The sequence below is a fragment of the Camelina sativa genome, chromosome 17 (assembly GCF_030686135.1).
Source record: "Camelina sativa cultivar CO46 ecotype springtype chromosome 17, ASM3068613v1".
NCBI classification, from domain to species: Eukaryota; Viridiplantae; Streptophyta; class Magnoliopsida; order Brassicales; family Brassicaceae; genus Camelina; species Camelina sativa.
Genome location: NC_141896.1, coordinates 37,110,481 through 37,182,569, shown reverse-complemented (window position 1 = coordinate 37,182,569; position 72,089 = coordinate 37,110,481). Strand labels below are relative to the sequence as shown.

Sequence of the window (72,089 nt, the reverse complement as noted above, 5' to 3'; positions counted from 1 at the left end):
ATTTATTGCGTGGTTTCTTTTCAAATGTTACAGGTCATTTTGTCGATTCATGACGTTTCTTGGAACATTAGGATCGTTGATCTTTAACCTTTTATTTGTATGTGTACTCAGGATATATTCAAACAGGGAATCATGAAGGCGTTTAGGAGAACGAAGCAAGAGTACTTGGTATATCTTGAACCTCAACTAAGGTTAACACAATTAGTTGGTTTGATGATTTGATTCGTATTTTTTTGTTATGATGACCTTGTGTTTTCTACAAGGTTGATTCTTTGAAAGGGGAGCTCATTATAGACCCAACACAACAGTTTTGTAGTGAGCTGGAACAAATAACAGAGATCTCAAATCAAGGTATCATCGATCACATGCTCTCTCAATTTGTGAAAGTCAGAACTGGAATGTGCTAGGTTAATTAACTTACAGGTGAAAGTGCAAAGCTGCAAGAGATTGAGGTTGTGTATGTGTGTGATCTAAGTTGCATGTTTGGTTTGTCTGAACTATAGATTGCAGGTTTTTGTGTATTAATTTACAGAATTTGGTTGTCTAAGTTACAGGTTTTTGTTTCTAAGTTGAACGTTTGGTTTTTTTGGGTTTCTACTTTCCAAGTTATATAAACTGTAGGTTTTGGTTAAACAATTTGCAGACTTTTGTAAACAAAATCTACATCTTTGATTTTCTAAGTTATAAATTGCAGTTTTTGGCTTCAAGTCAGCTCTTTTCATATTCTTAACTTTGCAAAGCTTGGTACCTTTGCACAATCACGACCTGGGGAGACCATAAAGAAAAAAACTTTTGTATAACTCTTTCATAATAAAGCATCCAACGTTTTAACTCTGAACCAAGTTTGGTAATTGTTGCAGATGAACTCGATAAATGCAGCCATAGACAGACGAATCTCAGATAGTTGGCGTTTTAGGTTTCAGCACCAAAACCAAACCCGTGGCGAAGTTAAAGGCGGTAAGGAAGGGGCTTTGTTACTACAACTCTTCACTCACTTTTGTTCAGATTTTCAGAAGCTGAATTTATGATCTGACTTAAAGCTATCACTTTCTGTTGTATTCTTTAGCTAAACGTGAGTTAGTTTACCATTGCATTGTTTTAGGAGATCGCAGAGATGTTTCTTTCAAAAGTTTGAGTCTTTCTTTCTTTTTATGTCCTTGGGAGACTTCAAGAACCTTGGTCTCTTTTTGTTCTGAAATCTGAATTGATCAAGTATTATATATTATAGATTCATCAAAAGTGTTTGCATCATATTTTAGTATCTAAAGTAAAATTCATTCCACTAACGGTATATGCAAGCAGCAAGCCTCTGTAACACACGATTAAAATGGAAGTCTGTATTAAAAGTGGGAATATCTCAAAATTTGTCGAATATAAACGTTAGGGATTAAAAGTGGGATTTGTCAAAAATGAAGGGGTCTATCTGTAATATTGAGTTACTTTCTCTCACCAAATTTTCATTTTCCCCAAAACATCAAAAATCTCTAAAACGCTCGAAGCCTCTCTCTTTAATCATAAGATTATATATAATTTTTTTAAATATACTCTTAACATCATTGGAAATATATTAATGTTTATATATTTAACTTCATATATGAACATGCAAATTAAATTGTGATTAAAAATTCAATCCAGTTTATTTATGGTATTACGATGAGAAATATCAAGGAAGTGAGACATAAGTGGATAATTCTTACAACATAAAACATTGTATTTAAACGATTAAAAAAAAAAGGTTGACTATGTGACATTTAATACATTTATTTCGTCTAAATTTCTTAGCCAAAATTTATTAATAACATTATTATATAGGTAATTATTTAAAAGATAATGATTATATGACATAAAATTTCTAACAGGATGATCGAGAGGAAACGAGATGGGATAGGACTGGACTGGACGAGATTTAACACCCATAACAAAATTATTTTAACATTTTCAACAAAATGTTTATATTACCGTGTCGATGAAGATGATAATCATGTTTATTTTCGGTACGGGTTGCAGTTTTCTACATATACACCAAAATATTGACAAAATACGGTAAAATAGTGGCCAACTAATTTTTATGGAAAATTCTAATATTACACAATTAAAAATTTACGACCTAAAAGAGTTTATTATTTGACTGAATATATGTTTTACCTGTGTTTTTTGAAGTAATTTAATTTACTAATTAAGTACATATAGTTAGAAACAATAATTAGATTTTGAGAAAAAGTCCAGTCTATTTAATATTTTAAGGTATTAAGAAGAGAAATAGTATGTAAACTGAAACGGGTAATTTGAATAATGAGAACCAATATATTGGAAGATTTTTTTTTATAAAAAGGGACATAAATTTTAGAGAAAGGTAAGAAATTAAAAAATATAAGTAGATAAATTCAAGTGTCAAGTTTTCACTAATTTGTATACGGATTGACTATGCGACATGTAATTAATTACTTTGGACACAAACACTTTTAAAAATTTGATAACAATTATATAGTTTCTGATAATTATAATTTTTTGAATAATTTGAACTAACTATATAAATAGATAAAAATATTTAACAAAGAACCTTGGTATCCCATCTAAAATTTTTACCCAATCTTTATTAATAAACATTGTGTAACAAATAATTATTAAAAGAGTAAGAACATAAGACGAAATATTATGATGGATACGGGACAAGACGGGATGAGAGGAGACGAGAGAGAATGAGTTGGGATGTGAAGGGATAGGACGGGACGTGTTTTGCGTATTAAAGTAAATATGTCATGATTTATTTAAAAAAAAAATACATGAAAATATGCACCTATGCTACATTAATATAATTCTCAGTCAAACCTACAAATTTGAAATTTACATGAAAATATTTTATCCCGTGCTGTAGCACGGGTTACTACCTAGATGAAACAGATGAGATAGAACGAGAACATTAGACAAAAAATTATGATGGATACGGGACGAGACGAAAATGGATGAGACGAGATGAAACAGATGAGATAGAACAAGAGGAGATGGGTTGAGACGTGAGGGGACAGGACAGAATATGACGTATTTTCCGTTCCAAAGTAAACACAGCTAGGTTATTTTTTTTATTACATGAAAATAATGTTTATAAAAATATTTTGTCCCGTGCTACAGCATGGGTTACTACCTAGTGTATAATAAAAAAATAAATGCATGAGAATAATTATGAACAAAATAAAAGTTTTATATGTAGTTACATTATGTATTAAGTATTTTTAATTTTTATATATATACTATATATTTGTAGTTTTCTTAAGTTCATATATTTGTTGCTTTAATTATGTATTATTATTAGTATATATATTTGTAGTTTTTTACTTATATTTGTTCAAACAGTAAAATGTTGGTATTCAGAAAATGGTTTTACAAAAAACAAAAAAAAGTTATGTTTTATTTAATTATCGTATTAATAAAACTTGCTTGCAAACCGATGGGTTTAACAAAAAGAAATTGCACGAACAAGAAGAAATTGACTAATTAGCATTTTATATTCCATTAAAGAACATCACACTAAAAGAGAATAAAAAAGCTTGATGAAACGTGTTTTCTCCACTGTACATAATATATGAGAACCCACATATTCTTCTTTCTTGAATATGCTTGAAATCATAGCTCTTGCAATCAGGTTTTTCAATCCAATACAACGATATAAGCATATTGATTAAAAAAAAATCCAATAAACTAAACAGGATCAATAACCACACCATATAATTCATTAATCAATGGTTTGAGGGCAGCCATTGAAAGAAAGAAGAGAAAAAAAAACATATCAATTCAATTTCAAACTTCTTTTCATCTTATGGTGGCTTGCGGTTTTTGCTGTTCTTGGACAACATTCTCTTCTTGATACATCAACTTTCTCCTAGTGAGACCATACCCATTGTACTGGTATATTATGCTAAACAGGCATTGCCTTAATCAGAGCACATCTTGCTTAAAGCTGCTTTTGTTTATATCTGAGATTGAAAGATTCAAAAACCGAAATCTGATTAGATTAGCCTTTCTTTCAGAGATTGAGACCAAAACACATCAACACCAATAAAGCTATGTGAAATAGAATGATTATAAGAACGAAAGAAGTTCCATAAATTCAGAGGAGAGTTTGTACCTGTATGAGATACCTCAAACTCCATAAGTCCAACAACGTCTTCTCAACTAAGGACGAAATTAAAAATACACGATAAAAATTTCCATCACAATATAGCAGATATATCAACTAGATAGCAGGTTTTTCTGTAGAATTATTGAAGTCCATAGATTCATTTTGGGTAGAGAAGTTGGAGAAGATAGAAATATGACCATATGTTTTGGTTTAGCTTTCTAAAGGCATGTATGTACTCTGTCATGATCAATGAAAAAACAAGGTTCTTGTTCTGTCAAAAAGAGCATAATCGAATGAAGCATTGACAGAGAAAAATTACGGAGCAGCATTTACTAAACATAATTACTGGAAGCTCAATAAGTTCTCATTGTTTCAGAATGTCAAATTGAAACCATGACAAGAAACAAAGCTGTGTGATATTATGCTTCAACCAGTTCAGTTTTGTAGTGAAAAGCTATTTCTAGAGAACCGAAGTGAGCTTACCTTAGCTTATAGAAATCAGGAGCCCTCGGCAACACAACACGATTATCAACACAACACCCAACACAACATATTATCAGCTACACGAATACACAATAGCATCAGAAAATATCAATTCAACTCACAAAAACATTAATCAAAAAACCAATTTGAAAGTAATACACTGCCAATTTCAATTACCTTCTACTGAAACTTAACTTAAATTTTCCTGCAAAAGAGCAAAACAACATAAACGGATCAAACCCACCATGAAATAAAAACTAAATCAATAGAAATAACAAACACCCAAACATATAGTTACCTTTATAAGTAAGTTTTGACTTCACCAATTTCATTTGGATCGATCCATGTGACAATTAAGAGGGCTTTGTAGATCGAAAATGAAACTGAAGATTGGGACTGAGTGGGATTGAGACATAGAGGAATTGAGGCTAAGACGGATTGAGATGGAACGATACTGAAAGAAGAGACAAACAAATTGGGATCGAGTGTAAGGGTTTCCAATCAAGTTTCAGAGAGAAAGAAGAGAGAAGAGATGGCCAAAGCACCAGTAAATTAATGTAACCTAATCGATATATTCCTCTTGTAATTTTTTTTTTTTTTTTGTAGTAACTTATAAAATTTTTGGAGGCAACGAAAATTTCACTTTTCCCGGTCACCCCTACGATAACGTTTTCATTATTACTATGTTCGGACCCACACATACGTACGGGATTAATTTCAAAACTAAGTTTTTAATAAGGTTTGCAATATATTAGATATATACGGATTATCTTTGTAAACCAATTTTTAGGAATGTTATTAAAATTCATAATCGAACCTCATACCAATTTAGTATTCGATTTGATTTTAATCGGTTTAGACACAAAATGATCGGATTTGTTTTGTTATGAGCAAAGACAAATAAATCTAAAAAAATAGTAAGAGAAAGTAGTATATCTATTTCGGGACATAAATCCATCTCATCACATATATATCAATGTTTTCCATCTCATAACCGTGATTTTAATAATAGTTTTGTTTGAGATTGTAAATTTTAATTTGGGAATATCTAACCGTGATTTTTGTTCGCTTTCGGAATTTAAATCAACTTTCTTGTTTAGATATTCTTTAAAATCTCTAAAATTTGATAATATATTAATTTTGAAATTAAAAAAACTATTGATATACGGTAGTCCTATGTATTAGGAAATGATATATGAAATACTGAAAATTAGGATTTTTAAATATATAGATATTATATTATTAAAAATAGATTCGGACTGCACACATACGTGCAAATAATGTTTGTTAAATATTTATTTAGTATAACATACATAATTTCAATGATATTTGGTTTACTTTCAATTCAGAATAGACACAAATGAATGATATTTTTTATTATTATTATTATCAGTAAAAAGATAACTACGTAAAAAGACAATGAGGAAAAGTAATCTTGTCCTACGCATGATCAAAACTAAACTGTAACCGTATTCAAATCATAACCGGACTGTTAAGCGTAAATATATAGTTATAATTATATTAACTATAACCGTTAATTAACCGCTATCAAAATTGTTGGTTAACCACATAGTTAAACCATAATTTATATTACAATGAATAATTTTAAGATATAATAAAATATACAAATAATTATTTATTTAATATGAATAATATGATATATAGAAATATGATCTTACAGTACACAGGCGGTATATTTTTTAAAAATTTATAAGATGTTATATTTGTCAATGTTATGTATTTTGTGTTTTATTGTATAAAACAAAATATAGTTAAATTTGTCATTTGGTTTTGATGCACCGTACATTTAAGGGCAAACACTCACATTTTCTCAAGCTTATATATTGTTATGTTTGTTTTTTTTTTTTTCAATTTTTTGTGTAGACTACATATGTCAAACAGATCAGCTGGTTCACCCCACATCCATCTGAACTTGTCTGCAAGATCCACAACCTGCATTAGTTTGCCCACTAAAACCCATAATAAGCATGTGATTCATTGCTTGGATAAGGAAATTAGTTTAAATATTGCTTCAAAAACTGCACTATTTTTTTTTTAGAAAAAGGAATATTTTATTTAATATTTAAATTCTGTAATTATATTTATACCAAAATATACTTTTTTTTTGTTAAGATTCACAACCATAAGATACCAATTGAGTACTATTTGTTAAGATGTCCTTGTGTTTCTATTGACCGTGAAGAAAATTGTACTTGAACATTTAGGCCTGCAACAATCAAAACATACTGAATAATCAACTAAAATTATTAAACCGGAGACAATCATACTAACAATAGCAAAATAAAGCCAAGTAATTAATGCATCAAAACAGCATTAAAAAAAAAAAAAAGATCGGAACAGCTAAAACAGCAAGCAATTAAAAAAGCCTTATTGGATGAAACTCAAAGAAGCCTTATTGGCAGTCAAATAAGAAAACTCATCACCGTAAGAATTCAACGTCTAGCGTAAGAATGAAAAATAAACACACAAAAATGAATTTATAGAAAAGTAAAGTGTCTTCTTCCACAATCTTTAGAATTTTCCAAATATATCGAATACTATAAATTAAATATTATAGTTAGCATATTATTGTTTGAATATTCTAGTTCATTTATCTTTGGGAAGATTTAAAAGTTTGAATATTTTTTGAAGATATCTATTTTGAGTTTAGGAAACTAACAAATCCGAAATTCATGGTTGTTATATTAAGAATATTTTAACGAATGTGATAAATAAATATAATTTATGGAAAATGATAGTTTCTTTCGGGAAATCAAAGTAATTAAGTTTTTATTGTCATTTGTGTTAAAAAAATATTAAGTTTTTATTTTGATTTTTTTTGTAAGTGATTAGCATCAAGTTAACAGGATTCTAACTACAAAAGACATATTAGATATTTGGGGAAAATTTTGATTAAATATGATTAGCTACGAAGGCATATTACAAAAAATAAATATTATAATAAAGGCATAATGAAAAGAATATGTTTTTACAATAAGAGTTAATCGTGTAGTTTAGAAATATTGATAGTAATTATAGTTTATTTAGGATCTTATGAAAAGGGAAACAAATTAATAATGCGAATCAATTTATGACCATATAATAAGGAAACCAATTAATATTGCTAATCAAATTAGTAGGAGACGTTTTCTACAAATTGATTTGTAACAATTAGAAGGAAATTAAATATTATTTAAATATAATATCTAAATAAAAGGAAACAAATGAGTTAATTATAGGAAGAAAAAACTTAATATTTGCAAAAATATAAAATCGAATTATTTCTCCTATTAATCTTAAACTGAATTGATTATCCATAATCAGAATAACATTAGATATTAATTTTAGTGTTTGGCTCTAAATGTATGTTTGGATACACCCTTTATAATAGGGGCATTGTATGGAATTTATATTTTATTTATTTATTTTTATCCCTAAGTGTACTCCCCATTTAATAGTATAGATTTATGCTATCATAGAACCAAAAACTAGGCGCCACTACAAAATGTTTTCGCGGTAATCCTATTATAGCGTTTATCTTTTTAGAAACGCTATGCAAATTTTCTCAAAACTCAACTATAGCAAAACTATTAAAATCGCTATATTCTAATGCTATTAATACCCTTATTTCCTGTAGTGGATGTGAGATTCTTTTTCGAGTAGTATCGAGCCTAGAGAGGCGGATAGGTGGACATATGCAGTTGGAGCAGATAATTCTATGTTTGGTGGTTAATCCAGTTGGATATTAGAAGTTTAGTGGACATGTGTAACATTGCAAAATTATACTCGGACCACAGGAAGTACTGTTGGTTGGGAGATGTTTATAGTCGTTAAGGATTGTTGCTACTGCGGGGATGGTGATTCCCTTGAATACCGATAGCTCGAGGGGCTGTGGGCTCCAAGAGTGGTAGAGGAGAAGAGGTTCCCTGAGGGGATGGGTAGTTCCCCTGATACCAAGATCTCGAGGATTGTGGTCCAAGAGTGATATGATATAACTCAAAGACGGTGGTCTAAGAGTGAGATCGGTATGGCTCGAAGGTTGCGACCTAAGGGTGGAAGAGTTTGGAGCAAGCAATGCCTAGGACGGGAGTATAAACATAATCACGGGATGTAGACCTCGAGAATTGATGGTGGTTTAATCTTGGATTTTAGTTGTGTTGGCCGGTGGGCCAGGATTTTATTACCGGTGCTGATGTGAGCACAGGACCAGATACGTAGCCAGGAATGCTCGTACCGGACGAAGATACTCAGGACGCGACCGAGACACTTGCACCACTCACGGGGCAACACCTGGCCAACGCACCAGGGATCACTCCGGGAGCTACGACGCGATCTAAGAGTTCGTCCAAGGCCGCAAAACAGAAGATCAACCGGTTTGAGCAAGCATTCGTTCAAGGAGACGATCCGGCCAAAGCAGTTCAAGTGGAGACCGTTCGCACGGCCTTCATCCTTACCCAAGGATGAAGGCGACCAAGTCGTTAGGATCATGACCCGTACTCTTTTTCCTTACTCCGGGTTTCTCCCACGAGGTTTACCGGATAAGTTTTTAATGAGGCGACAAGTCCTAACGCAAACCTCCGCGTTTTGAAGCCAATGACGTGGTTCCCGCGTCTAAGCCTAGGACTTTCTTTTGTAACGTTAGTATAGTGTGACGTGTGTGGTTCTGTTTAAACCACTTTAGAGGGCGACATGTTCTCTATCAAAGGAAATACGTCAAGGGCAAACGTGTGCGGACCATAGCGAGTCTGCGTGTCCTAGGTTCCCTCTAAACCCTCACACTATTTAAACCCTACTCTCTTTTGTAAAACGCAGACTTGAATGAAATATAAAGTTTTTCAAAGAGCGAATCTTTGTTTCTTGTCTCACTTCTCTCTTTAGTCAAATTCCGGGACTCGCTATCGAGAAACCCTAGTCGATTCACGAACCGGGTTCGTAATCTTCTAGCCTGACCGTATCACGAGTAGAGCCATCACTTGCTTGTCGTCTTTCAATCCACCCTCGCTTCCATTCCTTCTAGTAGAACAATCACTTGGTTCGCTAGCCCCGTCCCAACCTCGACGACTGTTCCGTATCGCTACCGCATCAGACCGTCCGTACGATCAAAGTCGTGACCCTCGTCCCATCTCGCGTCACACTCGTTTGTTTTCCACCAAAACTCGTTTCCACCGTTTGTTTATCCTCTACAACCATTCTCCAACTTTTGGCCCGAGGAAAGTTCTCTCCACCCTAAGCGACCCGAAGACGAGACTTCCTGTCCGTACCGTGGGACGACCAGTGCTCGCATCAATTTAAAACCTTTGACGCAAACACAAGTCCGTGTAATGCAATCTAAACTGTCTAAGGATTCAGACCCTAAAATGAACTTTCTAATTCAGTCTAGTGATGTTAGAAAGTCCCTTAAGGACTCCAACCAAGTCTTATTGATGGTTTTTAGAGATTTGTTGGTTGAAGGGCTCAAAGGTTCGATGGACGCACTACCAGACGTTACCGTGACGTTCTTCGACGTTTCGAGGACGTGTTCCTGGACGAGCTGCCCGAAGGACTACCACCAATCCAAGGAATCGGACATCAGATCGATCTAGTGCCTGGAGCTCAATTACCGAACCGTCCTGCGTATCGAGTAAACCCGGAGGAAGCCAAGGAGTTAGAGCGACAAGTGGCCAAACTCATGTCACAAGGCTATGTCCGAGAGAGCCTTAGTCCATGTGTAGTTCCTGTCCTACCCGTACCAAAGAAAGATAGAACCAGGCGTATGTGCGTCGATTGTCGGGCCGTGAACAACATCACGATCAAATATCGGCACCCGATACCGAGACTAGACGACATGCTAGACGAATTGAGTGGTTCAAGCATTTTCTCCAAGATTGACCTCAAGAGCGGGTACCACCAAGTGATAATGAAGGAAGGGGACTAATGGAAAACCGCATTCAAAACAAGGCAAGGTTTGTACGAATGGTTGGTAATGCCATTCAGTTTATCTAATGCACCTTCTACCTTCATGCGATTGATGAACCATGTTTTGAGAGCTTATATCAACAAGTTTGTTGTCGTTTATTTTGATGATATTCTTGTTTACAGTTCTTGCCTATCTGATCGTGTTGTGCACCTAGAAAATGTTTTAAACACTCTCCGCGAAGAGCAATTGTACGCTAACTTGAAAAAGTGCGTTTTTGCTGCTAATGAACTAGTCTTCCTAGGTTTTGTTGTTAGTGAACAGGGAGTCAAGCTGGACTGCAAGAAGATTCGAGCCAACGAGGAGTGTCCCACGCCTACCAGTGTTTCACACGTCCGATCTTTTCACGGCCTCGCTAGTTTCTACCGCCGGTTTGTGAAAGACTTTAGTACGATCGCGGCTCCTCTTACCGCGGTGATCAAGAAGAACCAGGAGTTCAAATGGGAGGAGGATCAAGTTCGAACCTTCAAGGAGCTTAAAAGGCGCCTCACTCAAGCCCCCTACTCGTCCTACCCGACTTCAACAAAACTTTTGAAGTGGAGTGTGACGCATCTGGCATAGGCATTCGAGCGGTTCTCACACAAGGCAGCAAACCGGTGGCTTATTTCAGCGAGAAACTAAGCGGCGCCACTCTCAACTACCCTATGTACGATAAGGAGCTATATGCATTGGTCCGTGCCATTGAGACCTAGCAGCACTATCTTTTGGCCTGAGAGTTTGTGATTCACACGTATCACGAGACCTTAAAGCATTTGCGCGGTCAGACCAATCTCAAGAAGAGGCATGCTAAATGGCTGGAATTCAATGAGTCTTTTTCCTACGTGATCAAATATAAGAAGGGCAAAGAAAATATCCTCGCCGACGCTTTGTCACGAAAACACACCCTGATCACCACCATGTTCGAGAGCATCAAAGAAGCGTACACCAACGACGCCGAGTTCAGAGATTTTTTCAAGAACCACGGCAAGGGCATATTCACCAAATTCTATGTTTACAACGGCTATCTTTTCCGAGGCCGGTGTCTTTGCATCCCAACCGGCTCTATTCGAGAGTTGTTGATCTGAGAAGCGCATAGTGGAGGCTTGTCCGGACACTTTGGTATAACAAAAACTTTGGCCGTGCTCCAATAACACTTCTATTGGCCAAAGATGTGAAGCATGGTCGAGAAACATTGTGGGCAATGCATAGTGTGTCGTGCGTCCAAGTCAACTACCCATCCTCACGGCCTGTACACGCCACTGTCGGTTTTGATGTGACATTGGATCGACCTATCGATCGATTTTGTCCTCGGCTTACCACTCTTACACAGGAAGGACAGCTTGATGGTCTTTGTTGATCGGTTCTCCAAGATGGCGCATTTTATTCCTTGCAACAAGAGCCACGACGCGGTGCAATTGGCCGATCTATTCTTTAGCCAAGTGATCCGACTCCATGGTTTACCACGAACCATTATTTCTGATCGAGATCCGAAGTTCCTTGGCCATTTCTGGCGGACCTTATGGAAGAAGCTTGGCACCAAGTTGCTGTACTCCACTGCCGCACATCTGCAAACTAACTGCCAACCCGAAGTCGTGAACCGATCCATTGGAACCTTACTTCGGACAGCGATCGCAAGCAATAAAGGATCATGGTTAGAATGCGTCCCACTCATTGAGTTCGCATACAATCAAGCCGTTCACTCGGCCACCAAGAAGTTGCCATTCGAGGTCGCCTATGGATTTAAACCTCTTACGCTGATGGATCTATTACCATTACCACCGGATGAGGTCGAGAGTCAAGACGGAGCCGCACGAGCCTAGTTGGTCAAGCAGGTTCATGAGGAGGTTCGAGCAAACATCGAGAGGAGGAACAAACAATATGCACGTTTCTTGAACCGCGGACGCAAACCTATGCTTTTCAAGCCGAGAGATTGGGTTTGGCTGCACCTAAGGCTGGAGCGGTTCTCACAAAAAAGGAAGGACAAGCTTAGCCCATGTGGCGACGGACCTTTTTGAGTCATCGAGAAGATCAACCAGGTGAGTACAATACTTCGACTTCATTCAACGTTACTCTTGTTCTGTTTGACGCAGGTGACGACGAAGAAGTTTTGGGGACAAAACCTTCTCAAGGGGGAGGAAATGATGTGAGCACAGGACCAGACACGCAGCTAGGAATGCTCATACTGGACCAAGACGCCCAGAACGCGACTGAGACACTTGCACCACTCGCGGGGAACAGCCGGCCAACGCACCAGGGATCACTCCGGGAGCTACGACGTGATCTAAGAGTTTGTCCAAAGCCGCAAAACAGAAGATCAACCGGTTCGTGCAAGCATTCGTTCAAGGAGACGACCCGGCCAAAGCAGTTCAAGTGGAGACCGTTTGCACGGCCTTCATCCTTACCCAAGGATGAAGGAGACCAAGTCGTTAGGATCATGACCCATACTCTTTTTCCATACTCCGGGTTTGTCCCACGAGGTTTACCGGAGAAGGTTTTAATGAGGCGATGAGTCCTAACGCAACCTCCGCGTTTTGATGCCAATGATGTGGTTCTCGCGTCTAAGCCTAAGGGCATGTTATCTTTTACTTAAGCTTTTCATTTTGAACATTGTCTAGAACTTTCTTTTGTAACATTAGAATAGTGTGACGTGTGTGGTTCTGTTTAAACCACTTTAGAGGGCGACGTGTTTTCCATCAAAGGAAACACGTCAAGGGCAAACGTGTGCGGACCATAGCGAGTCTGCGTGTCCTAGGTTCCCTCTAAACCCTCGCACTATTTAAACCCTACTCTCTTTTGTAAAACACAGACTTGAATGAAATCTAAACTTTTCCGAAGAGCGAATCTTTGTTTCTTGTCTCACTTCTCTCTTTAGTCAAAGTGCGGGACTCGCTATCGAGAAACCCTAGTCGATTCATGAACCAGGTTCGTAATCTTCTAGCCTGACTGTATCACGATTAGAGCCATCACTCGCGTGTCATCGTTCAATCCACCCTCGCTTCCATCCCTTCTAGTAGAACCATCACTTGGTTTGCTAGCCGCGTCCCAACCTCGACGGCCGTTCCGTATCGCTACCGCATCGGACCGTCCGTACGATCGAATTCGTGACCCTCGTCCCATCTCGCGTCCCACTCATTTGTTTTCCACCAAAACTCATTTCCACCGTTTGTTTATCCTCTACAACCATTCTCCAACGTTTGGCCTGAGGAAAGTCGTCTCCATCCTAAGCGATCTGAAGACGAGAATTCATGTCCATACCATGGGACGACCGGTGCTCACATCAGATGCGGTCATGAATGTGTGGCTGATGCGCCAGGATCGTGTGGCCGGTGGTGCTGGATTTCTAGGAAGGGGAGCTGCTTTAGGTATGAGCCGGCAAGGGCATTGTTGCCAGGTACATAAGATTCACAAGAAGCCTTCATGGCAGGATAAACTAATTGGTGCGACGATGATGGATGGAGTTCATTGGAGATGGACAGGGATAGCGAGGTTCAAGGTTTTGGTAAGCTTGCTAGGGGAAAACAAGTCAAGTGGGCTGAGTTGGCGGCTTGCAAAGCATCTGACGCGGAGAATCAGAATATGCGAACGTATGGTACTTGTTTATTTTATTACGCTCTTATTGATGATTCTCTGTGGAGGATTGCCAAGTGGAAAAGCCATTTCTGAAATAAGCTATCTTGTGGAAGTTTCCCTAAGAGACAAGTTACAAGAGATTCTTGGACGAACAAGAAGGTTGATTTTTTCAGGTGGCGGAGAGTTGTTGTCGGCATACTTGATTATTTGTTTAGTAGAGCTGAAGACGCAGTTAGAGGATTTGTTGAGCAGGAGACTCTTTTGTCTTATCACATCATTGTGGGGAGCGTTGGTGTTTGTCAAGAAGAAGGACGAGGTATGTATTTATGAGTTTGTGGCGATGTCGTTCGGGTTGACTAACGCGCCAGCAGCATTTATGAGGTTGATGAACAGCGTGTTTCAGGAGTTTCTGGACGTGTCTGTCATCATTTTCATTGACGATATCCTGGTATTTTCTAAGAGTCCTGAAGAGCATGCAGTGCATTTGAGGGCAGTTCTGGATAAGCTGCGGGAGCAGAAGTTGTTTGCTAAGGTGTTGACTGGTTCTTCCGCTATCTCTCGCAAACGCTGTGTTTGCGGGTGGTAGCGGTTGCTAGCGATTGGAACCAATCATACAAACCGCTCTCAATCGCTCCAAATCGCTCTCAATCTCTCCAAACCACTGAATTTCAAAAGCTGTTTCCCGCAAGCGTTTGCGGCTGCGGGCGATTGCGGTTGGAATTTTTTTTTTTGTTTTTTTGTAAAAAAACTTAAAAGAAATCAATGATAATGAATTTTTTTTGTTGTATCTTCTATCTAACCATTTTACTCATTAAGGATTGAAAAAAATGAAATATGGATACAATTGCAGAGATTATAAAATAAAAAAATTATAAGAAAATAATATTCCAATTAACAATAATCCGGAAAACTTAATGTAAATTTAATGGCACGTCGCACATAAGTTCAAAAAAAATCTAAATAAATATAATATTTCATCAAAAATTTAAGAAAATAAGATTATTTGTGAAAATATTAAAACAAATCACTAGTGACTCTTCTCAACTCTCACTTGACCATTCCTACCGATGCAACTACTGACCCATAATCTAAGAGAAAAAAGAAAATATCTACGATCTAAAGCATATGTTTTGTCATTTATCAAATTACTTGATTAAATTTTTGGTGAAAAACCAAATGCATACAGGAATACGTATTTCAATATGTAATTTTTTTTTTTGAATAATTATTTTAGTATTTTCTTTATAAATTTTAGTTATAAATCAAGTTTAATAAAAATTTTGGTGTTGTTAAACATTTATATGTTATATATCACATTTATTATGTTCCAACCGCTATTGCACCCGCTGATTAACCAGTCGTAAACCTCCCGCAAACGTACCAATTTTAAACCGCTAAACCAGTCGTTCAAAACGCTTCATAACGCTTGAAACCGCAATCGTCCGCTTCCGCAATCTCCCGCAACCGCAACCACAACCGCAGCGTTTAAACCAGTCAGGCCCTAAGGTGTTGATTGGTTCTCCCGCAAACGCTGCGTTTGCGGGTGGAACCGGTTGCTAGCGATTGGTACCAATCACACAAATCGCTCCCAATCGCTCTAAATCGCTCCTAACCGCTTCAAACCACTGAATTCTAAAAGCTGCTTCCCGCAAGCATTTGCGGTTGCAGGCGTTTGCGTTTGAAATTTTTTATTTTTTTTTTTTTTGAAAAAACTTGAAACATATCAATGATAATGAAATATTTTTTATATATATCTTTTACCTAACTATTTTATTCATTAAGGATGGGAGAAAATGAAATACGGATACGATTGATAATATTAAAAATTAAACAATTGGAAGAAAATAAGATTTCAATTAACAATAACCCGGAAAACTTGATGTAAATTTAATGGCACATCGCACATAAGTTCAAAAAATCTAAATAAATATAACATTTCATCAGAAATATAAGAAAATAAGATTATTTGTGAAAAATATATAAACAAATCATGAGTGACTCTTCTCAACTCTGGGTTGATCATTACTACGGATGCAAATACTGCCCCACAGAACTTATTGAGTGTGTGAGATTTAAGAAAGAAGATCTACGATCTAAAACATATGTTTAGTCATTTATTAAATTACTTGATTAAAATTTTGGTAAAAAGTCAAATGCATAAAGTAATAAGTATTTGAAATTTATTTGTTTTTTAAATAATTATTTTAGTATTTTTAATGAATTTTAATTATAAATCAAGTTTAATAAAATTTTTGATATTTTAAAACATTTATATTATTATATATCACATTTAGTATGTTCCAACCGCTATTGCATCCGCTGGTCAGCCAGTCGTAAACCTCCAGCAAATGCACCAATTTTAAACCGCTAAACCAATCGTTCAAAACGCTTGAAACCGCAATCACCCGCTTCCGCAATCTCCCGCAACCGCAACCGCAGCCGCAGCGTTTGAACCAGTCAGACCCTAAGTTGAGCAAGTGCAGTTTTTGGCAGCGTGAGATGGGTTTCTGGGTCACATTGTTTCTGCAGAGAGAATTTCTGTAGATCCGGATAAGGTTCAGGCTACCAGGGAATGGCCTAGACCGCAGAATGCCACAGAGATCAGGAGTTTCCTTGGTTTGGCAGGTTACTACAGGAGGTTTGTACAGGGTTTTGCAAGTAGGGCATGCCCTATGACTAAGTTGACGGGGAAGGATGTTCCTTTTGTTTGGTCAAAGGAGTGTGAGGAGGGCTTTGAAAGCCTTAAGGAGATGTTGACTACTATGCCAGTGTTGGTTTTGCCTGAGCAGGGAGAACCCTATGTGGTTTATACTGATGCATCTAGAGTTGGTTTGGGGTGTGTGCTGATGCAGCATGGGAAGGTGATTGCCTATGCTTCGCGGCAGTTGCGGAAGAATGAGGGCAACTATCCTACTCATGATTTGGAGATGGATGTTGTAGTTTTTTTCCTGAAGATTTGGAGATCATATCTTTATGATGCAAAGGTACAGGTGGTTATAGATCATAAGAGCCTAAAGTATATATTTACTCAGTCTGAGCTGAACTTGAGGCAGAGGCGGTGGATGGAGCTGGTGGTAGATTATGATTTGGAGATAGTCTATCACCCTGGTAAGGCTAACACGGCTGCAGATGCTCTGAGTTGGAAGAGGGTAGCTTCGGCTCAGGAGCAGGAGATGGAGTCTCTGGTAGGAGAGATCAGTGCTTTGAGGTTGTGTGCTGTTTCACAGGAACCGTTGGGTTTGGAAGCAGTTGATAGAGCAGATCTTTTGAGTAGAGTGCGGTTGGCTCAGGAGAAGGATTTGGGGCTGGTAAACGCCTCAAAGGATGTTGATTCAGAGTATCAGGTCTCAAATAATGGAACTATCTTGGTGCACGATCGGGTTTGTGTGCCCAAGGATGAGGAGTTGAGGCAGGAGATCCCGAGAGAGGCTCATGCGAGCAAGTTTTCTATTCATCCAGGAGCGACTAAGATGTACCGTGATCTCAAGAGGTACTATCACTGGGTTGGGATGAAGAAGGATGTAGCTAGTTGGGTTGCGAGGTGCGATGTGTGTCAGCTAGTGGAAGTAGGATATGATCACGTTAGATTTTTGTGGTAGGATTGCTAGTGTCTCGGACTTTTGATGTTATTTGGGTCATTTTGGACCGTTTGACTAAGTCAGCACATTTTCTAGCCATTAAGAAGACTGATGGAGCAGCAGACTTGGCTAAGAAGTATGTGAGAGAGATAGTCAGATTGCATGCGGTGCCAACTGTAAGAATTAATAGGATCGATTTGTGTTTGGTGAAAAGAAGTGATGAACAAAGTGAATAATAGTTGTTTGGAGAATAGAGAGAGTATACGAGAGAGTATTGTTGAGAAGGAGATATTATCTCTTCTTACTAGAATTAGAACATAGTTACAACCTAATTATAGCCATATACAAAGAATATTCTCCTAAGATACTATACACAATTACAAATGTAGATAGTGACACCTCCTTAAGTGAACATGTGACTCTTCCTTAGTTTTCCCACTTGCATACTCTTGTCAACGGTTAGGAGAAGATAATTCTGTAAGCTTAGTGACCGTTGGAGGCTGGACTTCATGGGTTGGACTCGATAAGCCTCCTAATGGTACGGACGGCCCAATGTGTTGGTGGTTGTACGGACGTACGGTTGTACTGACGTACGGACGTGGTGGTGTGATTTCATACTCCCCCTCAAGCTTGATCATGAGCATTGATCAAGCATGAACTCATGTACACCCACCTCATTAAAAACCTTAGTATAGAAAACAACTTGGGAAAAACTATACTTAAGAGAAAAAGAGTGTAGGTGTCATGTGAAGACAATCATGGCCGAGTAAGGTCTTTGAGGCCAAGTTTAGAATGAATGTACTCACACACTTGTGGACTGGCTGCCTTGGTAAAAACATCGGCCAACTGCTCGGAGCTTTCGGTGTGACATGGTAAGACAACTCCAAGTTTGATTTGTTCTCGAACCTTGTAGCAAACGACTTCGATGTGCTTGGTCCTCTCGTGGAACACGGAGTTTGTTGCAATGTGAATTGCGGCTTTATTATCGCAATGCATGGTAATGGGTTTAGGTGACTCGATTCCAAGATCCTTAATGAGTGCCTTGAGCCACATTAACTCGGTTGTGAGCTTCCTCATGGCTCTATATTCTGATTCTGCACTTGATAGTGATACCACCTTTTGTTTCTTGCTCTTCCATGTGATCAGGTTGCCTCCTAGGAATGTATAATAGCCTGTAGTAGACCGACGGTCTCCACGATCTCCGGCGTAATCCGCATCGCAATACCCTACTATTTCAGTGCTTTCATTAGGACCCATCCATATGCCTTGCCCCGGCGAGCCCTTGAGATATTTGAGGATTCGGTTCACCATATTCAAATGATGCACGGTGGGGTTTTGCATGTGGTGGCTCACCTGATTGACAGCAAAACAAATGTCAGATCTCGTGATAGTAAGGTATATGAGCTTATCTACCAGTCGCCGGTAACGCTTGACGTCGTGAAATGGGGCTGCATCAAGCTCCCCCTTTCCTCCCGCCTTTTAGTTTTCCTCAAGGGGGGTTGTTACAGCATTTGAAGCTAGTTTTCCTGCTTCACTCAACAAATCAAGAGCATATTTCCTTTGTGATAGAAACAAACCTTCAGCGAACCTAGATACCTCTATCCCAAGGAAATATTTAAGTTCTCCTAGGTCTTTGATATCAAAAACTGACTTAAGGTAAGTTTTAGTGTTTTGAATGCCTACCTTGTCACTTCCAGTTATGATGATATCATCAACACAAACTAGAATGACTACAATACCTTTATCACTTGGCAAGGTGAATAGAGTGTGATCAGCCTCTGATTTGCGAAAGCATTTCTCAAGTAATGTGGTGCTTAACTTATGATACCACGCCCTAGGAGACTGTTTTAGACCATATATTGCTTTGTTCAGTCTCAACACCTTTCCTAGTCCAATGATGTCTTCTAAACTTCATCCTCAAGTTCTCCTTGTAAAAAGGCGTTCTTAACATCCATTTGCCACAATTCCCAGCCAAGGTTGGTTGCAAGCGAGAGAACTACGCGAACCGTGTGAAGCTTGGCCACCGGTGCAAATGTATCAAGATAGTCCTCCCCATACGTTTGTGTGAATCCCCTTGCAACTAGCCTTGCTTTGTAGCGTTCAATCTCCCCATCACTCTTATACTTGATAGTAAAGATCCATGTTGATGTCACAGCCTTCTTTCCTTTGGGTAGGTCAGCCTCATCCCACGTATGATTCGCCTCCATAGCGTTCTTCTCGGCATTGACAGCATCACGCCATTTTTTGTGATTCTTGGCTTCGTCATAATCTTTGGGGATCCAATGAGCATCAATCTGGCCAAGAAACGTTTGATGTTGGGGAGGAAAGTGGGCAAGGGTGCAAACCGCTTGAATCGGATGAGCCACGGCGACATTGTTGTAGTAGACCCGAGTGACCTTCTTGTGTCGTTCACTCCGTCTAAGTGGTATAACTTCTTGTGGAGTGTCCTCATCGTCATTTTCCTCTTCGGTGGGCACATTGTTTACCGGGACTGAATTTAAACCATTTTCATCATCGGATTGTTCATCTAAGTTCGGGTCAGATGTCATCATGGAGAGGCTCCGGAGTTGGTGTTGGTGGTGCATCGACTATAGGAGCGCGCGCTGACGTTGGTGCAGCATTGTCAACACCGAGTCTCTCGAGAAGGACACGAAGATTGTTGGCCCGGTCAGACGGTGATGTGGACAGATCTCGAAGGCTCTCCAAGTTCTTTTCCTCATAGAAGCCTTTAGACTCTACGAACTTAACATCACGTGAGACGAAGACTCTCTTCATGTCCGGCTCATAGCACTTGTAGCCTTTTTGAGTGGTAGAGTATCCAATAAACATGCTCTTCACACTTTTAGTATCGAGTTTGTCTCGCTTTTCTCCTGGTTTCAACACATAACACACGCAGCCAAATACTCGTAAATGATCAAATGAGGGTTTTATCTTGTTTAATACCTCAAACGGAGAGATGTCTCGAAGAATTTTGGTCGGTGTCCGATTTATGAGGTAGCAAGCCGCAAGGACAGCATCTCCCCAAAACCTCTTTGGGATATTTGTGTGAAACATCATGGATCTTGCCACTTCCATGAGATGCCTATTCTTCCTCTCAGCAACACCATTTTGTTGGGGTGTATATGGACAGCTTGTTTGATGAATGATCCCATGGTTTGCTAGATATTGTTTGAAGGCATGACTTGTATACTCTCCACCATTATCTGATCTTAAAATTTTAATCTTTGCATTATAATGGTTAGTCACATATTTTTGAAAATTAGTGAAAGCTTCAAGAACTCTATCCTTAGAAGGGAGCAAAGTTAACCAAGTATATTTTGATTTTTCATCAATAAAAGTAACAAAATATTTCTGATTTTCTCTAGATAAGCAAGGAGAAGTCCAAACCTCTAAATGAACTAAGTCAAAACAATTCTCATAAATAGTTATAGATTTAGGAAAAACAGCTTTGCAATGTTTACCAAGAATACAAGCCTCACACTCATCATTTTTAAAAGAAATATTAGGAAACATTAAAGTTAAAGCTCTAGTGTGAGGATGTCCTAGCCTAGCATCTAAGATAGAATCATTAGGTTTAACAACAACCGAATTAAAACAAGATGCAGAAGAAGAAGATAGATTCAAGTCCTCAAGCACATAGAGATCATCCTTGGAACCTCCTTGGCCAAGAACTTTACTTGTCTCAATATCCTGAAAATGAACCTTGTTAGGACCAAATATTGCATAACAATTTAAATCAGTGGTGGCTCTCTTAACTGATAGCAAGTTAGATGTGAAATTTGGCATATAGAAGGCTTTAGTTTCTTTATCAAATAATTTCAAATTCCCTATGCCTTTAACCGGTACCTTCTCACCATTTGCTATCACAACATTACCTTTAGCCGGTTTAATATCACTAATCAGCCTAGAATCACTAATCATGTGATGTGATGCACCAGAATCAACAATAAGAGGCTTAGTTTTGTTTAAAGCAAGAAAGGTTTTACCGGAGGCCTCCTTGAGGGCTTTGATGAGCGCATCAAGGTCGGATCGCCTCACCAGCTCGGAGGAGGCAGCGAGAGCAGTTCCATTGCCTCCGACAGCTTGTTGGTTTGGTTTGGAGGTTGATGTTTCCCCTACTACAACTACTTGATGAGCTCTCAGTAGTACTCCGCGGCTTGGTCCTCCACGGTTAATGCGAAGGTGTGGATGAAGGATCCAGCAGCGGCTTTTGAAGTGGCCAACCTTCTTGCAGTGCTCACATACCGGTGGGTTCTTGTCATCCGGTTTGTAGTAGACTTGGTTTGCGGACGCCACCTCGACTTTGTTGGCGGTCACTAGCTCTTCTTTGCTGCCAAATAGTCCCATGGAGCCATGCTCCTTTTGGATTTGGTTGAAAACGTCGTCAAGGCTTGGAAGCTTATCTGATCGCAATATGTGTTTGATGAGGTCATTGTAGGAGGGGTTTAGGGTCAAGAGTAGAACAAACACCTTGTCTTGTTCACGCCTCTCGTTCAGTATGGCCTGATCTTTTGTCGCCGGCCTTAGCATCTCTAGTTCAGCCCAAAGGGACCTAAACTTCCCAAAATGCTTGGTAAACTCAATATCTTCTTGGTTGAGGCTGTTGATGGCCCTCGTAATCTCAAAGATACGGTTGACATTAGTAACATTCCCAAAAATGTTCTTGAGAGTGTCCCATAAATCCTTTGCCGTTTCGTAATAGGAGTAAGGTTCAAGGATATGGGCATCAAGTGAGTTTTGAATGATGGCTAGGACTCCTTGGTCTTCTTGAAACCATTTGTTTCTTTCATCTCCGGAAAGTTCCTTGCCTTCCTTGGTGGTCTCGCCCCTTGGAGCTTCGCTCGTCTAAACATGAGACGAAAGGCCTCGGCCACATAGGGCTGTTTTTGTGGTCCTCGCCCACAGAAGGTAGTTCTCTCCTTTGAGAGTCACCGGAACAATCATGGTTTTGACACTTTCCATGACAAAGGGACCGTTAGGTAAAGCTATTATCCAACGGTTAAAGAAAATGACTTTCAAGTCGAAACAGAAAATGAAAGAGAGAAGGAACGGAAGTGAGTGATGTTCAAAAGCTTTGGAATAAAGAGCAACAAGGCTCTGATACCATGTAAGAATTAATAGGATCGATTTGTGTTTGGTGAAGAGAAGTGATGAACAAAGTGAATAATACTTGTTTGCAGAATAGAGAGAGTATACGAGAGAGTATTGTTGAGAAGGAGATATTATCTCTTCTTACTAGAATTAGAACATAGTTACAACCTAATTATAGCCATATACAAAGAATATTCTCCTAAGATACTATACACAATTACAAATGTAGATAGTGACACCTCCTTAAGTGAATATGTGACTCTTCCTTAGTCTTCCCACTTGCATACTCTTGTCAACGGTTAGGAGAAGATGATTCTGGAAGCTTAGTGACCATTGGAGGCTGGTCTTCATGGATTGGACTCGATAAGCCTCCTAATGGTACGGACGGCCCAATGTGGTAGTTGGTTGTACAGACGTACGCTCATACGGAATGATTGTGCGGGTGGGACCGGTAGCATATAGGCTGGAGTTGCCTGAGGTTATGCGTGTGTTCCACAACTTGTTTCATATTTCTATGTTGCGGAAGTGTCTCCGTGAGGATGATTAGTTGTTGGCTACGATTCCTAAAGATCTCTAGCCTAACATGACTTTGGAGGCAAGACCAGTGAGCGTTCTTGGGAGGAGGATCAAGGAACTTTAGAAGAAGAAGATTCCTTTGATGAGAGTCCTTTGGGACTGTGGTGGTTTGAAGGAAAGTTTCCTAAAATAGAAGTTTCCAAAAGTGCAAAGTGCTAAAAATGGAAAGTTTTATAGGAGTTAGAATTTGTCTATTTTTAGTAGTTGTGAGCCTTGTAGGGGCTTATATGGCCTTCATGGCAGACTTTGCAGTCATTGTGCCGTGTGTGGCAGTCTTTTGAGACATTGTGTGGCCTTTGTGGCGGGCTGTTTAGCCAGTTGTGTGGCCTTTGTGGCGGGCTGTTTAGCCAGATGTGTGGCCTTTGTGGCGGGCTGTTTGGCCAGATGTGTGCCCTTTCTGGTGGGCTGTTTAGCCAGAGTGCCTGTTTAGGCGGTCCTTCAGGACCGTTGATCTTTGTGACTGTCCTTCGGGACAGATGGTCTTTGTGACAGTCCTTCGGGATATATGGTCTTTGTGACGGTCCTTCGGGACAGATGGTCTTTATGACGTCCCTTCGGGACAGATAGTCTTTGTGACGGTCTTGTTTAGGACAAATTGTTTGGTCTTTTTGACGGTCCTGTTTAGGACAGATTGTTTGGTCTTTGTGACGGTCCTGTTTAGGATAGATTGTTTGGTCTTTCTGACGGTCCTGTTTAGGACAAATTGTTTGGCCTTCGTGGCGGTCCTGTTTAGGACATTTGTTTGGCCTTGTGGCATGTATATGATCCTTGTGTGTTAATGAGGTATTCCATTGAGGGGATATGTGGTTGGTAGGACACTGAGATGTTTTATGCGAGCCACGGGAAGGAAACCTGGATAGGGATAGGACTCAGACGTGTTCAGAATTGTTTGCTCGCGACTCTTGGGGGACTTAGGTTCTCCTAGTACTGCCATATTCAAAGAAATTGTGGCTTGGGAGTATGGTTGGTATATCGACTTCGGATGACGATCCGGGGGCACGCTGTATGGTGGCAACCCGAGAGACGAGTATTGGATTTTCCTTATATATTATGGCATGCAGGTTTAGGCCCGATGAGGAGCCAACATTATGGCATGCAGACTTGGGTCTGATGAGGAGCCAATAAAAACTCAAGGTTTGGGACTATGAGTAAAGGAAAGTCCAAAAGTCGAGAGCAAAAAACGCCTGGAGCGTGAGTCTATCGCCTAGAGGTGACCTTCCGTAGATCGGTCGGAAGAGTGCAGGCCGTGGAGGCGGTTGCACGGGAATCCTTGTCTGATGGTTTTTCGAGATTTGAGGACGAATCTATGTTGGTGGAGGAGAATTGTAACACCCGTGAACCAAAACTCTACGTTTTGGGGGTGGGTGTCGATCGACACCAAGGATGGTGTCATTCGACACCATTGTTTTTCTTGTTCGATCGGATTGTTTTAATCGTCGATTTTGGCCGGTTTGGTTTAAGAAAACCATTGAACCGAGTTGTAAAAGGGAGAAAACGACATAGGTTCGTGTTTTTGTGTTGGTCTCGCCACTTTTAGAGAAAAACAAAGAGAGAGTTTGTTCTTGAGGTTCTAGAGAGAGTTTGTGAGATTTCAAAGCTTTGAGGGTGAGATCTTGCTGTGGGAGTGAGGATTCAAAGCTAGGAACGTGTGGGAAGCTTGCTGGGAGTGTAGATTCGTAATTGTTTGCTAGAATCTTCCTGTAGAGAGGTGAGTGCATGACCATGACTAATCTAAGCTTGTGATTCCTTGTTCTTGCTTGTTTGTTGCTGTGTTTGTGTGTTTTTCTTGCTGGGATTGATTGCTACAGGTTCCTACGGATGTATAAGGCTTGGGTCTCGAGTATTGGACGATTTGGTGGAGTTTGGGAGCAAGATTTGACTCTCGTTTTCATCTGGATCGCAGATGCAGAGGGAGTGCTGATCGACACCACTTGGTGTCGGTCGACACCTCCCTTCCAGCTAGTCGATGTTTATTTTCCTGGTTTGCATGCTTTGTTTGTTGATTGTTTGGAACATTGGAATTACTGTTGCTTGTGTGTATAGCCAAGTAGATGGGAGGATTGCCTCACTAAGTGTTTTTTTTAAATACTCATGCATCTCAATTTGTGTTTGTGGTGCAGGTAAAGACAAAGTGTGATCGTGGAATCTAGGCGATGAAGAGGAGGATGTTCTAGGGACTAGATTGGTTGTTGTCTGGCATTGCTAGGTTGCTAGAGTTGGGTCATTAGAAACATTGCTAGGTTGTTGGTTCTATGCTTCTTGCTGTTTTGGTTTTTGGATATTGTTTATGTTATAATATTGGTTTATTATTGGATATTGGTATTTGTTATTCCGTTGTTGATTGTGATTGTGGTTATGTGACTAGTGGGTATTGGACCACTAGTTGTAGTTTATTTACTATTATTATATTTATATTTATTATTATTTATTTTTCAAAAAAAAAAAAAATTGGGTCCTTTCAGAAAGATGGGTCCTTCTGTAGGAGGAGTTTCGGGAGATCCGCAGAAGATTCAGGCCATCAAAGATTGGCCTTGACCGCAGAATGCCACATAGATCAAGAGTTTTCACGGGTTGGCAGGTTACTATAGGAGGTTTTTCCAGGGTTTTGCGAGCAGAGCATGGCCGATGGCTAAGTTGACTGGAAAGGATGTCCTATTTGTTTGGTCAAAAGAGTGTGAGGAGGGGTTCATAAGCCTAAAGTAGATGCTGACTACTAGGCCAGTTTTAGCACTACCAAAGCAGGGGGATCCATATGTTGTTTCTGCAGATGCATTCGGAGTCGGTGATTGCCTATGTATCGCGGCAGTTGCAGAAGAATGAGGACAATTATCCTACTCACGATTTGGAGATGGCTGCTATAGTTTTTCCCTTGAAGATTTGGAGGTCTTATCTCTAAGGTACAGTACATAAAAGTTTGAAGTATATATTCACTCAACCCAAGCTGAATTTAAGGCAGAGGCGTTTGATGGAGCTGGTGGAATATTACGATCTGGTGATAGCCAACCACCCTGGTAAGGCTAACTTGGTTGCAGATGCCTTGAGTCGGAAGCGGGCGGCTTTGGCTCAGCAGTAGGACATGGAGTCTCTGGTAGGATAGATCAATACATTTAGTTTGTGTGCTATCTCTCTGGAGCCGTTGGGTTTGGAGGCGGCTGATAGAGCAGATCTTCTGAGCATAGTGAGGTTGGCTCAAGAGAATAATGTGGGGCTGGTGAATGCCTATAGAGTTGCTGATTCTGAGTATTAAGTCTCTGCCAATGGCATTTGATGTGAGCACCGGTCGTCTCGCGGTACGGACAGAAAGTCGCGTCTTTGGGTCGATCAGTGTAGAGGCAACTTTCCTCGGACCAAACATTGACGAATGGCTTTAGGGGACAAACGAACGACGGAAACGAGTTTTGGTGAAGAAAGAACTAGTGGAACGCGAGATCAAACGATGGTCACGACTTCGGACGTACGGACGGTCCGATGCGATAGCGGTTTGGAACGGCCGTCGAGAATGGGAAGCGGCTAGCGAACCAAGTTATGGTTCTACTAGGGGGAATGGAAGTGAGGGTGGATTGAATGACGACACACAAATGTTGGCTCGCGATACGGTCAGACTAGACGATTACGAACCCGGTTTGTGAATCGACTAGGGTTTCTCGATAGTTAGTCCTGGACTAGGTCTAAAGAAAGAAGTGAGACAAGAGGCAAAGATTCACTCTTTGAGAAAATAATTTCATTCAAGTTTGCATTTTACAAAGTAAGAGAGGGTTTAAATAGTGCGAGGGTTTAGAGGGGACTAGGGAAACGCGGACTCGCTATGATCTGCACACGTTTGCCCTTGACGTGTTTCCTTTGATGGAGAACACGTCGCCCTCTAAGTGGTTTAAACAGGACCACACACGTCACACTACTCTAACGTTACAAATGAAAGTTCTAGACAAAGTTCAAAACGCATAGCTTAAGTAAAAAAGATAACACATCCTTAGGCTTTGACACGGGAACCACGTCATCGGCTTCAAAATGTGAAGGTTGGCGTTAGGAATCGTCGCCTCATTAAAACCTTCTCCGGTAAACCTCGTGGGACAAACCCAGAGTGGGAAAAAGAGTACGGGTCATGATCCTAACGACATGGTCGCCTTCATCCTTGGGTAAGGATGAAGGCCGTGCGAATGGTCTCCACTTGAACTGCTTTGGCCGGCTCGTCTTCTTGAACAAAAGCTTTCACGAACCAGTTGATCTTCTGTCTTGTGGCCTTGGACGAGCTCTTTGATCGCGTAGTAGCTCCTAGAGTGATCCTTGGTGCGTTGGCCGGCTGTTGTCCAGCGGGTAATGCAAGTGTCTCGGAGGCGTCCTGGTCCGTTACGAGCGTTCCTGGCTACCTATCCGGTCTCGTGCTCACATCATTCCCTCCCCCTTGAGAAGGTTTTGTCCCCAAAACTTCTTCGTCGTCACCTGCGTCAAACGGAACAAGGTCAGTGACGTTGAACGATGTAGAAGTATTATACTCACCTGGGAGTTTGAGGCAGTAGGCGTCATCGTTGATCTTATCTATGACTCGGAAAGGTCCATCGCCACGCAAGCTAAGTTAATCCTTCCTCTTTTGTGCGAACAGTTCCGGCCTTAGGTGCAGCCAAACCCAATCTCCCGACTTGAAAAGCATAGGTTTGCGTCCGCGGTTCAGGAAACGTGCATATTGTTTGGTCCTCCTCTCAATGTTTGCTTGAACCTCCTCATGAAACTTCTTGACCAATTCGGCTCTTGCGGCTCCATCTTGACTCTCGACCTTGTCTGGTGGAGACAGTAGTATATCCATCGGCGTAAGAGGTTTAAATCCGTACGCGACCTCGAATGGCGATTCTTGGTGGCCGAGTGAACGGCTTGATTGTATGCGAACTCATTGAGTGGTACGCATTCTATCCATGTCCATTTGTTGCTTGCGATCGCCGTTCGAAGTAATGCCCCAAAGGATCGGTTCACGACCTCTGTCTGGCCATCGGTTTGTGGGTGCGCGGTGGTGGAGTACAGCATTTTGGTGCCCAGTTTCTTCCATAAGGTCTGTCAGAAATGTCCAAGGAACTTCGGATCTCGATCAGAAATAATGGTTCGCGGTAAACCATGGAGTCGGATCACTTGACTGAAGAATAGGTCGGCCAATTGCACCGCATCATGGCTCTTGTTACATGGAATGAAATGCGTCATCTTCAAGAACCGATCGACCATAACCATAAAACTGTCCTTCCGGTTTATGGGGGGCAGCCCGAGGATAAAATCCATAGACAGGTCGATCTACGGTCCTATCGACACTGGTAGTGGTGTGTATAGGCTGTGCGGGTGGGCAGTTAACTTGGACGCTCGACACACCACGCATTTTCCGTAATGCTTCTCGACCATACTTCACATCTTTGGCCAATAAAAGTTTTCTTGGAGCACGGCCAAAGTCTTCGTAATATCAAAATGTCCGGTCAGTCCCCCGCTATGCGCTTCTCGGATCAACAAGTCGCAAATCGAACCGGCTGGGATGCATAGACGTCGACCCCGGAACAGATAACCATCGTTCACGTAGAACTCGGTGAACGTGCCTTTACTGTGGTTCTTGAAACAATCCCCAAACTCAGCGTCGGTTGCGTACGCTTCTTTAATGCTCTCGAACCCCAACACTTTGGCGTCCATGGTGGTGATCAGGGTGTGTCTGCGTGACCAAGAGTCGGCAACGATGTTTTCTTTGCCCTTCTTGTACTTGATCACGTAGGGAAAGGACTCACTGAACTCCAGCCAATTAGCGTGCCTCCTTTTGAGATTGGTCTTACCGCGTAAATGCTTCAACGTCTCGTGATCCGTGTGAATCACAAACTCCCGGGCCAAAAGGTAGTGCTGCCAGGTCTCCATAGCACGAACTAATGCGTATATCTCCTTATCATATGTAGGATAGTTGAGAGTGGTGCCGGTGAGTTTCTCACTGAAATAGGCCACCGGTATGCCGCCTTTTGTGAGAAACGCTCCAATTCCTACGCCGGACGCGTCACACTCCACTTCGAAATTTTTGTTGAAGTCGGGTAGGACGAGTAGTGGAGCTTGAGTGAGACGCCTTTTAAGCTCTTTGAAGGCTCGTTCTTGATCCTCCTCCCATTTGAACTCTTGGTTCTTCTTGATCACCGCGGTAAGAGGCGCCGCGATCGTACTGAAATCTTTCACGAACCTGCGGTAGAAGCTGGCGAGGCCGTCAAAGGATCGGACGTGTGAAACACTGGTAGGCGTGGGCCATTCCTCGATGGCTCGAATCTTCTCGCCGTCCACCTTGAGCCCCTGTTCACTAACAACAAAACCTAGGAAGACTAGTTCATTAGCAGCAAAGACGCACTTTTTCAAGTTAGCGTACAATTGCTCTTCGCGGAGAGTATTTAAAACATATTCTAGGTGCACGACAGGATCTGATAGGCAAGAACTATAAACAAGGATATCATCAAAGTAAACCACAACAAACTTGTTGATATAAGCTCTCAAAACATGGTTCATCAATCGCATGAAGGTAGAAGGTGCATTAGATAAACCGAATGGCATTACCAACCATTCGTACAAACTTACCTTGGTTTTGAATGCGGTTTTCCATTCGTCCCCTTCCTTCATTCTCACTTGGTGGTACCCGCTCTTGAGGTCGATCTTGGAGAAAATGCTCGAACCACTCAATTCGTCCACCATGTCGTGTAATCACGGTATCGGGTGCCGATATTTGATCGTGATGTTGTTCAAGGCCCGACAATCGACCCACATACGCCAGGATCTATCTTTCTTTGGTACGAGTAGGACTGGAACGGCACACAGACTGAGGCTCTCTCGGACATAGCCTTGGGACATGAGTTCGGCCACTTGTCGCTCTAGCTCCTTGACTTCCTCCGGGTTGACTTGGTAAGCAAGATGGTTCGGTAATTGAGCTCCAGGAACTAGATTGATCTGATGTTCGATTCCACGGATCGGTGGTAGTCCTTCGGGCAATTCGTCCGAGAACACGTCTGCAAAACATCGAAGAACATCTCGGATAATGTCTGGTAGTGCGTCCATCGAACCTTCAAGCCCTTCAACCAACAAATCTCTAAAAACCATCAATAAGACTTGGTTGGAGTCCTTAAGGGACTTTCTAACATCACTAGACTGAATGAGAAAGTTCATTTTAGGGTCTGAATCCTTAGACAGTTTAGATTCCATTTCACGAACTTGTCTTGGCGTCAAAGGTTTTAAACCGATATGTTTGTTATCGTGTACAAACGTATACTAGTTTGTGCGACCGCAATGCAAGGTTCCCTTATCAAACTGCCATGGTCTCCCTAATAAAAGGTGGCTAGCTTGCATCGGTACTACATCGTACAGGACTTGATCCTTATACGGCCCGACACTGAATGGGACAAGGACTTGGTCCTTCACTTTGATCACGGTCTTATTGTCTAACCACTTCAGTTTCTAGGGTGGCATGTGGTGGGCAAAGAAATTTTCTTGACCATATAAGTGCTTGCAACATTCGTGCAGGAGTCCCCATCAATGATCAAGCCACACACCTTCCCGCTAACTGTGCATCACGTGTGAAAGATGTTGTCACTCTGGTTCGCATTGAGAATACGTCGGATCATCAAGAGCTCTCCGACCTCCGGTTCAGCTACGGCCTCCTCTAGGTCCTCATCAGCCTGATTGTTCTCTTTGGCCATCTCCCCTTTGGATTCGAGCTCTCCGGACTCAGTAATGATCATGTTCCGGGCGTTCGGACATTCTCGCGAATAGTGGCCTCGACCTTGGCACTTGTAACAAATAATGTCCTGGCTTCGAACGTCGTTGGTCGTCCTTCGTGGATCTTGATAATTTTCATTGGCCGGCTCCTTGGATTTGAACCTCGAGTCAACATTGGCCGTTTTCGGCTTTTCTTGTGGCCGGTTGGAGGTTAAGGTGTTAGGTGAGCAGTTTGGCACCCCTTGAGCTCTGGTTCGGTTTGTAGCGGCGGCCTTATTCTTGATTTGGGATTCAATTTGCACTGCTAGGTGCAATAATTCCTCAAACCCTTAGTAAGGTTGCCGCTTGACCTTTCGTGCGATCCGGTCTTGTAAACCGTCGAGGAACTGCGCCATGAGGGACTCCTCGGTATCTTCAACTTGGAGTCGGTTTCTTAGGTGCTCAAACTCCTCTTAGTACTCTTCAACGGACCGCGAACCTTTAGTGAGTCTCCTAAATTTCTTTTGGAGCTCTCGGTGATAGAGCGGTGGAACGTATCGTCTCCTCATCACAGCTTTCATGACCTCCCATAAAGCAATCGTTCGGTCATGGTTGCGACGTTGTTCGGCCACTAAGCGATCCCACCATGTAAGTGCGTAGTCAGTGAAATGGGCCACGGCGTAAGTGATCTTGCGAACCTCCAGATAGTTGTGGCAGGAGTAAAGGTGGTCCATTCGGCTCTCCCAGTCAAGGTAGGCCTCCGGGTCAGATTTGCCGGCAAAAGTTGGCACCGTCATTTTGTGACCTGGTTCGTTCAGTTGTGGTGTGTCCTCGTACTGGTCGTCGTGTCGATGCCGTCGCCTCGAACATGGTTCATAGTTTTCGTCGGATTGGTCGTTTCGTTCTGGCTCTTGTCGTTGGCGCCGCATGGGCAATGGGTCTTCCCTTGGGGGATTTGCGAGTTCAAGACGTGTCATTCACTCGGCCAGACGTTCTATGCCGTTGCGAAGGGCCGTCAAGGTGGTGCCAATATCCGGTGGAGGTAAAGGAATCTCCGGTGGATGTTGTTCGGCCATGGTGCTTGTACGAATGGTCAATGGTGACGTAGCTCGGTCCGTACACGTTGCGCTGTCTGATCGATTTTTAACCTCATTGAAACAAAAACGAATATTTGTGAGTATATTACGTTGAATGGGCAACGACTAAGATATTTCTTTGGCCAAAACAATGATTGATGACAACGAAGCAAAAGGAAACCTATGACTAATCAAAAAGCAAAAGCAAAAGTGAAAAAACACTACAAGACAAACTTTTGGGACCACAACACAAACGCAAAAGCAAAACAAGATACTTTATCGATCTATCGGTTTCTAAACAAGAACAAGGGTGAACAACAATAAGAGCACGATAAACAAACGATAACCTAAACGACCTAACAACAATACTACGCATGAAACAAATTAAACCAAACGCTCTAACGAAGGTAAGAGGAAAGCAAACGAGACTACTAGAAGCACCCAACTCTCTCGTGATAGAAACAATCAACCTTGATCACTCCCCTACCCAACTCTCGTTGGAGAAACATGACCAAGCAGGCATTAAGATCCGATTTATTATTGTCAGTAAACCCCTTACTCATCTGATCTCTTAGGCTAAGTAAGTAAACCTCTAGCATTGGTTGATTCAAGCATTTCATCTACACCTCTCCTCTCGGTGGTAAAACACCTTAGATCTAATCTCACCCACTCGGTTTGTTGAAAGCATTAAGAACACCACTCTAGAAGGAAATTTATTAAACATATACAATCAAACTAAGACATCCTAACCGATCAAGAACACAAAATCATTTATCCCATCCCTAGAAACTTTACTGCACTACTTGGAAATCATAGCAAGAAACATAAAAGCATATATGAACGAAATTTGCATTATAATAAACGGTAGAGTAGAGAAGCAAAAATACAAGATTGAAATCTAAAGAAAATGATAAAAGATATGAAACAAATCCTAACAAAAATTGAAAAGAGTTTTGAGTCACTCAGTTCTCTCTCAGAAGCTCTCGCTCTCTAGTTTGAGAGTCTGCGGCGTGCTCGTTTGCGAGGAAGGAGAGGAGGGGTTTATATATGGAAACCCCTTTGACCTAGCTTCCCAGTCCTGCCTGAGGGTCTACTCGATGGGGTACATGAAGATAAGGTCAAGTTACTCCTCGGGTAGATCTTCGGGTTGTTCTTCCTGCTCTCAGATCCTCCTCGATCGTGTTGGGGTTCGGACTGTTCTTGCAGCTCGATGGCTCCTTCGGGTACATCTTCATACCCTTAACTTAGAATTTTTAGGTCATTAATTGTAGCAATTCACTTTTAGGCCGTTTAGGGTGTTGCATTTTTTCATTTGCATATTTTGGATGAAAACATGTGCTTAAGAGCCTAAAATGGGGGAAAAACAAGGACAAACCCGAGCATGTACCCGACAGAGCCATCGAGCTGGAACAACAAGTCCGAACCCCAACACGATCGAGGAGGATCCAAGAGTTGGAAGAAAAACCCAAAGATCTACCCAAGGAGTAACCCGACCTCATCCTCATGTACCCCATCGAGTAGACTCCCGAGCAGGACTGGGAAGCTAGGTCAAAGGGGTTTATATATAAACCCCTCCTCTCCTGCCTTGCAAACGAGCACGCCGCAGACCCTCAAACCAGAGAGCGAGAGCTTCTGTGAGAGAACTGAGCGACTCAAAACACTTTTCTTGTTTTGTTTAGATTTATTTCATAACTCTTTATCATATTCTTTAGATTTCTATCTTATATTCTTTCTACTCTACTCTACCGTTTATTATAATGCAATTTTCGTTCATATATGCTGTTATGTTTCTTGTTATGATTCCCGAGTAGTGTAGTAAAGTTTCTAGGCATGGGATAGATGATTTTGAGTTCTTGATCGGTTAGGATGTCTTAGTTGATTGTATGTGTTTAATAGATTTCCTTCTAGATTGGTGTTTTTAATGCTGTCAACAAACTGAGAGAATGAGATTATATCTAAGGTGTTTTACCACCGAGAGGTGTAGATGAGATTCTTGAATCAACCAATACTAGAGGTTTACTCACTTAGCCTAAGTGATTAGATGAGTAAGGGGTTTACTGACAATAATGAATCGGATCTTAATGCCTGCTTGGTCATGTTTCTCCAACGAGAGTTGGGTAGGGGAGTGATCAAGGTTGATTGTTTCTATCATGAGAGTGTTTTAATAAGATTTTAGAGATTCATTGTCTAGGAAATATTTGCTTGAGGCATGTAAGACATCTGTACTGGTCAGGAATGCTTAGGATTCGATTACCCCATCCTTAGAAGCTTTCGTATTTAAATTGCTTGCATCTTCATTCATCACTCGATCCCTTACCCGATCAGGTACACGATAACCTGCATTGAGTAACCCCTCGAGTTGTTCATACCATCTTTTCTTACTCGATCACCCCGCCTGATCCTGTACTCGAATGCTTGCATCGAGTGTTTAGGTCGTGTGATTTCTTTGTTTATATTCTTTACTTTTATTATTTTAAGATTGTTATATAAAACCCCATTATTGCTTGGCTTGACTTGCATTGTTCTGATTGCATCCTTCCTGCTAGCATAAACAACTATTTGGATTGATAACCCTTTGTAATACAATTGCATAGGGTATTGATACCCTGGTGAAAATCTTTTTATCAATTTGGCGCTGTTGCCATTTGGTTGTATTTATTTTGCTACGTTCAGGATTTCAGCGCTTGCAAGATCAACTTCTTTTATTTCTATTGGTTCGGAATCTGACTTGTTTGCTTTTGTTCTTGTTTGTTTTTAATCTCAAGTACAACCCGAGCACCCACTTGTCCCGTCACTCGATCACCTGGATCTGGTTGACCCTCGTGTACACACTCAAACACCTACCTGTGCATGATAACACGATCCAGAGGTAGCCACAACTTGACTCCCTTCATCGACAACATCGACAGACCAAGGCTACTCAGACAACAACAAGTTCAACAACCGCAACCAGCAATCATTGAGGAGACAATGAACAATCAGAACGGTCCACCAACTCCTCAAGCAATGACCAACATAGGAGCAGGAGATGCTCCATCTACTCATACTCAAAGGAATGGCATTGTGCCACCTGCTGTCCAAAACAACAATTTTGAGATCAAGAGTAGTCTCATCCAGATGATACAAAGTAACAAGTTTCATGGACTGTCAATGGAGGACCCATTGGATCATCTGGATGAATTTGATAGGCTTTGTAGCCTCATCAAGATAAATAGAGTTAGTGAAGATGGATTCAAACTCCGGCTTTTCCTATTCTCTTTGGGAGACAAAGCACACATTTGGAAGAAATCACTCCCCAAGGAGTCCATCACCACTTGGGAAGCGTGCAAGAACGTATTCCTGGCCAAATTCTTCTCTAACTCCAGAACCGCAAGGCTGAGAAATGACATTTTCGGCTTTGTTCAGAAGAACAATCAGACGTTCAGTGAAGCTTGGGAACATTTCAAGGGATACACTACTAGATGTCCTCATCATGGCTTCAGCAATGCTTCATTGCTGAGTACACTTTACAGAGGAGTGGTCCCCAAGATACGGATGTTGCTGGACACCACAAGCAATTGTAACTTCCTCAACAAGGATGTTGATGAAGGTTGGGACCTGGTGGAGAACTTGGCGCAACGTGCGATCTACTGGAGAGGAAGATGCCAAGTACAAGAGGGACATGAAAGCCCTCAACGAAAAGCTCGATAAATTATTCAGCCAACAGCAGCATGTTCATGCAATATCAGAGGAAGAGCAGTTTTTACAACAAGATGGGGAGACTGTACAAATAGAGGATGTTAACTACATCAACAACCAAGGAGGTTACAACATAGGGTACAACAATTAAAAGCCAAATCCAAAACAGTTCTACCGGAACCCGAATGTTGCCAATCCTCATAACCAAACCTACCCATCTGCAGTTCAAGGGAACCAGGTCCAACAAAAGCCTTTTGTTCAGTACAATCAAGGCTATGCCCTTAAGCAGCAGTACTCTGGAAACTATAACCCACCACGTGGATTCCAACAACAACAAGGCCCACAGAACCAATCACAAGAAGCTGAGTTATGCGGCCTACTTCAGCAAATGATTCAGAATCAGGCTTCAGCTGCTACGGACACTGCAAAACGGTTTGCGGAGATGAGCAACAAGATCGACTCAGGATACAATGATTTGAACGCCAAGTACGAATCGTTCAATACTAAGCTGAGATACCTAGAGGGTCACCACAACAACCAACCAGCTCCCAGGTAAAGATGTTCAGAACCCTAAGGATTATGCCACTGCCCAAGCCATCTTCCTTGATGATGACTATGAGGATTACCTCATTGAGGACAGTGATGTTCAATATGGGGAGGATATGGATCACTCAATGATAAATGAGGCCAAGTACTACATACCCAAGTATGAACCCGAGCCTTCACCCGAGGAGACTGATCGAGTTGATGATCGAGCACTGGTTTGAGAATCACAAATCAAAGAACCACCCGAGGCTGAACCTGATGATAGTGATCGGATGATACATCGAGTAGATGTTGAGATGAGAGATCAGCCTCAACTACATGTAGCAGCAGAAGGGGAGCTAGAGGAAAGGTTCAACGCTGCACTTGACATCCAACTGGAGGCGCTTGCAGAGCGTATGGCCAAGCGTAAAGCTCCACCACCTAAGCTTTTGCCACCACACGAACTTCAAGAGGAATCTGCTAAGAAGGGAGCTCGGCTGGAGAATGAGGTTAAGGAGGCTGCCAAGGAGATTGGGTTTGAGATTCTCACGAGTGGAGTGTGTTTAGATCCTGAGCTGCGAATCAAGGAAAACTTGGAGGATCATGGCTCTTTTACTTTACCATGCCCGATAGGACTTCGGATCTTCAGGAATTGCTTGTGAGACCTTGGAGCTTCAGTTAGCATTATGCCACTGTCAATTGCCAACAAGTTGGGTTTCAAAAATTTTAAACCGAGTAGTCTGTATCTGGTTCTAGCTGATAGAACGGTCAGACATCCTATTGGGATCCTAGAAAACTTGCCACTCAGGATTGGAAGAGTGGAAGTCCCTACTGATTTCATGATCCTTGATATGGATAAGAAACCAGACGATCCACTGATCCTAGGAAGACTATTCATGGCAACAGTAGGTGCTTTGATCGAGGTGAAGCAAGGAAAGATCAGAATTGAGCATGGGGAGCACTTCAAGATGGAGTTTGATGTGAAGGAAGGGGTTAAGAGGCCAACCGTTGATGGTCAAGCTTTTTCTACTAAGACAAAGCAGAGGAAAGTCAAACATCTTGAAGAAGTCAACACCACATTTGCTTTGGAACCTGGACAAGACCTAGAGAATCAATTGAACCAGCTTGCTACAGTGGAGAGGATTCCAGAACCTCTCCCTCCTAGATCCCACGCTTAAAGAGCATGAAGAGTCAAGCTTAGTGACTTAAAACAAGCTCACTTGGGAGGAAATCCCAAAGGTATCTTCTATTTAATTTTCTTTTATTTTATTTGTTTTAAATCTTGTTTTTATTTTTACAAATTTATTTTTTTTTTAAAGAAAAAAAAAGGAAAAGTGAAAAAAGGAAAATTGAGGAACCCGAGGGTCAACCCGACACCGTACTTGACGCGCCTGATCGTGTCCCTGCTCGGGTGGCGAGTGGAGTCCGAATTCCGCAAGTAAAGCCCACTCTCAGTGAAGCTCATACCACTAACACTACCTTATTTAAGGGTTTCAAACTCTTCTCCCTCAGCAGCACCGATAAGTCTCTCTACCCTAGAGTTTTTTGTTTTCCTTACTTTCTATTTTTTCTCAAACTCGAGTAATATTTGATTTTCTTTAGGAACTAACCCTATTAATCTCGAAGTTTAGCCTTTTTATTCTCAAGGATTCAACAATGGAGCCACACACGAAAACCTACGAAAGGAAGGTAAGAAGATCAACCTACGCCGCTGCTACAACCGGAGGTGATGCCGTCGAACCTCGAGAATCCCAAGGAAGAGGAAACGTTCCGCATTCCCAACCGCTGGCTGGACGTTTTGCTTCACCCACCAGATGCTCGACCCGATCCACCACCGATCCAGTGCTCGAGCAACCGATAGTGTAGACCATCGAGTTCGCTCACAAAGTCCGATGGCGAATGCTGTTCGCTGATCTCCTCGACGTAGGGACCTGTCTGCGTCCGAAAGAACTGTTACCGACCCCATGGAGCTCGGTTCTGATGCTGGTGGAGGAGAGCAAGGGGAGATCCAAACATCTTGGTCAAGGGGCAGAGCCGCAGTTGCAAGAGGAAAGAGGCCAGCTTCTGAGATGTCGAGTTCCTGTTCGACATGTGCCACATGGGCCATATGATGCGAGCTCACCTTGAAGCTTATGAGGAGGAGACGGTCCACTTTCTTTCCACACTTCGGCTGCACTACTTTGAGGACCATCCAACCCTACTACCCGATGGGGGATCGGGTTCATCACCTTCTCCGTGAGAAACAAAGAGTACCGGCTCACTTTTAAGGAGATGGAAAAGTTGTATGGTTTCAAGGCTGTGAGTGGAGAAGGAATGGAGGTTAGCAAGGAGGAAATGAGGTCCCTATGGCTGATAATAGGAGACAAGCTCCCCTACAAGTCCACAAGCTCCAAATCCGCTCAAACAAGGAGCCCTGTCTTGAGGTATTTTCACAAGTCCCTTGCATACAATCTTTTCGCTAGAAAGGAGACTGGAAATGTGAATGATCACGAACTCCATCTGCTGGACATTGCATTGTGTGGAATTTTGGACAATGCTAGGGATGGTACACCGCTAGTTGGAGATGTTGTGGATACTAGCATGGTCTTTTTGCTGCTCGATCAGTTCCTCTACCTCACATCATGGGCTATGAAGAGAAGAGAAGGAGGCGGAGAGATCTCCATTGGAGGACTAGTCACACCAATTTTAATGGCTTGCGATGTACCTTTGAAGGGAGTGGTACACGATCAGAGATGGTTGGACATCGACTACCTCGTGCTGGCGAGATTTTTGGCCTATGAGAGGCCTAATGACATGATTATGTTCAAGTTCATCCATCCAACCGCCGGAGCCGCCCAAATGATCCTACCCAATGTAGTGTGCACCAAGGTCCGGCTGGGAGATAACATTGACTTTGCACCGCCTTTGGAAGAGCTGTACAATCCGGAGGAGGAATCCGCAGCTGAGAAGAGAGAGGCAACCGGCAAAGACAGGGAGATAGCTCGAAAGATTTTGACTTTGAGGAGTATGTTTGCTCTCAAAAGCAACTGGTTGGAGTGAGCAAAGCCCACAAGAGGATCGGATGGCTGAAGAGGATGAACAAGTTTTTGATGAGAAAGGTGAAGGATCTTACCGGTTTGGTGAAGACTATGGGAGGTCAGATCAAGGAGCTGCAAGACAAGGCAAGCTGTGCCTCAGCTCCTACCTCGGCATGCGCACCAACTTGGATGGGGAGAAGCGGACCGCTAGGAGGAACTCGAGGACTGCCACCTCCAGAACCTTACAGAGCATCATCCTACGAGCCCCAAGCTGAGGAGAACATCACACGATCTGAAGCATCGCGGAGAAGCCATTCAAATTTCTATCCGACGCCTAACCCGATGGGGTACATGATGCCTTATCCGATTCACCCATCGAGCACACAATCGGGTGATTACTCAGGACTCTTCCCTCCGCCTTACCAGATGCCATACACGATGCTGTATATGATGCACCCTGCGAGTGGCTATACGGGTGATCATTCTGGACATCTTCCACCATACCCATCTGATATCTTGTGTTTTTATGAGTTTTTAAAGCTTATTTCCTTATTGTTTTGTGCATATTCATGAGCATTTAGGTTGTCTAGGCTGCATTGTGCATCAAGTCTGGTATTCAAGGTGTTGGAGTGGAGATATGCAAGGAAAGTGTGCTTTGGAGCCAAATAAGTCAAGAATTTGCAAGGAAATGAAATGAGGACAAGGAGGCCGAACAATCGACCAGCCAATCGATTAAATGGTCGATCATCGCATCACCAGATTCTCGGACTTCAAGCAATCGAGCAAACAATCGACCAAACAATCGACCATTTGGTCGATCAAAACACTCTCGGATCCCTCGGACTGGACGCAGGACAAAACAATCGACCATGCAATCGACCAAATGGTCGATCATGCCGAACCAGACATCAACGATCGACCAAGCAACCGACCAAATGGTCGATCATGACTCGAGCCGAACTTCGGACTTCAACACAAGATGATTGATGATTCGGAACCAATCTGCAGTCCCTCAAAGATCTACTCGTATGAAAACTTTTCCTTGGGATTTAGCTCCATAGTTCTTCACCAACGTTATTAGAAATTGAGTAAGCTTTGCAATGGAGGTAGTTTCAGGCCAATCGGAGGTGTGTATTAAGAGTTATACCTGTTTTGGTGAACGTATATACAACAAGAGTGAAGACTGGAGCCACAAGACAAAACGATCGACCATTTGGTCGATCACGTGGTCGATCAACTCATCCCCAGACTTGAACGGACTTCAGATTTCAATAATCGACCATTTGGTCGATCATAGGGTCGATCAACTTGTGCTGGACTTGAGCAGACTTCCGAGACTTGACCAATCAACCAAGAGATCGACCAATGGTCGATCAAGCACCATTTTGAGACCAAAATCCGGTTTGTTTCGGTTTACTCTGAATTGTTTAATTTCAATCCGGTTTGTTCCGGTTTAGTTTATGTTTTCCTATAAATACTCAAACCCTAATTGTGGAGACTGATCTCTTATCTCTTATCTCTTATCTTATCATTTATCTCTTGTATTAGTTTTTGTTAAGTAGCCACCTAGGGTTCTTAAGCATTTCCATACTTGGTTTTGTTGAATCTTTGGTGGATTTTCCAGTTTTAATAGCAATTTGTCTTTCTAATCTCTTAATCTACAAGCTGTTATTATGATTTCACAAAGACAAACCTCTTTCCTTTGTGTGATCATGATGATTAGTGAGTAGATCTTTTAAGAACTTTGGGCTTGGTAGATTAGGGAGATAGATGGTTGATCTATGATGTCTAGGGCTTATTTTATGCATTTCCTATCTTGATTTGTGATAATATTGCTAGATAGCCTTGATCAAGCTTTAATCTTGACTTTAGGATTTCCAATGCCCATAAGGTGTTTGATGAAATTCCTGAACCAAACTTTTTAAGAGCTTTGCATTCCTAGCCAATGGAAATTGTTGATTAGGGTGTTTAGTGGTGTTTGAACTTGTTCTTAATGCATGCTTGTCTTTTGATTACCTTTGGAAATTGTTGATTATCATTTGACTAGCATAGGATCTCTATCATGGAAATGAATTGATTTGCATTAGTGTTCTAACCATAGGATTGTTCTTGATTGTTACTTAGACATCTAGGATTGATTAGCTATCTCCCAAGTCAATTACCTTGCCCAAGGTTCTCTTGTTAATTCTTGATTTTCAGTATATTTGCTATTTGAGTTTGTTTGCCTTGAGTTTGCATTGTCTTGTTTACTTAATTTGAGTGACTTTGATTAGTTAAGTAGTGTCATAAGAACCTTTTACTTGATTAAGAATAGATTAAGCATTTTGTGTATTCTTGATAAAAGAAGAGTTGGTTAGTGCTCCAATAGTTCAAGCACCAGATTGGAACTTGCCATTTGAAATCATGTGTAGTGACTATACAGTTGGAGCAGTGCTTGGTCAAATAAAAGATAAGAAGCTTCATGTCATATACTATGCAAGAAGAACATTAGATGAGGCTCAAGTCAAGTATGCTACAACAGAAAAAGAGCTCCTAGCTATTGTCTTTGCATTTGAGAAGTTTAGGCAATACTTGGTGGGTTCAAAAGTAGTTGTTCACACTGATCATGCAGCATTGAAATATCTCTTAGCAAAGAAGGATGCTAAACCAAGGCTGTTGAGATGGATATTGCTACTTCAAGAGTTTGATTTGGAGATTAAAGACAAGAAGGGCATTGAGAATGGAGTAGCTGATCATCTATCAAGATTAAGGATTGACAATGAGATTCCAATCAATGATGCACTTCCTGAAGAACAGATAATGGCGATTCAACTGCTTGACAACACCAATGAGACTTGGAAGAAGCTTGGAGAGGTCATGAGGTTGGAAGAGAATGGTCCTTGGTATGCTGATTATGTTAACTACCTTGCTTGTGGGATTGAGCCACCAAATTTGGTTGGTTATGATAGAAAAAAGTTCTTCAAAGACATCAACAACTACTATTGGGATGCACCATACCTCTACACTCTTTGTAAAGACAAGATTTATAGGAGATGTGTTGCCAAGGAGGAGATTGAAGGGTTAGTAGAACTATGTCATGGAGCAGCCTATGGAGGTCACTTTGCTACATTCAAAACAGTCACAAAGATTCTTCAAGCTGGGTTGTGGTGGCCTACAATGTTCAAAGACACTCAAGAGATCATCTCCAAGTGTGATTCATGTCAAAGAAGAGGAAATATCAGCAGGAGAAATGAAATGCCACAAAATCCTATTTTAGAGGTTGAGGTGTTTGATGTATGGGGTATTGACTTCATGGGACCATTTCCTTCTTCCTATGGTAACAATTACATACTTGTGGCTGTTGATTATGTCTCTAAATGGGTTGAAGCCATAGCTAGTCCTACCAATGATGCAAAGGTAGTGTTGAAATTGTTCAAGACAATCATCTTCCCAAGGTTTGGTATTCCAAGAGTGGTCATTAGTGATGGAGGGAAACACTTTATCAACAAGGTCTTTGAGAGTCTTCTCAAGAAGCATGGAGTGAAGCATAAGGTTGCTACACCTTACCATCCCCAAACTAGTGGTCAGGTTGAGATTTCAAATAGAGAAATCAAGTCCATTCTTGAGAAAACAGTTGGTATCACAAGGAAGGACTGGGCAAAGAAGCTAGATGATGCTCTATGGGCATATAGAACTGCCTACAAGACACCAATTGGAACAACTCCTTTCAACCTTCTCTATGGAAAGTATTTTCATTTGCCTGTTGAACTAGAGTATAAGGCAATGTGGGCAATCAAACTTCTTAACTTTGATATCAAGAATGCTGTTGAGAAACGTTTGGTGCAGCTGAATGAGTTAGAGGAAATTCGCCTTGATGCTTATGAGAGTTCAAAGATCTACAAAGAGAGGACTAACGCATTCCATGACAAGAGGATTCTCCCAAGGGTGTTCAAAGAAGGAGACCTGGTCTTGCTGTTCAATTCTCGGTTGAAGCTATTCCCAGGAAAGCTCAAGTCTCGTTGGTCAGGACCATTCAAGATCAAGGAAGTTTGACCTTATGGAGCCTTTGTGTTGTTAAACAAGTCCGGGAATGAGTTTGTTGTGAATGGACAGAGGTTGAAGCCCTACTTGGCCAATGATTTCATCGAGGAAGGAACCACGGTTTCTCTCTCGGAACCTCAAGACGCCTAAAAGGTGCGGTAACGTCAAGCTAAGTGACGTAAAACAAGCGCACTTGGAAGGGATTCCCATGGTATCCTTGTAAATATCTTCTTTTTCTTCAGTTTGAATTAGTATTTTTAGTTTGGTGTGTGTTCTTTGGTTGTTTACAGTTTTCAGGAAGTCACGATGTTAAGGTCAGCTAAGTGCGAGTTAAGATGGTAAGGATTAGCCCGTACGATCGAGAGACCAATCGACCATTTTGGTCGATTTTACAGAAGAACGATCGACCATTTGGTCGATTGTCTGGTCGATCGTCTCATCCGGAACCTGTCCTGCCTCGGCAAATGATCGAGGATTGCTCGATTGCACAAGGAGTGTGATCGACCATTTGGTCGATTGTCAAATATTTGATCGACCAAATGGTCGATCGTGTGGTCGATCAATATCTCGCAGCCAACACCGAAGCTGTCCGGAGTGAGGAAGCGATCGAGTGTTTGGTCGATCAAACCAAGCAAACGATCGACCAAATGGTCGATTGTTTGATCGATCAAATGTCTTTAAACCAGGTAAGTCAAGGTAAGTCAAAATTCTGACTTTGTGTTACTTATATTGAACCGAAATTCCCCTTGGTTTAGCTTCTAAACCGGTCAAATTCGATTTGAGGCTAATTACATGGGACAATCGACCAAACCCTCGACCCTTCTTCCTCTTTGCTCCCTCTTTCGCGACATTGCACACTAGCTCATTCATACACGCCGCTCTCTCGTTCCTAACTCGATTTTGTTGGTTCAAAGTTCATTCTCACTTGCATTTTTTTCCTTAGAATCCTTCTTCGTCACTCTATTTCTCAAGCAAACAAGGTAACATCTCTCTTTCTCCATAATTTCGAATTCACCTAGGTTTGTCACATTCTGAAAATTTCTTGTGTAACTAGGATTACATGCTAATAGGACAATTTTATGCTTGTTTCAGACTTTGTGAGCCTTAGGTGTTGATTATTAGAGCTTGTTTTGCATAGTTTGGTGAAAAATTTTGAATTTTAGTGGCTTAGGGTTCTTGATTGGGAAAAGTGACGAAAATTGCTAGAGCTTGTTAGAATTTGGGGCTTTTAATCTCTTTGGCTTGCTTTGTTGTTGCTTAAGAGTTTTGTTTGCTAATTGGTTCAATTCCCTTTGAAATTTGACAAGTCTAGGATTTTAGCAAAATGTGAGAATTTTGATTACTTTAGGAGCATTGAGCGTGTGATGTCTAGTTGTGTTTGAGGTTGGTTTATTTGATTTTGTTTTGGTCATTGAGATATTGGCTTTACTAGCATTGTATCACATTAGAATGATTTGAGGGAAATTCAAGACTAGCACTTGCAAAGATCTTATGAATTTTCTCTTGTCACTCATTTGGTTTTGAATGAGTTTATAGGTACAATGGCTGGTCCTAAAGATCGCTCCAAGAAGAAGAAGACAACCGAAACATCAGTTGAACCACCTGCAGCTCCTTGGACATCGAGTGAGCTAAAAGCTCTTTAGAGAATCAGCAAACTGAATGTTGTTCCCACCAAGTTTGTCGATAGAGCTTTGCTTGCAAGGATAGGTCTTCTTGATACATTTGATGAGTTCTTCACCAAGATGGGTCTTCAAGAGATTGCAAGGATGGATTATCCAACTTATCCAGATCCTACAATCGATTTCTTATGCACCATGGATTACCAGTTCAAGAATCCTAGGGTCCCCATCGCTAGTGAAGGCACAATCTCATTCAAGGTGCGCGGACTGGGGTACAAGATCTCCATTCCCAACCTTTGTGAAGCTTATGGTTTTGAGAACAACAGTGACTTGTGTTTCCCTAATTTCAATGGGATTGATCATCTTTGGAACACATTGGCGAGGGGAAAGTTTGTTAGCCACAAAGCCAAGGTCACACATATCCGCCATCCCATAGTTCGCTATGCAATCAAGACCATTGGACATACTCTCTTTGGTAGAGGAGTGGTTGGAGCAGCAACCAAGTTGGAATTGTGCTTCATCTTCCAAGGGCTAAAAGACATCCTTGTTGAGAGCATTGATGACAATAATGAAGGAGAACAAGTTAATGATGATTTGGGGAACAATGTAAACTATGGTTGCATCTTTGCTCACTACTTGGCCTCCTATGCAAAGAACATCATCAAAGGGAAGACCAAAGACACTTACATTGGTGGTGTGCTAACTCCTCTCTTCACCAAAGCAGGAGTTGATCTCTCCATGTTTGAGCCATGTACTCGGCGAGCCTATCTTGACTACAATCACTTGGTGAGCTCCAAGTTCCTGAGACTTACCGCAGACCCCGCTAGCTTTATCCACAAGTTCATTGATCAAAACGGGACTGCACAGGAGTGTATGCTTCCTTTAGAGAGGCTGTCTGCCCTGAACTACCACTATGATGTTCTCTTTGTGCCACTTGATGATGAGATTGCCGCACCACAAGAAGAGCCAGCCGAGATTGAAGAAGACTCGCCACCTCCTCCACCCTCACAGCATGATCTGTACCACCTTGGTAGATATGAGTTGCCTCAGTTTGATTTTGTGCCCAAAACAAAGACAGAGAAGATGCTTTCAAAGCTCATTAAGGTCCAGCAGAAGATCAACAAATGGCAAGCTTATGCTATGGGAAAACTGTTTAGGAAGGTGAAGAAGCTGCAACCCGATGGATATGTCTCCTTCGATGATGAGATGGAGCAGCCGCAGGACAGTTCTGATGGTGAGAATGATGGAGAGCAAGCGGAATCTGCTGATGATGATGATGCCATGGACGAGGATGCTCAAGAGCCTGCACGCCAATCTTTAGGAGAGTGTTCTGCTAGTGCTCCCATGCCTATTGATCCTCCACGTCTCTCCTTGCAAGTGCCAATCCAGAAACGCAGCAAGTCTAGGCGCAAGAGAGGAAGCAACACCCCCTAGTCTCCATTTGAGGTACCACACTTCCCCATTGTTTATACCATTTGAGTCTTCATTTTTATTTGTCTACCGTTAGTCTTTTTCTCAGCTTTTCTCACACCGAGACGGTGTGATTTAAGTTTGGGGGAGAGACTAACTATCTCACATTGTGTTTTGTTTTGATTTTCATGCTTTGCGTCATGCATTTGTTGATAGCTATGTTTTGAGAAAAATAAAAAAAAATTTGAAAAATTTAGAAAAAACAAAAAAAAATGCATTTAGCTTTGCATATTCATTCTTGTCTTTAGGATTGAGTCTAGAAGCATTTAGTATGCATTTGCATTGGGGATAATGATGAAATTGCCTTGTAAAGGTTGAGTCTTAGGATTGAACCCAAAGCCCTCATTTATAGTTCATTGGTGCTAGATTAATCTTTGGGAAAAAATGAAGAATCTAGGCCTAAAAGCATTGTGTCACTTGAAAGCATTTTCATCTAGTGTAAAGCTTGCTTGATAATTGTTACATCTCTATATTATTTGGACTTTAATTTGATCTTAAAATTATCTTGCATATGGACTATGAATGCTTGCTCATGGAACTTTCATTTGGCTTAACTATCTCTATTTGCCACTCTATTTTTTTTAACCCAATCTCTTGCCACACCTTTGAACCCCAGCCTTTTCTTTCAAGCCTTGTATTGATTTGTTGAGTGAGGCCTCTTCTTGATAATGCTATAGGTTGTGAAATCTTGAGAGTATTGAGAATGACAAAGAACTGGCTCTTGTTTTAGCTAGGCTTGGAATCTTTATAGCTAGCTAATAGGACTGGTTTTGAAAGAAATAGGTGGTTAGAATGTTGATTTGGGTTCAAGTTTGGGAACAAGAGAAAATAAGAGGGAAATAAAAGGTTTACTTTGTCAAAATAAAAAAAAAAATTAAAAAAAAGGTCTCTAAGGTTAAGTTAATTATAATCTCTAAGTCTCAAAGAAAAGGGATAGAAAGTATTGCTATAGTCTCCTAGAATCAAATTGAAAAGAGTAAAGAAAATGAAACAAAATTGGGAGTATAGCATATAATGAATAAGAAAGAAAATGAGCTAGTGTTTAAAGCAAGAATAGCCTTAGAGATTCAATAAAAAAATAAAGGAATAAGACCATAAGTAAAGAAGAAAAAGGGGTTGAGTTGAATAAGGTTGAGTTTTTGGGTTTAAAAGAAAGATAAGGAAGATGAGAATAAGGGGTAGAAAAGCTTTTAGGTGGGTAGAACATCAAGAGCTAAGCTTTGTATGCCCAAATTATTCTTGATCTTAGATAGATTTCATGACTGTCTAGCATTCCTCTTTGTTTGAGAGTTAACCACCCAAAAACACCATTATCCAACCACTTTATAAACAGCCTTTCCCTTAAACTAATTGAGCTTGATTTATTTTCCATTTGCAAGGTCACACCAAACACTTTAATGAATGTGAAAGAGATGTTCAATAGGATTGCAAGTCTTTGCCAATAGATAGAAGATGAACTAGAGTGATGCATTGTTTTAAGCATAGAAAAATTGATGTAGTAACTTTCAGTATCAATTATTTATCAATCCACAATTTGCAATCAATCAACACACCAAGAATACACAAAATGCCTAATCTATTCTTAATCAAGTAAAAGTTCTTATGTCACTACTTATCTATCAAAATGACTCAAATAAAGCTGACAAGAAAATGCAAACTCAAGGCAAACCAAACACAAATAGCAATAATACTGAAATTTAAGAATTAACAAGAGAACCTTGGGCAAGGTTATTGACTTGGGAGATAGCTAATCAATCCTAGATGTCTAAGTAACAATCAAGAACAATCCTATGGCTAGAACACTAATGCAAATCAATTCAGTTCCATGATAGAGATCCTATGCTAGTCAAATGATAATCAACAATTTCCAAAGGTAATCACAAGACAAGCATGCATTAAGAACAAGTTCAAATACCACTAAACACCCTAATCATCAATTTCCATTGGCTAGGAATGCAAAGCTCTTAAAAAGTTTGGTTCAGGAATTTCATCAAACACCTTATGGGCATGGAAATCCTAAAGTCTAGATTTAAGCTTGATCAAGGCTATCTAGCAATATTATCACTAATCAAGATAGGAAATGCATAAAATAAACCCTAGACATCAAAGATCAACCATCTATCTCCCTAATCTACCAAGCCCAAAGTTCTTAAAAGATCTACTCACTAATCATCATGATCACACAAAGGAAAGAGGTTTGTCTTTGTGAAATCATAATAGAAGCTGGTAGATTAAGAGATTAGAAAGACAAATTGCTATTAAAACTGGAAAATCCACCCAAGATCCAACAAAACCAAGTATGGAAATGCTTAAGAACCCTAGGTGGCTGCTTAACAAAAACTAATACAAGAGCTAAATGATAAGATAAGAGATAAGTCTCCACAATTAGGGTTGGAGAATTTATAGGAAAACATAAACTAAGCCGGAACAAACCGGATTAAAATTAAACAATTCAGAGAAAACCGGAACAAACCGGGTTTTGGTCTCAAAATGGCACACGATCGACCACACGATCGACCATTTGGTCGATTGGTCATCCTCCGTGATCGACCATTTGGTCGATCGGTAAGTCGATCGCTCAAGTCTCCGAAGTCTCGCACCTTGAAGTCTGAAGTCTCGCATGCGCCTCGATCGATCATTTGGTCGATTCTTTGATCGATCGTTCTGGTCTCAGAAGTCTTGGCTCGCGGCACGATCGACCATTCGGTCGATCGCTTTGGTCGATCGTTTTGTCCTATGTCATGTCCGAGGGATCCTATAGAGCTTTGATCGACCATTTGGTCGATCTGCTGGTCGATTGGCTGAAGTCCGAGAATCTGATGATGCGTTGATCGACCATTTGGTCGATCGGCTGGTCGATTGTTCGGCCTTCTTGTCCTCATTTCCATTTCCTTGCAAATTCTTGACTTATTTGGCTCCAAAACACACTATCCTTGCATATCTCCACTCCAACACCTGAAATACCAAACTTGATGCACAATGCAGCTTGAACAACCTAAATGCCCATGAATATGCACAAAACAATGAAGAATAAAGCTTTAAAAACTCATAAAAACACAAGATATCAACTCCCCCAAACTTATACTTTGCTAGTCCTCTAGCAAAAACCAAGTGAAAAAGAAGGGAGAGAGGTTTAAAGATGGGACTCAGAGCCACAAGGCATGAGACAAAGGATTCAAACCAAAGTCCTAAGATGCAGTTCAATGGTGCTAAAATTTATCAAAGTCCTTACAAATATTTTTCTATGCTTAAAACAATGCATCACTCTAGTTCAACTTCTATCTATTGGCGAAGACTTGCAATCTCATTGAACATCTCTTTAACATTCATTAAAGTGTTTGGTGTGATCTTGCAAATGGAAAACAAATCAAGCTCAATTGGTTTAAGGTAAAGGCTGTTTACAAAGTGGTTGGATAATGGTGTTTTTGGGTGGTTAACTCTCAAACAAAGAGGAATGCTAGACAGTCATGAAATCTATCTAAGATCAAGAATAATTTGGGCATACAAAGCTTAGCTCTTGATGTTCTACCCACCTAAAAGCTTTTCTACCCCTTATTCTCATCTTCCTTATCTTTCTTTTAAACCCAAAAACTCAACCTTATTCAACTCAACCCCTTTTTCTTCTTTACTTATGGTCTTATTCCTTTATTTTTTTTATTGAATCTCTAAGGCTATTCTTGCTTTAAACACTAGCTCATTTTCTTTCTTATTCATTATATGCTATACTCCCAATTTTGTTTCATTTTCTTTACTCTTTTCAATTTGATTCTAGGAGACTATAGCAATACTTTCTATCCCTTTTCTTTGAGACTTAGAGCTTATAATTAACTTAACCTTAGAGACCTTTTTTTATTATTTTTTATTTTATTTTGACCAAGTAAACCTTTTATTTCCCTCTTATTTTCTCTTGTTCCCAAACTTGAACCCAAATCAACATTCTAACCACCTATTTCTTTCAAAACCAGTCCTATTAGCTAGCTATAAAGATTCCAAGCCTAGCTAAAACAAGAGCCAGTTCTTTGTCATTCTCAATACTCTCAAGATTTCACAACCTATAGCATTATCAAGAAGAGGCCTCACTCAACAAATCAATACAAGGCTTGAAAGAAAAGGCTGGGGTTCAAAGGTGTGGCAAGAGATTGGGTTAAAAAAAATAGAGTGGCAAATAGAGATAGTTAAGCCAAATGAAAGTTCCATGAGCAAGCATTCATAGTCCATATGCAAGATAATTTTAAGATCAAATTAAAGTCCAAATAATATAGAGATGTAACAATTATCAAGCAAGCTTTACACTAGATGAAAATGCTTTCAAGTGACACAATGCTTTTAGGCCTAGATTCTTCATTTTTTCCCAAAGATTAATCTAGCACCAATGAACTATAAATGAGGGCTTTGGGTTCAATCCTAAGACTCAACCTTTACAAGGCAATTTCATCATTATCCCCAATGCAAATGCATACTAAATGCTTCTAGACTCAATCCTAAAGACAAGAATGAATATGCAAAGCTAAATGCATTTTTTTTTGTTTTTTTCAAAATTTTTCAATTTTTTTTTTTTTTTTTTTTTTTTTTTTTTTGATTTTTCTCAAAACATAGCTATTAACAAATGCATGACAGAAAGCATGAAAATCAAAACAAAGCACAATGTGAGATAGTTAGTCTCTCCCCCAAACTTAAATCACACCGTCTCGGTGTGAGAAAAGCTGAGAAAAAGACTAACGGTAGACAAATAAAAATGAAGACTCAAATGGTATAAACAATGGGGAAGTGTGGTACCTCAAATGGAGACTAGGGGGTGTTGCTTCCTCTCTTGCGCCTAGACTTGCTGCGTTTCTGGATTGGCACTTGCAAGGAGAGACGTGGAGGATCAATAGGCATGGGAGCACTAGCAGAACACTCTCCTAAAGATTGGCGTGCAGGCTCTTGAGCATCCTCGTCCATGGCATCATCATCACCAGCAGATTCCGCTTGCTCTCCATCATTCTCACCATCAGAACTGTCCTGCGGCTGCTCCATCTCATCATCGGAGGAGACATATCCATCGGGTTGCAGCTTCTTCACCTTCCTAAACAGTTTTCCCATAGCATAAGCTTGCCATTTGTTGATCTTCTGCTGGACCTTAATGAGCTTTGAAAGCATCTTCTCTGTCTTTGTTTTGGGCACAAAATCAAACTGAGGCAACTCATATCTACCAAGGTGGTACGGATCATGCTGTGAGGGTGGAGGAGGTGGCGAGTCTTCTTCAATCTCGGCTTGCTCTTCTTGTGGTGCGGCAATCTCATCATCAAGCGGTACAAAGAGAACATCATAGTGGTAGTTCAGGGCAGACAGCCTCTCTGAAGGAAGCATACACTCCTTAGCAGTCCCGTTTTGATCAATGAACTTGTGGATAAAGCTAGCGGGGTCTACGGTAAGTCTCAGGAACTTGGAGCTCACCAAGTGATTGTAGTCAAGATAGGCTCGCCGAGTACATGGCTCAAACGTGGAGAGATCAACTCCTGCTTTGGTGAAAAGAGGAGTTAGCACACCACCAATGTAAGTGTCCTTGGTGTTCCCTTTGATGATGTTCTTTGCATAGGAGGCCAAGTAGTGAGCAAAGATGCAACCATAGTTTACAGTGTTCCCCAAATCATCATTAACTTCTTCTCCTTCATCATTGTCATCAATGCTCTCAACAAGGATGTCTTTCAGCCCTTGGAAGATGAATCACAGTTCCAACTTGGTTGCTGCTCCAACCACTCCTCTACCAAAGAAAGTATGTCCAATGGTCTTGATTGCATAGCGAACTATGGGATGGCGGATATGTGTGACCTCGGCTCTGTGGCTAACAAATTTTCCCCTCGCCAATGTGTTCCAAAGATGATCAATCCCATTGAAGTTAGGGAAACACAAGTCACTGTTGTTCTCAAAACCATAAGCTTCACAAAGGTTGGGAATGGAGATCTTGTACCCCAGTCCGCGCACCTTGAATGAGATTGTGCCTTCACTAGCGATGGAGACTCTAGGATTCTTGAATTGGTAATCCATGGTGCATTATAAATCGATTGTAGGATCTGGATAAGTTGGATAATCCATCCTTGCAATCTCTTGAAGACCCATCTTGGTGAAGAACTCATCAAATGTATCTTGAAGACCCATCCTTGCAAGCAAAGCTCTATCGACAAACTTGGTGGGAACAACATTCATTTTGCTGATTCTCTGAAGAGTTTTTATCTCACTCGATGTCCAAGGAGCTGCAGGTGGTCCAACTGGTGTTTCGGTAGTCTTCTTCTTCTTGGAACGACCTTTAGGACCAGCCATTGCACCTATAAGCACATTCAAAACCAAATGAGTGACAATGAGAAAAATTCATAAGATTTTTGCAAGAGCTAGCCTCGAATTTCTCTCAAATCATTCTAATGCGATACAATGCTAGTAAAGCCAATACCTTAATGACCAAAACAAAAACAACTAAACCACACCTCAAAAACAAATAGACATCACACGCTCAAAGCTCCTAAAGAAATCAAAATTCTCACATTTTGCTAAAATCCTAGACTTGTCAAATTTCAAAGGGAATTGAACCAATTAGCAAACAAAACTCTTAAGCAACAACAAAGCAAGCCAAAGAGATTAAAAGCCCCAAATTCTAACAAGCTCTAGCAATTTTCGTCACTTTTCCCAATCAAGAACCCTAAGCCACTAAAATTCAAAAAATTTCACCAAACTATGCAAAACAAGCTCTAATAATCAACACCTAAGGCTCACAAAGTCTGAAACAAGCATAAAATTGTCCTATTAGCATGTAATCTTAGTTACACAAGAAATTTTCAGAATGTGACAAACCTTGGTGAATTCAAAATTATGGAGAAAGAGAGATGTTACCTTGTTTGCTTGAGAAATAGAGTGACGAAGAAGGATTCTAAGGAAAAAAAATGCAAGTGAGAATGAACTTTGAACCAACAAAATCGAGTTAGGAACGAGAGAGCGGCGTGTATGAATGAGCTAGTGTGCAATGTCGCGAAAGAGGGAGCAAAGAGGAAGAAGGGTCGAGGGTTTGGTCGATTGTCCCATATAATTAGCCTCAAATCGAATTTGACCGGTTTAGGGCGGTTTAGAAGCTAAACCAAGGGAAATTTCGGTTCAATATAAGTAACACAAAGTCAGAATTTTGACTTACCTTGACTTACCTGGTTTAAAGACATTTGATCGATCAAACAATCGACCATTTGGTCGATCGTTTGCTTGGTTTGATCGACCAAACACTCGATCGCTTCCTGAAACAACCCTTCCCGTTTTTTTTTTTTTAATACCATAATTTACTAGTGGTCCCATACCCACTAACATCCCAACAACAACCAATAACCACGGATAACCAAATAAAACAGTTTCCATTTAATCCAATAAAATTCCAAAATTAATAAACCAATACTCAATAACACCATAATCCAAATAAAGAAATAACCAAAAGCTAACATCCTACAATGTTCCATTGATTTAATCTAGCAACCTAACAATAGCTAGACCACAATCAATCAAGCCTCTAGAACATCCTCCTCCTCATCGCCTTTGATTCCACGATCACTCTTTTCCTTTATCTGCACACCACAAACAACAATTGAGATGCGTAAGTATTATCATAAATACTTAGTGAGGCCGTCCTCCCATCTACTAGGTTATACACACAAGCATATGAGACCCTCAAGTTAGGCAAAACAAAAAACACACAACAATACATCAAACCAAGGAAAAACAAGTCTCGGATGAGACCAGTGTCGACCGATGCCACACGGTGTCGATCGATGCTACAAACAATGGTGTCGACCGATGCTTAACAGTGTTGACCGATGCCCCTCCAAATGGTGTCGACCGATGCTTCCTAGTGTCGATCGATGCCTCTTCTGCAGACATGATCTACGCGAACACGAACGTTGATCTCTCCTTCCAAATCACCTCGAAACCGTCTCAAACTCACCCAATCTCCTCAGAAACCACTGGGAAACACGAAAACAACGAACCCAAGCAACAAAAACACACAAACAACAAAGAAAACACCCAAACAAAAGAGATCTCATGCTTAGATCAACCATGGTCAAGCACTCACCTCAAGAACAGGAAGATTGGATTGAGAAACGTGGAAAACAACACCTCCAGAAGCTCCCCCTTCGTTTCCAGCAACAGCTATCACTTCTACAGCCTCAGATCTCTCCAAAATCTCCAAGAACAAGCCCAGAAAATCTCAGAAACGTTTTTCTCTCTTTTCTCTCTTTCTTTTCACTCAATGCTAGTAAACCCAAAACCCTTAATTCGTCTCTTAACACTTAAATGCGATTTAGGGATTTTAATTGAACCAAACCGAACCAATCAGCAATTAAAACGAACCCGACCAAACCGGAAACACATGGTGTCGATCTATGCCACAAAGGGTGTCGATCGACACCCACACCAAAATTACAAGAATTGGTTCGCGGTTGTTACAATTCTCCCCCACCAATATGGATTCGTCCCCGAATCCCGCAATACCGTCCATCTGTCAAGGACCTCCGTGCCACCGTCAGCACGGCCCGCACGTCCCCAGACCGGACTAAACACCGTCAGCCAAGGTTTCCCGTGCCACTGTCGCAACAGCCCGCACACCTCCGACTGACCCTCGAGGTCTCCCTCTAGCCAATATACTCGCATCATAAACACTATTTGCTCACAACTCAGTGCTTCCCCCGTCTGTGGTCGCAACCAACGAATCATGCCGGCTCGCTATCAGGCCAACCGCCTTAAGCTACGGCATCCAGGAAGTCACTCACACACACTCCCCCCGCTCTCGGGTCGCAACCCTCGAGACATACCGGCTCACTGCCGAGCCTCGGCTCACAGCTACGGCATCCAGGGAGCCTCATATATCCCGCTCTTGGGTCGTCACCCTCAAGCGCGCTCTCGGATCGTCATCCGAAGCAACATACCACACCCACTCTCTGGCCACAAAGTCCATCGAGCTATCGGTATCACGTGAGTTGGGCCCGCAAGGCCTTGAGCAAAACAAATACTGATGCCAACGAGTATCTCCTGGCTAGATCTACCTCAACATTTCCACAAAACTTTCCTTTTTAGAAACTTTCTGATTCTGGAAACCTTCCTTTTGTGGAAACTTTCGATTTATGGAAACTTTCCAAAAATAGAAATCCGAGCTATTTCTCTTTTCCCATGACAACAACAGTCAAACATAAAGAAAAATACTCATCTTATTAATCTCAAAAATGTCATAATCGTTACAATCTCAACGAAATTACATCAGCAAAAGCAAAAATACAACCATCGGAGCCATCAACCCGCATCCCGAGCACCACCTCATCTTGATACTTAGTCGCACAACCAACCACCCCTAAGCGACCAAATACCAAGAGAGATGGGCTGGAATACTCCGTACCCGCTCCAGCCACGGACTAAAACTCGGACCCGGCTAGACAAGCTCAAGTCGCGGTCTCCTTCTCAAACCACTTCTTAAACCTTGCCTTCATCCTCGCCTCGGGCTCCCAAGTCTGCTCCTCTACTCCATCACAGTCCCACAAGACTCTCATCAAAGGAATCTTCTTCTTCCGAAGTTCCTTGACTCTCCTCTCGAGCACCCTCAATGGCCTCGCCTCTAAAGTCATGTTAGGCTGACGATCCTCAGGAATCTAAGCCAACAACTGATCACCCTCATGAAGACACTTCCTCAGCATTGACACCTGAAATACCTTGTGAAACGCACGCATAACCTCAGGCAACTCCAGCCTATATGCCACTGGCCCCACCCGCTCAACCACTCTGAACGGACCCATGTACCTCGGACCCAACTTAGTCTCTGTCAATGACCTGTTCGGACCCCGCAACATGGCCATCTTGAGGTACACTCTATCACCAACCTGAAACTCAAGATCCTTTCTCCTCTTATCAGCATAGCTCTTCTGCCGATCCTGAGCCACCTTCATGTTCAGCCTCAAAATCCGAATCTTCTCCGAGGTCTCCTGGACAAAATCTGCACCAAATATGCTCCTCTCCCCCACCTGAGTCCAACATAATGGTGTACGACACGGCCTCCCATACAAAGCCTCATAAGGAGCCATCCCAATGCTACCCTGGTAGCTGTTGTTATATGCAAACTCCACCAAGCTCAAATGATCTGCCCAATGACCACCCCAGTCCAACACGCACATCCTCAGTAAATCCTCCAAAATCTGGATCGTCCTCTCTGACTGACCGTCCGTCTAAGGATGATAGGCTGTACTCATATGCACCTTCGTGCCCATCTCTGCCTGAAATGCCTTCCAAAACACCGAGGTTAACTTGGAATCTCTATCAGACACAATACTAGCAGGCACACCGTGCAATCTGACTATCTCCCTCACGTACTTCTTGGCCAAAACCGCTGCTCCATCAGTTTTCTTGATGGCCAGAAAATGCGCAGACTTAGTCAAACGGTCCACAATGACCCAAATAGCATCAAACGTCCTCGACACAGGCAAACCTACCACGAAGTCCATCGTGATCAAATCCCACTTCCACTCCGGAATGGGCAAACTCTGAAGTAATCCACCAGGAACCTGATGCTCCGCCTTCACCAGCTGGCAAGTATCACACTTTGCCACCCAGTCAGCTACATCCTTCTTCATCCCGACCCAGTGATAATACCGCTTGAGGTCACGGTACATCTTGGTCGCCCCTGGATGAATAGAGAACTTGCTCGAATGAGCCTCTCTCAGTATCTCCTGCCTCAAATCCTCACCCTTGGGCACACAGATCCGACCATGCACAAGGATAGTACCATTAGCAGAAACCTGATACTCTGCACCCGCAGCCTTAGAGGCATTCACCAGCCCCTCATCGCTCTCCTGAGCTAACCTCACTCTGCTCAACAAATCCGCTCTATCAGCTGCCTCCAACCCCAAAGGTTCCTGTGAGATAGCACACAAACTCAATGCACTAATCTCACCTACCAATGCCTCCATATCCTGCTCCTGAGCCGAAGCCACCCGCTTCCGACTCAAGGCATCTACAACCAGGTTAGCTTTACCAGGATGGTAAGCTATGTCCAAATCATAATCCGCTACTAACTCCATCCAATGCCTCTGCCTCAAGTTCAGCTCAGGCTAAGTAAAAATGTACTTCAGACTCTTGTGATCTGTAAATACCTGTACCTTCCCACCATACAGATAGGATCTCCAACTCTTAAGAGCAAAGATCACTGCTGCCATCTCCAAATCATGAGTAGGATAATTAGCTTCATGCTTCCGCAACTGCCGCGAAGCATAGGCTATAATCTTCCCCTGCTGCATAAGTACACAACCCAACCCCACTCTAGAAGCGTCTGTATACACAACATAAGGCTCGTCCTGCTCAGGTAGTGCTAACACCGGCGTGGTAGTCAACATCTGCTTGAGACTTGCAAAACTTGCCTCACACTCTGGTGACCACACAAATGGGACATCCTTCCCTGTAAGCTTAGTCATCGGCTGAGCCATACTCGCAAAACCCCGAACAAACCTCCTGTAGTAACCTGCTAACCCCAGGAAACTCCGAATCTCAGTGGCACTCTGCGGCCTCGGCCACTCCCTAATGGACTGAATCTTCTCTGGGTCCACTGAAACTCCCTCTGCAGAAACAATATGACCCAAGAACCCCATCTCACGCCGCCAGAAACTGCACTTACTCAATTTAGCAAATAACTTCTGCTCCCGCAGTTTCTCCAACACTGCTCTCAAATGTACTGCATGCTCCTCAGGACTCTTAGAATATACCAGGATGTCGTCGATGAAAATGATGACTGACACGTCCAGAAACTCCTGGAACACGCTGTTCATCAATCTCATAAACGCAGCTGGCGCATTTGTCAACCCAAACGGCATCACCACAAACTCGTAGTGCCCATATCTCTTCCTGAAGGCTGTCTTCCTCACATCTGCCTCATGTATAGGAATCTGATGATAACCTGAAGCCAAGTCGATCTTGGAGAACCAAGTAGCACCCCTCAACTGATCCAACAACTCATCAATCCTCGGGAGAGGGTACTTGTTCTTCACAGTAACTCGGTTCAAACCCCGATAGTCAATACACAACCGAAAACTCCCATCCTTCTTCTTAACAAACAACACCGGAGCTCCCCACGGTGAACAACTAGGACGGATAAAACCCTTACTCAACAAATCCTCCAGCTGTTTCTTCAGCTCAGCCATCTCTGCTAGAGCCATCCTGTAAGGAGCCTTGGATAACGGCATCGTCCCCGGTTCCAGCTCAATAGTAAAAGGATCCGACCGAGATGGTGGTAATCCCTGCAATGACTGGAACACATCCTCAAAGTCCTCCATAACCGGAATACCGCTAACCGTAGACTTCCCCACTGACTCTGGCATAGATATAGTAACCAGATAAGCCTCACGGCCCTTCTCGATCATCTTCCCTGCCTGTACGGCTGAGATCACGAGACTCCCCGAAGTCGGTCTAATACCCTGAAAAACCAACTTCCCTCCTGGACGCTCAAACTCCACTCTACCCCGATAGCAATCCAAATGCACCTTATACCGATGCAACCAATCCATACCAAGAATGACATCATACAACTTCACTGGACTGATAAGCAAATCCGCTGGCCACGACTCTCCTGCGATCTGAATATCAACTCCTCCAGCTCGTCCAATAACCCTCAGGAACTTGCCTCCTGCAACTCTGACAACTCCTGAACGCTCTCCAGAATCCCCTCTGATCCCCGCACTCTCGGCACACTCCGGAGTAATGAAGCTATGAGAAGCTCCAGAATCAAACATAACATGGGACTTAAACCCGCCCACCAACAAGGTCCCTACACAAATCCCATGTGTTGAGAAACTAACATTCGATCACAAGCAAAACAAACATAATCTGAACTATTAAATTGACCAAGTTCGAATCTCAAAAATTATACCTGTGATCGCTCCCGCACTAGTGCCACCGGTCTCCCTAGTCGAGTACACCTGAGACGTCGGCTCGATCCAACCCACCGGCTGCACACCGTGCTGCACACCCTGCTGCACCCCTGGCTGAGCTCCAGCCTGTAACACTGCTACTGCCCTCTACTGCAACTTGGGACAACGAGGCTTGATATGCCCCGTCTCTCTGCAGTAGTAACACACTCGGGTATCTGTCCGTGGCTCCGTCACCGCCCGCTGCTCTGTCACTGCCCGCTGCTCAACTCTCTGTGGACAGCTAGTCACCTTGTGGTCCCTGCTACCACACCCAAAGCATCTCGCACCCCCGTGCCTCGATCTCTGCATAACATCAAAATTCCGCTTCTGCCCCTGCGCAGGCTTGCTGCCCTTGCTAGGAACAGAAAGCGGCTGAGACTGCTGTGGCTGCACCAAAGAACTGACCACAACCACCTGTGACCTCAAGTCATCTCTATCCCAGCTGCAACCTCAACCAACTCCGCTCTCGTAGCATAGCTCCTCACTCTGCACCGAGTCCTCAAATCATCCCGCAGAGCCAACAAAAACCTCCGCACCTGAGCCGACTCTGGCTCCCATGCCCTGCCTGCATACCCCACAAGCCGACTGAACTCTGCATCCAGCTCTCGCACTGTACGGTCTCCCTGAGTCAACCCCAAGAACCGTGCCTCCATACGATCAAGAGCCTCCTGAGGAAAATACTTGGAGTTAAACTCCCCCACAAAATCTCCCCAAGTCATACCCCGCTGCACCCTCCGTGCTGTTACCGACCTCCACCACACACGTGCATCTCCTGACAAGTAAAACACTGTCAGATCCACCCTGTACCGGTCGGGACACCTAAGCGAAAGGAAAATATCCTCCATCCGCTCTCTCCACTCATCCGCTACACTCGGATCGGTACTTCCTGAGAAATACCCTGCTCCCACATGCCGCAGCTGCTCCATCATCCGCATATACTGAGCATCCACTGCCTCGGCCCCCGGCTGCACACCTGCCTGCAAACCCGCCGCAGGCTGCACCTCTGGAACCTGCCCACCAACCCCTGGCGGCACTACTGGAACCTGCCCACCAACCACTGGCGGCACCACTGGACCCTGCCCACCAACCACTGGCGGCACCACTGGATCCTGACCACCACCCACTGGCGGCACTACTACTGGAAGTCGCTGCAAAACCTGAGCTAGCAAGTCCATCAAGACATCCTCCCTGCCTGGAGCACCTCCTGCTGCAACCCCCACACCCGGGGCAACACCGTGACCGACACCGGGCCCATCCACCCTGCCGTCACCCAAACCAGCCTGGTCTCCAGACACACTAGGATGAACCTGTGACTCCGCCACCTCCTCACTGGCCCTGCTCTGGGTCACACTCACACTGGCCTCAGGAACCTGACCTCGTCCCCGACCACGACCATGACCACGCCCAAGACCACGACCACGACCGCGACCAACAGCATCCTCACCTCTAACCATCTGTTTCAACAAGAACAGAAGGCTAAGCAACAAATAGTTCTAATAACACAAGAACACAACTTACCGTGGAATCACAAAACAGGCTCGAAGAAGATGTTCTAGGACTTCATGCCACACACAATTGACCAACTCACACAATCAATCATAGCATGGAATCCTAAACATCAACAGCAAAAGCACAATGAACCCTAGACCTAGAACCGTAAGGGCTCTGATACCAAAATGAAACAACCCTTCCCGTTTTTTTTTTAATACCTTAATTTACTAGTGGTCCCATACCCACTAACATCCTAAAAACAACCAATAACCACGGATAACCAAATAAAATAGTTTCCATTTAATCCAATAAAATTCCAACATTAATAAACCAATACTCAATAACACCATAATCCAAATAAAGAAATAACCAAAAGCTAACATCCTACAATGTTCCATTGATTTAATCTAGCAACCTAACAATAGCTAGACCACAATCAATCAAGCCTCTAGAACATCCTCCTCCTCATCGCCTTTGATTCCACGATCACTCTTTTCCTTTATCTGCACACCACAAACAACAATTGAGATGCGTAAGTATTATCATAAATACTTAGTGAGGCCGTCCTCCCATCTACTAGGTTATACACACAAGCATATGAGACCCTCAAGTTAGGCAAAACAAAAAACACACAACAATACATCAAACCAAGGAAAAACAAGTCTCGGATGAGACCAGTGTCGACCGATGCCACACGGTGTCGATCGATGCTACAAACAATGGTGTCGACCGATGCTTAACAGTGTTGACCGATGCCCCTCCAAATGGTGTCGACCGATGCTTCCTAGTGTCGATCGATGCCTCTTCTGCAGACATGATCTACGCGAACACGAACGTTGATCTCTCCTTCCAAATCACCTCGAAACCGTCTCAAACTCACCCAATCTCCTCAGAAACCACTGGGAAACACGAAAACAACGAACCCAAGCAACAAAAACACACAAACAACAAAGAAAACACCCAAACAAAAGAGATCTCATGCTTAGATCAACCATGGTCAAGCACTCACCTCAAGAACAAGAAGATTGGATTGAGAAACGTGGAAAACAACACCTCCAGAAGCTCCCCCTTCGTTTCCAGCAACAGCTTTCACTTCTACAGCCTCAGATCTCTCCAAAATCTCCAAGAACAAGCCCAGAAAATCTCAGAAACGTTTTTCTCTCTTTTCTCTCTTTCTTTTCACTCAACGGCGACAACAATGAGACTCCCCAAAACCCTTAATTCGTCTCTTAACACTTAAATGCGATTTAGGGATTTTAATTGAACCAAACCGAACCAATCAGCAATTAAAACGAACCCGACCAAACCGGAAACACATGGTGTCGATCGATACCACCAAGGGTGTCGATCGACACCCACACCAAAATTACAAGAATTGGTTCGCGGATGTTACACTTCCTCACTCCGGACAGCTTCGGTGTTGGCTGCGAGATATTGATCGACCACAAGATCGACCATTTGGTCGATCAAGTATTTTGACAATCGACCAAATGGTCGATCACACTCCTTGTGCAATCGAGCAATCCTCGATCATTTGCCGAGGCAGGACAGGTTCCGGATGAGATGATCGACCAAAGAATCGACCATTTGGTCGATCGTTCTTCTGTAAAATCGACCAAAATGGTCGATTGGTCTCTCGATCGTACGGTCTAATCCTTACAATCTGAACTCGCACTTAGCTGACCTTAACATCGTGACTTCCTGAAAACTGTAAACAACCAAAGAACATACACCAAACTAAAAATACTAATTCAAACTGAAGAAAAAGAAGATATTTACAAGGATACCATGGGAATGCCTCCCAAGTGCCCTTGTTTTACGTCACTTAGCTTGACGTTACCGCGCCTTTTAGGCGTCTTGAGGTTCCGAGAGAGAAACCGTGGTTCCTTCTTCGATGAAATCATTGGCCAAGTAGGGCTTCAACCTCTGTCCATTCACAACAAACTCATTCCCGGACTTGTTTAACAACACAAAGGCTCCATAAGGTCGAACTTCCTTGATCTTGAATGGTCCTGACCAACGAGACTTGAGCTTTCCTGGGAATAGCTTCAACCGAGAATTGAACAGCAAGACCAGGTCTCCTTCTTTGAACACCCTTGGGAGAATCCTCTTGTCATGGAATGCCTTAGTCCTCTCTTTGTAGATCTTTGAACTCTCATAAGCATCAAGGCGAATTTCCTCTAACTCATTCAGCTGCACCAAACGTTTCTCAACAGCATTCTTGATATCAAAGTTAAGAAGTTTGATTGCCCACATTGCCTTATACTCTAGTTCAACAGGCAAATGACAAGACTTTCCATAGAGAAGGTTGAAAGGAGTTGTTCCAATTGGTGTCTTGTAGGCAGTTCTATATGCCCATAGAGCATCATCTAGCTTCCTTGCCCAGTCCTTCCTTGTGATACCAACTGTTTTCTCAAGAATGGACTTGATTTCTCTATTTGAAATCTCAACCTGACCACTAGTTTGGGGATGGTAAGGTGTAGCAACCTTATGCTTCACTCCATGCTTCTTGAGAAGACTCTCAAAGACCTTGTTGATAAAGTGTTTCCCTCCATCACTAATGACCACTCTTGGAATACCAAACCTTGGGAAGATGATTGTCTTGAACAATTTCAACACTACCTTTGCATCATTGGTAGGACTAGCTATGGCTTCAACCCATTTAGAGACATAATCAACAGCCACAAGTATGTAATTGTTACCATAGGAAGAAGGAAATGGTCCCATGAAGTCAATACCCCATACATCAAACACCTCAACCTCTAAAATAGGATTTTGTGGCATTTCATTTCTCCTGCTGATATTTCCTCTTCTTTGACATGAATCACACTTGGAGATGATCTCTTGAGTGTCTTTGAACATTGTAGGCCACCACAACCCAGCTTGAAGAATCTTTGTGACTGTTTTGAATGTAGCAAAGTGACCTCCATAGGCTGCTCCATGACATAGTTCTACTAACCCTTCAATCTCCTCCTTGGCAACACATCTCCTATAAATCTTGTCTTTACAAAGAGTGTAGAGGTATGGTGCATCCCAATAGTAGTTGTTGATGTCTTTGAAGAACTTTTTTCTATCATAACCAACCAAATTTGGTGGCTCAATCCCACAAGCAAGGTAGTTAACATAATCAGCATACCAAGGACCATTCTCTTCCAACCTCATGACCTCTCCAAGCTTCTTCCAAGTCTCATTGGTGTTGTCAAGCAGTTGAATCGCCATTATCTGTTCTTCAGGAAGTGCATCATTGATTGGAATCTCATTGTCAATCCTTAATCTTGATAGATGATCAGCTACTCCATTCTCAATGCTCTTCTTGTCTTTAATCTCCAAATCAAACTCTTGAAGTAGCAATATCCATCTCAACAGCCTTGGTTTAGCATCCTTCTTTGCTAAGAGATATTTCAATGCTGCATGATCAGTGTGAACAACTACTTTTGAACCCACCAAGTATTGCCTAAACTTCTCAAATGCAAAGACAATAGCTAGGAGCTCTTTTTCTGTTGTAGCATACTTGACTTGAGCCTCATCTAATGTTCTACTTGCATAGTATATGACATGAAGCTTCTTATCTTTTCTTTGACCAAGCACTGCTCCAACTGTATAGTCACTAGCATCACACATGATTTCAAATGGCAAGTTCCAATCTGGTGCTTGAACTATTGGAGCACTAACCAACTCTTCTTTTATCTTCTTGAAAGCTTGAAGACACTCCTCATTGAACTCAAACTCAACTTCTTTACACAACAACCTTGTAAGAGGTCTAGCAATCTTTGAGAAGTCTTTAATGAACCTCCTATAGAACCCAGCATGGCCCAAAAAGCTTCTTATTCCCTTGACCGAATTTGGAGGTGCTAGATTGGTCATCACATCAATCTTAGCTCTATCAACCTCAATGCCTTTCTCAGAGATCTTATGACCCAAAACAATCCCTTCCTTCACCATGAAGTGACATTTCTCCCAATTCAAGACCAAATTTGTTTCCTCACACCATCTTAAGACCCTGCACAAATTAGAAAGACAACCAGAAAAAGAATCTCCATAGACGGAGAAGTCATCCATGAAAACCTCCACAACTTCCTCAATTAGATCATAAAAAATTGACATCATGCATCTTTGGAATGTAGCTGGAGCATTACACAATCCAAATGGCATCCTTCTATAAGCAAAAGTACCATAAGGACATGTGAAAGTAGTTTCTTGATCATTTGGATGTATGGGGATTTGAAAGAAACCAGAATACCCATCAAGAAAGCAATAATGAGTATGACTAGCAAGCCTCTCTAGCATTTGATCAATGAATGGTAAAGAGAAATGATCTTTCCTAGATGCATCATTGAGTCTCCTATAATCAATACACATTCTATGACCAGTTATAGTTCTTGTAGGAATCAATTCATCTTTATCATTCTTTGGTACCACATGTACAGGAGAAACCCATGTACTATCCGATATGGGATATATGATACCGGCATCAAGGAGTTTAAGAATCTCTTTCCTCACCACATCTCTTAAGTTAGGGTTTAACCTTCTTTGTGGTTCAATGGAAGTCATTGATTCGTCATCTAAATGAATCCTATGCATGCAAAGAGTTTCAGAAATCCCTTTTATGTCATCTAGTGAATAACCAATAGCTCTCCTAAACTTTTTCAATTCACCAAGAAGAGTAACAGTTTCATGTTCACTAAGCTCCTCATTGATAATGACAGGGTAAGTAGAGTTTTTACCTAGGAAAGCATACCTTAGCCCCTTAGGGAGTGGTTTGAGTTCAATCTTGGGTGCCTTAAGCTCACTCCAATCCTCATTCGAATTTACCTCAACTGAACACACCACTTGCTTTTTCAACTCAAGGAAGCTTTCACCATCTTTAGAAGGCTTGTGAGAGTCAAGAATCTTTTGATATCCTTCACTATCCTCCTTAAGTAACCCAAACTCTCCTTGCTTAACTGTCAAAGTGCTTTGGAGCTCATCTTCTATGGCCAATTCCTCCAAAAGCTCATCAGCTAAAGCTTCCATTTTCTCAATATAGAACACTTGACCGCCAATTGTAGGCTTCCTCATCACTTGGTTGATGTCAAAAGTCAAAGCTTCCTTTCCCAAATTCAACTGTATCTTCCCACTTTTCACAACAATCATTGTTCCAGCAGTTCTTAGGAATGGTCTCCCCAAGATGAGTGGATCCTTTGGTTCTTCATCCATTTCAAGAACAACAAAGTCGGTTGGAATCTCAAAATGACCAATCATCACCGGGAGATCTTCAAGCACTCCAACCGGGGTTCTAATTGATCTATCAGCAAGAACAAGGGTGATCATACACTTCTTGTAGTGTGTGAAACCCAATCTCTTAGCAACCGAGAGAGGCATCAAACTCACACTAGACCCCAAATCACATAAGCAATGGCCAAAAGATAAAGGTCCTAGAGTGCAAGGGAGAGTGAAGCTACCAGGATCTTCAAGCTTCTTTGCCACCACTTTGTTTTGAATGATAGCACTACACTCATGAGTCAAGATAACCATTCCTTGGAGAGCTTTCTTCTTCTCCAAAACTGCATCCTTGAGGAACTTGCTGTAAGAGGGGTTCAACAAGAATGCATCAATGATAGGCGTTGTGATAGCAACATCCTTCATTTGTGCATCAAACATGGCTCTATACTTGTCCACTTGTTGCTTTTTGAACCTTCCAGGAAATGGCAGCCTTGGTTCATAAGGTGGAGGCACAAAAAGAGTTTCTTTGGCAACACCTTTACTTTTCTTGGTAATTTCATCAATGGTTTTGTCTTGCTTAGGCTCCTCAACCACTTTACTCTTCCCTTTGTCAACCACAACTCCTTCAGCTTCTTTATCTTTACCCAAATCTTTCAATATCAGCTCATCTTCATCATCAATCTCAACCACTACCTCCCCTCCTTTAGGCTCAATGTCCCTATTGAGCTCATTAGTTAGTAGCTGCTTACCACTTCTCAACATGATGGCGTTTACAAACTCCTTTGGGTTTGGTTCTGGTTTTCCCGGTAGTGAACCCATTTGTCTTGTAGAAGAGGAGGAAGCTTGTCCTTGGACTTGTGTTTGCAGCCTCTCAAACTTGGCATTTCAACTCACCATAGACATTGTCAACCTTATGGTGTATGGCCTTCATTTGTGTAGCAAGTTCAATAGCTCCTCGCCCTTGTCCTTCTAGGAGTTGTCTAAGTAGAGCATTTGTGTCATCTACTTGACCTTGAGGCTGTGGTGCATGCATTTGTTGTTGAGGTTGGGAATAGCTTTGAGGCTTTGCTTGGTAATTCCCTTGAGGCTTTTGTTGATAATTGGGTTGAGAAGGAAAACCAGGTGGTTTTTGTGGTGGATAAGACTGATCTTGTGGGTTCTCCACATTGGTGCTGCGGTAAGAGAGGTTAGGATGGTTGCGGTAATTGGGATTGAACTTGGTATACCCTTGTCCACCTACATAGTTAACCTCTTCTTGTCCCTCAACACAAGCTTCCATTCCCTCTTGATATCCTTGATACACATCACTTTCGGTTACAAAATGGACTGGCTTTTGTGTGGCAAGAATCATCTTATCCATCTTGTCATTCAATGCTTTGATCTCCTTGCGGTGATGCTCATGCATATCAGAGTGATCTCTTGGTGTTCTATCATAATCCTCCCCATAGTTACCATCACTTTGAGCAAGATTCTCCACCAAAGTTATACCAACATCAACATCTTGGCCAAGGAAGTTGCCATTACTTGCTGTGTCAAGCAACATTCTTATCTTTGGTAGCACTCCTCTGTACAATGTGCTAAGAAGAGACTCCTTGGAGAAACCATGATGAGGACATTGTATAGTATAGCCCTTGTGGGCATGGAAATCCTAAAGTCTAGATTTAAGCTTGATCAAGGCTATCTAGCAATAATATCACTAATCAAGATAGGAAATGCATAAAATTAACCCTAGACATCAAAGATCAACCATCTATCTCCCTAATCTACCAAGCCCAAAGTTCTTAAAAGATCTACTCACTAATCATCATGATCACACAAAGGAAAGAGGTTTGTCTTTCTGAAATCATAATAGAAGCTTGTAGATTAAGAGATTAGAAAGACAAATTGCTATTAAAACTGGAAAATCCACCCAAGATCCAACAAAACCAAGTATGGAAATGCTTAAGAACCCTAGGTGGCTGCTTAACAAAAACTAATACAAGAGATAAATGATAAGATAAGAGATAAGTCTCCACAATTAGGGTTGGAGTATTTATAGGAAAACATAAACTAAACCGGAACAAACCGGATTAAAATTAAACAATTCAGAGAAAACCGGAACAAACCGGGTTTTGGTCTCACAATGGCACACGATCGACCACACGATCGACCATTTGGTCGATTGGTCCTCCTCCGTGATCGACCATTTGGTCGATCGGTAAGTCGATCGCTCAAGTCTCCGAAGTCTCGCACCTTGAAGTCTGAAGTCTCGCATGCGCCTCGATCGATCATTTGGTCGATTCTTTGATCGATCGTTCTGGTCTCAGAAGTCTCGGCTCGCGGCACGATCGACCATTCGGTCGATCGCTTTGGTCGATCGTTTTGTCCTGTGTCATGTCCGAGGGATCCTATAGAGCTTTGATCGACCATTTGGTCGATCTGCTGGTCGATTGGCTGAAGTCCGAGAATCTGATGATGCGTTGATCGACCATTTGGTCGATCGGCTGGTCGATTGTTCGGCCTTCTTGTCCTCATTTCCATTTCCTTGCAAATTCTTGACTTATTTGGCTCCAAAACACACTATCCTTGCATATCTACACTCCAACACCTGAAATACCAAACTTGATGCACAATGCAGCCTAAACAACCTAAATGCCCATGAATATGCACAAAACAATGAAGAATAAAGCTTTAAAAACTCATAAAAACACAAGATATCAAAAATATTTGTAAGGACTTTGATAAATTTTAGCACCATTGAATTACATCTTAGGACTTTGGTTTGAATCCTTTGTCTCATGCCTTTTGGTCCTGAGTCCCATCTTTAATCCTCTCTCCCTTGTTTCTCACTTGGTTTTTTGCTAGAGGACTAGCAAAGTATAAGTTTGGGGGAGTTGATATCTTGTGTTTTTATGAGTTTTTAAAGCTTTATTCTTCATTGTTTTGTGCATATTCATGAGCATTTAGGTTGTTTAGGCTGCATTGTGCATCAAGTTGGTATTTCAGGTATTGGAATGGAGATATGCAAGGAAAGTGTGCTTTGGAGCCAAATAAGTCAAGGATTTGCAAGGAAATGGAAATGAAGGCAAGAAGGCCAAACAATCAACCAGACAATCGACCATTTGGTCGATCAACACATTGTCAGATTTGCGGACTTCAAGCAATCGAGCAACCGATCGACCATTTGGTCGATCAAAACTCTATCAGATCCTTCGGACATGGCACAGGACAAAACGATCGACCATAACAATCGACCGAATGGTCGATCGTGACGCGAGCCGAGACTTCGGAGACCAGAACGATCGATCGAGCAATCGACCAAATGGTCGATTGAGACGCATGCGAGACTTCGGGACTTCAGCCGATCGACCAACCGATCGACCAAATGGTCGATCACGACGAAGGACCAATCGACCAAATGGTCGATCATGTGGTCGATCGTGTGCCTTTTTGAGACCAAAACCCGGTTTGTTCCGGTTTTCTCTGAATTGTTTAATTTTAATCCGGTTTGTTCCGGTTTAGTTTATGTTTTCCTATAAATACTCCAATCCTAATTGTGGAGACTTATCTTTTATCTTATCATTTATCTCTTGTATTAGTTTTTGTTAAGCAGCTACATGGGGTTCTTAAGCATTTCCATACTTGGTTTTGTTGAATCTTTGGTGGATTTTCCAGTTTTAATAGCAATTTGTCTTTCTAATCTCTTAATCTACAAGCTTTTATTATGATTTCACAAAGACAAACCTCTTTCCTTTGTGTGATCATGATGATTAGTGAGTAGATCTTTTAAGAACTTTGGGCTTGGTAGATTAGGGAGATAGATGGTTGATCTTTAATGTCTAGGGTTAATTTTATGCATTTCCTATCTTGATTAGTGATATTATTGCTAGATAGCCTTGATCAAGCTTAAATCTAGACTTTAGGATTTCCATGCCCACAAGGTGTTTGATGAAATTCCTGAACCAAACTTTTCAAGAGCTTTGCATTCCTAGCCAACGGAAATTGATGATTAGGGTGCTTAGTGATATTTAGACTTGATATTAATGCATGCTACCTTGTGATTGCCTTTTGTAATTGTTGATTATCACTTGAATAGCATAGAATCTCTACCATGGAAATGGATTGATTTGCATAAGTGTTCTTAGCCATTGGATTGTTCTTGATTGTTGCTTAGACATCTAGGATTGATTAGCTATCTCCCAAGTCAATTACCTTGCCCAAGGTTCTCTTGTTAATTCTTGATTTTCAGTATATTTGCTATTTGAGTTTGTTTGCCTTGAGTTTGCATTGTCTTGTTTACTTTATTTGAGTGACTTTGATTAGTTAAGTAGTAACATAAGAACCTCTTACTTGATTAAGAATAGATTAAGCATTTTGTGTATTCTTGGTGTGTTGGTTGATTGCAAATTGTGGATTGATAAACAATTGATACTGAAAGTGACTACATCAATTTGGCGTTGTTGCCGATTTACATTCAATTTGACCATTAGGATTTCAACTTTGCTTGAGCCTATTCATTTTCTTTACATTGTTAATTATTTGGTTTGCTTTGGTGTTTTGAATTCTCTTTTGCAAGGTGCAATCATAAGGGAGAAAGGAGATGTCTTCCTACATGAAAGGTTCACGAGTTGTTGAGACAACACATGTGGAGTCTATCAACACCAAGCCAACACAATGGATTAAGGAACAAGAAGAAGAATCCATCCCTCTTTGCGAATTCAAGACAAAAGTGGTACGTCCCAATTGTATTGGAGGAATTTTTGAGGAGAATGTTCAAATCAAGGATGCATTCCTCCAACAAGCCGAAGAGTCTATAAAAGAATTTGAATTCCTTCTTGGATGCACGGTTGATGCGAAGCTTGTGGTAAGATATGAAGAACAATTTCAACCCATGGAAATCATCATGAGCTATTCAACCAAGAGCAATGAAGATATAATAGGTGTTGTTGGGAAAAAATTTGAAGATCATTGTGAAGGTGATTTGGTTGTTGATTATATGGTAAATAGACATCTTAGTATACTCTCCACAAAAGATGTGAGCTTTGATGAACCGAGGAAGATACTCTTTGCGGAGATTAGGATGAGAGAGTTTAGGGGTTGGTTCTACGATGAATATGATCCAGGTGATACATGGATTCATCTCACTCATTTCGATAAACTCTTCAGGCCTCCTTCATTACTACGGGTATCACTCCTTCCTTATACATATCATTTCCTTTTTGTTTTTTCTTGTTTTTTGTTGGTCTTTCTCTTCCACTTTTCTCACACAGGGACTGTGTGAATTAAGTTTGGGGGGAGAGACTAGCCATCTAACGTTGTGTTCTGTTTTGATTTTCATGTTTTGTGTGATGCATTGTTAATAGCTATGTTTTGAGAAAAATCAAAAAAAAATTTGAAAATTTTAAAAAACCAAAAACAAATGCATGTAGCTTTGCATATTCATTCTTGTGTTTAGGATTGAGTCTAGAAGCATTTAGTATGCATTTTCATTTGCATTTGGGATAATAATGAAATTTCCTTGTAAAGGATGAGTTTTAGGATTGAACCCACAGCCCTCATTTATAGTTCATTGATGCTTGTTTAATCATTGGGAAAAAATGAAGAATCTAGGCTTAAAGGCATTGTGTAACTTGAAAGCATTTTCATCTAGTGTAAAGCTTGCTTGATAATTGTTACATCTCTATGTTATTTGGACTTTAATTTGATCTTAAAATTATCTTGCATATGGACTATGAATGCTTGCTCATGGAACTTTCATTTGGGTTAACTATCTCTTTTTGCCACTCTATTTCGTTTAACCCAATCTCTTGCCACACCTTTGAACCCCAACCTTTTCTTTCAAGCCTTGTATTGATTTGTTGAGTGAGGCCTCTTCTTGATAATGCTATAGGTTGTGAAATCTTGAGAGTATTGAGAATGACAAAGAATTGGCTCTTGTTTTAGCTAGGCTTGGAATCTTTATAGCTAGCTAATAGGACTGGTTTTGAAAGAAATAGGTGGTTAGAATGTTGATTTGGGTTCAATTTTGGGAACAA

At 41.7% G+C, this 72,089-nt stretch overlaps 3 protein-coding genes, 1 long non-coding RNA gene and 1 other non-coding gene across 6 annotated transcripts in view; 2 read left to right on the top strand and 3 right to left on the bottom strand.

Annotated features, from left to right (window-relative positions):
• The window catches only part of LOC104758323 (uncharacterized), a gene marked incomplete at its 5' end in the record, with an annotated part of 2,013 nt that extends 774 nt beyond the window's left edge, over window positions 1-1,239 (top strand). The window contains 3 exons of the mRNA XM_087496976.1: window positions 112-168; window positions 264-351; window positions 861-1,239. Of these exons, the coding sequence (XP_087353102.1) occupies window positions 112-113 (2 nt within the window). The remainder of the gene's footprint in view (window positions 1-111; window positions 169-263; window positions 352-860) is intronic.
• Window positions 1,240-3,579: 2,340 nt separating this feature from the next.
• Window positions 3,580-5,241, bottom strand: LOC104758322 (uncharacterized). Of its 2 annotated transcripts, none has more exons than XR_762670.3 (5): window positions 4,899-5,241; window positions 4,778-4,805; window positions 4,601-4,677; window positions 4,124-4,170; window positions 3,580-3,971 (listed from the first exon to the last, which is right to left on the bottom strand). It is a non-coding gene; the product is annotated as an uncharacterized LOC104758322 (long non-coding RNA). The 2 variants fall into 2 exon arrangements; XR_015585654.1 differs by having other exon boundaries at window positions 4,124-4,354; window positions 4,899-5,184.
• Window positions 5,242-35,475: 30,234 nt separating this feature from the next.
• On the bottom strand, window positions 35,476-35,582 carry LOC147924816 (small nucleolar RNA R71). The gene has a single exon (XR_015587890.1). It is a non-coding gene; the product is annotated as a small nucleolar RNA R71 (small nucleolar RNA).
• A 13,081-nt stretch (window positions 35,583-48,663) lies between these two features.
• Window positions 48,664-53,423, bottom strand: LOC147924815 (uncharacterized). Its single transcript, XM_087494051.1, has 3 exons — window positions 53,297-53,423; window positions 51,209-52,737; window positions 48,664-49,387 (listed from the first exon to the last, which is right to left on the bottom strand). The coding sequence occupies exon 2, from the start codon at window positions 51,779-51,781 to the stop codon at window positions 51,221-51,223; it is 561 nt and encodes a 186-aa protein (XP_087350177.1). The 5' UTR covers window positions 51,782-52,737; window positions 53,297-53,423; the 3' UTR covers window positions 48,664-49,387; window positions 51,209-51,220.
• Window positions 53,424-70,654: 17,231 nt separating this feature from the next.
• LOC147924814 (uncharacterized) lies at window positions 70,655-71,353 on the top strand. The gene has a single exon (XM_087496966.1). It carries the CDS (start codon window positions 70,655-70,657, stop codon window positions 71,333-71,335), a length of 681 nt encoding a protein of 226 aa, XP_087353092.1. The 3' UTR covers window positions 71,336-71,353.
• Window positions 71,354-72,089: the final 736 nt, after the last annotated feature.

Excerpts from the sequence above, each read along its gene's own strand:
- LOC147924814 (XM_087496966.1), top strand. The coding sequence starts at position 70,655 with ATGTCTTCCTACATGAAAGGTTCACGAGTTGTTGAGACAACACATGTG.
- LOC147924815 (XM_087494051.1), bottom strand. The coding sequence starts at position 51,781 with ATGCTTCCTTCAGAGAGGCTGTCTGCCCTGAACTACCACTATGATGTT.